Raw genomic sequence first — 72,089 nt, 5'->3', positions numbered from 1 at the left:
TTATAAAAATGAAAGAAAAATAGAAATAATTGTATTTTAGTTCAAAATATTTTGAAAGTGTGGTAGATTTTTCATAGCATTCATTTTCCATAAAAGTTTTAGAAAACTCTAGTAAATGACTATTTGTGGTCAGAATTCTTTCTTTAAAGATTTATTTATTTGAAAGTCAGAGTTACAGAGAGAGACAAATGCAGAAACAGAGAGACAGAGACAGAGACAGACAGACAAACCTTCCAACTGCTGGTTCACTCCCTAGATGGCTGTAATATATGGGGCTGAGCCAGGCTGAAACCAAGATCCAGAAGCCACATCCAGTTCTCCCATATGGGTGGCTGGGGGCCAAACACTTGCACCATCTTCTGCTGCTTTTCTCAGGCCATTAGCAGAGAGCTAGATTAGAAGTGGAGCAGCTGGGACAGGAACATGTGCCCATATGGGATGCCAGCATAACAGGTGGCAGCTTTATCCGTTATACCAGAACGCCAACCCCTTGGTCAGAATTCTTGTTACGAAACAAATAAAAAATTACTAGCAGAAGAAACTGTTACAAATATAATTATGTCACAGAATTTTTCAATGTGGAAAAAATTCTAAAATAAGATTCTAGAATTGACTTTTCACCGCACACTGCAGAAGTGACTAATTAGAAGAGCTGTTACCTCCGCCATCATCAGAGATCTCAAAATTAAGACAGTGATTCCATTCCTGAGGTTTCAGAACTCTTTGAAAATTGGCACAAAGATGAAATATCTAATTCTTCAGACATAATTCTAAGAAAACTTTCTACAAGGTACATATGAAAGGTGGAATCTAAATTTCATATTTGAACCTTAGCAACAAGGAAGACAGTTTATTGAATTGGAAGCTTGGGTTCAGAGGAAGCTGCAGTACTGTTAAGGCAGACATTTTTGATGATGTATTTGAAAGAGAGATCTAAAGCTAGAGCGAGAGCAAGAGTGAGAGTGAGAGAGAATGAGAGAGCGCTCTTGCATCTGCTGGTTCACTCCCCAAATGGTTACATCAGCTTTGTCTGGGCCAGGCCAAAACCAGGAAGTCCCTCATGGTCTCCCACAAGGGTGCCAAGGGCACGACCATTTGGGCCATCTTATGCTACCTTCTCAAGAACATTAGTGGAGGCAAGAGTGAAAGGCGAGTAGCTTGAACCCAAATCAGCACTTCAATATGGGGTGCTGTTACAGCAGACTGTGGCTTAAACCACTGCACCACAGCACTAGCCCTGTGAAGGCAGAAATTTATTCTGTGGGCACTCATAAAATGCGAAACATATAATTACCAAAGTAGGCCACAGCGCAGATGCGTTTACACAGTTACTAAACAAATTTCCACTGTACTCACTTTTGACTGCCCATCAAGAGTATCTTTGAACATAATATATTGCAGCAGTCCCACATGCAAATACAAACATGTTCATCCTTCCCCAAATGCAAGGCCCTGATCTCATCAATTTCTGAATATAGTTTCAAACCTAGGATTTCTAATCCATGGCAATTCATTTCTAATTTATTAACAGACTCATGCCAATGATCTGTAACCTGTGTATTTAGTAATAAAATTAACCTCAGCTAACATAACCTATAAATAGAAAGTGGAAAAGCATGTCGGGAAAAATCAGTTAATAGAATTAACACATGGATATTTCTTTGCCCTTCATCTTTTAAACTGCTCCCAAGGGCAAAATATGAACTTCAATTGATTTCTGATGTGATATGATATTCCCTTTGATTTCAATCAGTACTTTAGTTGACTAACGATATCTTGCAGTCATGCACTGCATAATGATATTTCATTTAATGTAGAGCCACCTACAGACCAGTAGACCTGTAAGATTACAATGGAGCTGGAAATTTTTTATCACCTAGTGATATCATAGCCATGTAACATCATAGCACAAGACATAATGTGTGTTTTTGTGGTGATGCTGGAGTAGGCAAGCCTACCACGTGGCCAGACCTATAAAAGTAGAGTGTATACAATTATCTACAGCATAAAATACTTGATAATGGTAATAAAGTACTATGCTACTTTTTGTGTACTTACTTTACTTTTAAATAGTTTTCTATTATTATTCACCTAGTTAGAAAAAAATTTACTCTGAAACACGTTATACCAACAGCACCCTCATACCTGGCATGTCTTTTGATTGCATTAATGCATAAAGAGACAACAGTAAGTGACTGACCTATACCATCTAGGTCCATGTAGCTACAATATATTATGTTCACTCAGTGACAAATTTACCTAATGACACATTTCTCAAATTTACTCCTGTCATTATGTGATATATATGGTTATAATTGTTTGGAAATTTGATTATTCCTAAAGGATCTGAGCTTCTGTCAATATTACTAAATAGAGGTTGCTGTTATTATATTCCATTAACTTTACCCACTAGAATTTCTTGAAAGCCACTTAGTTCCTCTATGGTTACATCTTTTAACAGCAACAGTTTTTTTCCTTTATTAATTGGGAATGTCCATTCCAGGCAGTATGATAAAGCTCTTTTCCTCTTTGATCAGTGACATACCAAGACCAAAATGGCCACTGATGATAATTTAGCTAAATTCAAAATTCAATAGAAACATGTTAAATCTCCCAGTGGAAGCTGTGTTGTTGGTTTTGTTCTACTAGTAAGTAGAACATAATAAGATCTCTAAGAGAGTGGATCTCTAGGGGCTGGAGTTGTGGGCATAATAAGTTAAGCATCTGCCTACGATGCTGGCATTCCATATGGGCACTGATTTGTATCCGGCTGCTACACTTCATATCCAGCTCCCTGCTAATGTGCCTGGGAAAGCAGTGGAGGGTGACCTAAGTGCTTGATCACTTCACCCACATGGAAGATCTGGCTAAAGCTCCTGCTCTGACTGTTGCTGCCTAGCCCATCATTGTAAGTCATTTGAGAAGTGAACCAGCAGATGGAAGATCTCTCTCTCTCTCAATTCTGCCTTGCAAATAAATAATATTAAAAATAGTGAAATTCTAAATATCATGTATAAGAAAATCTATATTTCATAAGTTTACCAGGAATTGTAATTGGAAGATGCTAGTGTAGTTTCTAGTGCTTGGAGTTTGGGCACATATTTCTAATTCTATGAAAAACAGTCCTACATAGTTGGCACTAGTACACAGCCCATATCATTCCGGAAAGCCAGAAGTACTGCCTCTATGGTATTTTAACTATGTATTCTATATAATATTCCACCATCCTTTAAAGCTAGCTGGATTTGTGTGTTGATACATATGGAAAAACTGATGTGACTGCGATCACAAGTACGGTTTGTTTCTGATCTTGTTGTATGGATAGGTTCTTTATTAGAAGAACATGTATTTATTTTCATTTTATTTGTAAGGCAAAGGGACAGAGGGAGAGATATTGAGAGAGAGATTGTGAGAGAGCAAGATCTTTTACCTGAGGGTTCACTTCCCAGATGCCTGCAACCAAGAAGTTGAGACAGGCCAAATCCTGGAGTTGGAGCTAGGAGCTCAATCTGGATATTAAATTCAAGTTGTGAATCTCCCACAACTCACTATTTTCTTTTATACATACTTTTTCATCATAACTCAGGCTCTTCTACTGCCTAAAACTTTGTAGGAGAATACAGTGAATACAGAAAAGAAAAAAATACTCAGCAAATACAAGAGAAAATTATACCTTTTTAATACTATGATATTAACAAGACATTTTAGGAACAAGGTTTTCATCAGATTATAACAGAAAAAAAGTTCTTGAGTTACATCAATAGCTCAGAGACCATACTGTAATCCAGAGACTATTTGTCAAATTGACATTATTTTTGATGATCATTAATTTGTGTTATTGTTTGTGGCTGAAGGAATGTGTTGTAAATATATGTTGAATTACTTGTGATTCAATAAAATGTACCATCTTTGCTTAAGCATGATTTTTAACCTGAAGAGAGTGACTCAGAGAAGCATATCAGTGCCAGAGAAAGATATTTAAGGAGGTTTTATCATTGAAAATGGTCAGTGCTATTAACTAGTTGAAAGAACACTTTGTGAACCACTTATTATTTATGATTCATACAGAATTTCCACATATAGTTTTTATGGATCTTTGTCCCTAGAAGTCCCTTGAATATTATTCTTCAATTTGCAACATAAAGTATTAATTGAATTCTAAACTAAAATGGATAAAATAATCCTAGATATAATGGTCACTGTAGCCTTAATGATCATGATTATCCTCACACTTAATGTCATCATCACTCATTCTCTTTTTCTTAGGCTCATAGCATACTTCATTTTACATTTTGGGTTTTATTTTTTTTTAAATAAGACATTTCTGTTGTGTGAATAAACTGTATTTTTTATTTGTATTTATTTATTTATTTTAAAGATTTATTTTATTTATTTGAAAGCCAAAGTTAGAGAGAGAGAAAGAGAGAGAGAGAGAGAGAGAGGAGAGAGAGGTCTTCCATCCACTGGTTCACTCCCCAGATGATCACAAGGACCAGGGCTGGGCCAGACTGAAGCCAGGAGCCAGGAGCTACACCCAGGTCTGCCATGTGGGTAGCAGTGGCCCACACACTTGGCCATCCTAGGCTGCCTCCCAGACACATCAGCAGGGAGCTGGATTTGAAGTGGAGCAGCGGGTATTGGACCCGGCACCTATTTGTGATGCCAGTGTCACAGACAGTGACTTTACCTGCCACGCCACAATGCCAGCCTCAAACTGGATGTATCTTTATCTGGGTTTATTGCTGATTGAAAGAAGCAGTATTTGTAGGATTTTTCTGGTAGTGTTAGTAACATATGATAGGACTCCAGCTCTCTGTGGTAATGAAGCATAAAGAAGCCAGTGTATCAAGAAAATAGTATATCAAATTAATCAATATTGAAACAAGAATATCATAGCTTTAAGTTATTTTGACTGACATCTAGAATAATTCATTTATGTTTGTCAGGTGAATAAACTTAGCAATAAATAATTTTTCTCATTAATGTAAAGATTAATTTCACTGTTAACCAAATCTTTCATATTTAGATGACTCATATTTTTCAGTTGCTAAGAGTATATTAATCATTACAGATGAGGGTTCTGCTAAGTCTAATTAGCAAGCAGATAATGCTTCTAATGTGTTTTATTTGGAGTCATGCTGCTTAATTTTCTACCTTCATCCTATGATGTGTGCCTCTCATTGTATAAGGGTAATGGGGCAAACTGGATAAAACAGCAGAGCACAACTAAGATTTAGCTCAACTAAGAAAATAACACAACCTGTACCCTTTTTGTATATCATCTTTCATATAAGTCTGTCAAACCAGATTGGAATAAATAAACAAAAAGAGAAAAGTTGAGGTTTTTGTTGTGATGCAGCCAGTAACGATGCTGTCAGCAATGCCGGCATCTCAAGTGGTTACTGGTTCATGTCCTGGCTGTTCTGCTTCCATGCTAGCCCTCTGCTAATGCACTGGGCAAAGCAGCTGAGGATGGATGCTGTGTTTGGACTGTGTTAACCCACATGGGAGACCCGGATTAAGCTTCAGCTTGGCCTGGCACCAGGCATTGTGGCCATCTGGGAAGTGAACCAGCAGATGGAAGGGCTTTATTTCTGTCTCTCTGAATTTTGGAGGATTCCTTCCCTTTCAACTGTTTTGAATAGTCTGAGAAGAATTGGTATGCCAGTATATTACAATGCAAAACCCAAGGATCCATCATCAGGTCTGAGAGAAGCAGTGCCTCTAATTCTGAAGATTCTTTGAATGTAGTGCTTCTTATTCCCAAAGACCCCAAGTGTTGTTCCTCTTACTTCTGTATTTTACAAGTGAAAATATCAGTAATATATTGGATGTCTTACTGTCTTATTTGCATGAAAGACTTAGAAAAAAACCATAATACCATGAAATGATTATATTCTTTTAAATTTATGATATTTTTAATGATCCATGTTTGTAATGCATTTTCTATTATACAACATAATTTAGCAGAGATTGTTTCATTTCAATTTTCCACCTCTCATTTAATGACAAGGATAGGTATTACTAATTCAATTTTAATAGAACATGAGGCTGGTAAAGCAAAATTAATGAATTTGTTCTAAGCTAAATAGTAATTGTAAGAATCATAGTTTCAACTCAGTTCTACAGGTTTCAATTTAGTTCTCTTTGTTTTACAAAATATACATAGTTTACCAGTATACTTGTGATTTTTTTTTCTTTTTTCTTTTGTTTTAAGTAATAATCACCTAATATTTTTGTCAAATCATCACTGGCTTCAATGTAACATTCAATTGTTTAATTATTTGAAATTAAATGATGTTTAAAATTTGAATCAGAAACCAATTCATAGATTATTCATGGGTTAAAATTTTCTACATACATGCCTGTACACTAAACAAATGAATGAAAACATAAGAAAATATGTACATCCTATTGCTGCTGATTATTTTCAAGAATAACAACAATAAAAACGAATGACAAATGTTCTTATTTGCTTTATTCAGATTCACACCTAGAGGAGTATCTAAGAATTCAATGGCAAAAGTAAATAAATAAATACAGGGGCCAAATGAATTCAGAGAGACAGACAACAAACCTGGTAGCTATGTGTCTATAGCTTTTTATGTAAATTCCATTGAATGGTATTATCTTACATAACTAAAGTAAGACTCTGAGCAACTTTTATAAAACTATCATTGCTTGATAGCTTCTTAGAAGTTATAGTAGTGTGTAAAATAGAGGGCATTTTAACATTTCTCTTAAGTGTACATGCCCTGAATTACTAATTTACCAAATGTGACACCTAGAAACGTGGCTTGCAATACATGTCCACCTGTGCTTTCAGAATTCTTTCTAGTGATTTTGGTTTTGTCAGCTGTTTTATTTCTCTGCTATACTAGATTTCCAACTGCTGAGTTGGAAATTACATTACAGTGCATTACAGGTGCTAGGTGCATTGCTTATGGGAAGAATGCTGCCCATTTTTCAGATGTGCAAATCAAGACTTGGATGAATAAAGCGGCGTATCAAAGGTTATACAGCTAGAGAATAAATGAACCCAGATGTCTCTTGAACTCAGAATTGCTGACATACATTGGTCTTACAGTGCCACATCTGAAATTATTTATTCAATTTCCACATTTTTACTGGCTGATCACTCCTGGACAAATTTCTAAAGCTGGAAAAGCAGATTTTTTTTTTTCTATTTCTCATTTCAGAAAAATTCTGCTTCTTTCGTCACTTTGATACCTAAGGAGATCACAAATGAAAGGGGAAGATAGATTGCAAAACCAAAATTATGAGACATTTAATTAAGAATTAAAGCAGAAACTTTCTTTTTTCCCCAACCCCAAGTCCTAAAATGAGAGAACTTCTTTGTTATTAATACATTCCTTAACTATTAATATTTATGGATAATATTTTATGACATAGAATGTTTCAGAATATTAAGAAGTATAGCTACTTTGATATTCTCCATATAACATGGAATCCCTATAAGGAATTTTTAAATTTCCTATAAGGAAATTTTAAATTTTAAATCCCTGTAAGTGCAAAACTCAGGCAGAAAGTATTAATGACCTAATTTTACAAATGAGAAAATGTAATTCCCACAGAAGTCAGTAAATTCCCTGAAATCAAGTACATATATAGACTCAGAATTCAAATACAATTTTGCTTCATGTAACTTAAGTATACAGTATTAACCATGTTGTTTGATTGTTAATGATATTAATTATATACAGTGTATAGCCTTGGGTGATCACTGACATCATACATGAGTGTTAATTGTTAAATTAACAACAGGAGTCACTGTGCACTAACTTCCCATGCAGGACTTCTGTCCTCAAAGAGTTGTATTATGAGAATTAACAATAAAAATTGTTTCTCAAAGATTTATTTTGTTTTAGTGTATTAAGTGGAGGATATTCTATGTCTCATAAGTTTTAGCTATGCCTAAGTGTCCAACTCAATTGTTTGCTCTCTTAGGTACTTCCTTTTTTTTTTTTTTTTGGACAGGCAGAGTTAGAGAAAGAGACAGAGAGAAAGGTCTTCCTTCCATTGGTTTACTCCCCTAGTGGTCACTATGGCCAGTGCGCTGCGTCAATCTTAAGCCAGGAGCCAGGTGCCTCCTCCTGGTCTCCCATGCTGGTGCAGGGCCCAAGGACCTGGACCATCCTCCACTGCCTTCCCGGGCCATAGCAGAGAGATGTACTGGAAGAGGAGCAACTGGACAGAATCCGACGCCCCAACTGGGACTAGAACCCGGGGTGCCGGTGCCGCAGGCTGAGGATTAGCCTCGTGAGCCATGGTGCTGGCAGGTACTTCCTTAATTAATGATAAAAATTCATTCTCAATGACTTACTTTCTTTTAATGTATTAGGTGGAGGATATTCTGATGTTTCATAAGTTATAGTTGTGTCTAAGTGCTCGAAAAAGATGTATCAATCTAGGGTGCTTCTTTAAAGTTACTTAAGTTTCTTAAAAAAAAAAAAGTGAAATTAGCTTTGAGATGCATTGACTTTGAACAGCCCTTGTCTCAACTGTTGAGGAATAGTTTTTTTTTTTCTTTTTTTGTGCAAATTGTTGAACTCTTTATTTAGTATAGAGTTGGTCTTCTGTGTATAAAGTTAATTGAAAGTGAAACTTGGAAGGCTTCCATAGCCTTGGCAACTCATGACGACAGCCTAGGGTGGTTACTGGCGCCATAAACTAGAGTGTCAATTTGTTGGGTCAACAACAGGAGCCACTGTGCACTTGCTCCTCATGTGGGATCTCTGTCCTTAATGTGCTGTACATTGTGATTTAATGCTATAACTAGTACTCAAACAGTATGTTTCACTTTGTGTTTCTATGTGGGTGCAAACTGTTGAAATCTTTACTTAATATATACTAAATTGATCTGTATATAAAGAGAATTGAAAATGAATCTTGATGTGAATGGAAGGGGAGAGGGAGGGAGAGAGGGGAGGGTTGTGGGTGGGAGGGAAGTTATGGGAGGGGGAAGCCATTGTAATACATAAGCTGTACACTGGAAATTTATATTTATTAAATAAAAGTTAAAAATAAGAAAGTGAATCTTATTGGAGAATGGGACTGGGAATGGGAGAGGGAGGAAGTGGAGGGGTAGGAGTATGAGAGGGAGGGCGGGTATGGTGGGAAGAATCACTATATTCCTAAAGTTGTATTTATGAAATGTATGAAGTTTGTATTCCTTAAATAAAAGGTTTCTCTGAGGAAAAATATAAAAATTATATACAGTGTCAAGTCCAGTGGTGTATCTACATTTGAAATTTTCATTTTCCATAAAAATGTATTTAGAACAAATTGACTTTCAAAAATTATAGGTGGACTTTTAAAAGTCTGGAGGTGTTATTGCTTTTTATAACGTTGATAAGTAATTCACTTCAGCAATGTAAATAATTATTCAGCTACAAAAATATGAAATTATACCATTTGTATCAAAATAGATGCAAGTAAAGGACATCAAGTTGAGTGAAATATGCTGGATCCAGAAAGACAAATATCCCCTTTATATGTGGGAGATAAAATATTTTTAAAAATTTTAAAAACAAAAACAAAAACAAAATGAGTGTGTGTATCAGTACTTCAGCAAATATTGTTTCATCAAGCTTTGTTTTGTATCTTTCTCAAACCAATGGTTAGACATCATACAGTGTTTTTAGTTTTAATTATCTGTGCTTATTTTAAAATTTGCTGTATATGGTTAAAATGGGGATCTTTTCAAAAGATTACTTCTTACAGCTCTTGCCTATACTACCGAGATTTTTCGCCTTTTACTTTTTGAATTTTTTTTTTTCGTGGAGTATTGAGAGAGGAGATAAAAGCAAGAGAAAGAAAAGGAAGAAAGGGAGGAAGGGAGGGGGGGAGGGAGAGAGGGAGGGAGGAAGGGAAATATTATATTCTTAGAATTGTATCTAGGAACTACATTGAAATCTGTTCTGTTGATATGAATATCACATTAAGATGAGAAGTGATGAGAAGTGTGCTGTAATAATTATCATGAATTTTCTGTGACTCTGAGGATCTAATGTATTAATACATTTCTTTTAAAGATAAGTAAATTTTCAGATGCTGGCATTGTGGCATGACAGAGAAAGCTATAGGCTACAATGCCAGCATCTAATATGAGTGCCAGTTTGGGTCCAAGCTGCTCTTCTTCTGATCCAGCTCCATGCTAATGGCCTGGGAAAAGCAGATTATTTGTCCATGTGAGTGACCAAGATGAAGCTCCTAGTTCCTGACCATTGCAGCCATCAGGGGAGTGAGAATGGGTGGAAGATCTCTCTGCCTCTTGCTCTTTGTAACATTTTCAATTAAATAAATAAATCTTTAAAAAGTAAAAATAAATAAATAAATAAATGCATTTTCCAGATTTAAAAAAAAAAAAAAGAGTGATTCCATCCACAGACTGGATATTCAAGATTATAGTTACATTTTAAATAATTCACTATCACATTTCAGAAAAAAGTTAAGTAAATTTAGCCACAAAGAATCAACATATCAAAGTTGATAGAATATAAGCAAATACTTTCACTAAGACTATCAATGTCAGAATCATCTTACCTAGGAATAGTGATAATTAGCATACATTAACCTCTACCCTCTTACATGAGAAGGTGCTCTCAACCTTTTGTCAATGACTTGTGTCAGTGGTTTTTACTCTTGCCACATTCTTAACTAACACCTCTTCTTTCATCTACCCAACCCCCAAACCAAGTTTTTTGAAAATAATTCAGTGTGCATTCTATGTGATAAAGAAATCCGGGCTAATCCCTCTCTATAAAAATTTCTTCCAGTACTCTTATTAGACTTTATTTCAATATTAGTTTCATTATTATTATACTCTGTTACTCAAATGAATAAAAACCTGTTCTTTTGTTTTTTCTAGAACAATTGTTTTATGTTTTAGAATCCACATTCCTACATTCAGCAGTGGGAGAATATAAAAAAAAACAAATTAATAAATAAGTTATATTTATGGGCAAATTTTTGTAAATTTTTATTTGAAACTATTTCAGGCTGACTTCTTAGTCTCTCTCTCAGTACTGCAAATAAACCAACAAACAATATAAATAAAAAATCTTTTATTTATATATTTATTTATAATAAAAACTATTATATAATAGTTTTCACCACTATTCAAATAAAGGTATTTATGGTGTAACACATGGTAATTGTCAGATCTAGAATAATAAAACTCAGACTAGGTCTAACAGTTGGTGTGACAGAAAATGTTTTTATTTTTCAGATTTTGTACTTTATAGTATTAATAAAAACTTTCCTTTCTCAAAAACATCGGTGAGTCTTCCTTTACTCTCAGTAGTATAATCCCACCGAAAGCTTTGTAAAGAATTCTTTTAGTTATTTTCATTTTAATGTATTTTTTAAAACATGGCCTATTAAGCCAGCTCCGCGGCTCAACAGGCTAATCCTCCACCTTGTGGCGCCGGCACACCAGGTTCTAGTCCCGGTCGGGGCGCTGGATTCTGTCCCAGTTGCCCCTCTTCCAGGCCAGCTCTCTGCTGTGGCCCGGGAGTGTAGTGGAGGATGGCCCAAGTGCTTGGGCCCTGCACCCCATGGGAGACCAGGAGAAGCACCTGGCTCCTGCCATTGGATCAGTGTGGTGCGCCGGCCGCGGCGGCCATTGGAGGGTGAACCAACAGAAAAAGGAAGACCTTTCTCTCTGTCTCTCTCACTGTCCACTCTGCCTGTCAAAAAAAACAAAACAAAACAAAACAAAAAAAACAAAACATGGCCTATTATTTACTTGTCTATTTTTCCATCTCCACATAAAGTTGTTTTTTTTTTTTTGGACAGGCAGAGTTAGACAGTGAGAGAGAGAGACAGAGAGAAAGGTCTTCCTTTTTCTGTTGGTTCACCCTCCATCCTGTGCCGATCTGAAGCCAGGAGCAGGTGCTTCCTCCTGGTCTCCCATGCGGGTGCAGGGCCCAAGCACTTGGGCCATCCTCAACTGCCCTCCCGGGCAACAGCAGAGAGATGGACTGGAAGAGGAGCAACCAGGACAGAATCTGGCATCCCAACCGGGACTAGAACCCTGTGTACCGGCGCTGCAGGCAGAGGATTAGCCTAGTGAGCCGCAGCGCCGGCCTACACATAAAGTTTGATTTACTGCTTACCATCTATGGGTTATATAGAAAATAAAACTTCCAGATTCAATACTATACTTATAAATTAAAATGTAATGAAACATGAAGAAATTTTTAATATACTTGCCTTATAAACAAGTGTATAAGATACTTACGTTAGAAATAATTCAACAGGTAAACAAGTCACAAATTTGATATTACTTTTCAAAAATGCATCAGATGGCAGATTATGAATACTAACAATCATGCAATTTCTTAGGATATGCAAATTAATTTCTAAAATAACTTTACTCAGCTGCAAAGTGCAAAATAATTTGATTCTCATAGGTGTTGTTAAGTTTAAATTATTCCAGTAAAGCATTTTATAGATTATTTAAAAAGTGTAATAATTTTTAAATTCTGATGTGCTCTGCATGTAAGGAAAAGTGTAAAAGTGCTGGTGGTGAAGGAAAGCCGGAAATGAACTGTTTCCTTTAATACATACTCCATTATTCTGATATTGCCTCAATTTCCATGATGCACCCACTTAAACAATTGTGCCTTCTCCAGTCTTAATCAGATGCCATGAGTTTGCCTGGTGCATTGAACTTTACTCATATCCTCCCACACTATTACTAACCTGTATATGGATAATCAGATAAATGCCCCTTTTTGGTTCCATTATCAGATATGTGTTATACACTCTTTTCAACTTGGTTTTTGCCTCATGTGTTCTCCTTGTTTGAAATGCAGTGTAGTATAATGGTTAGTGTATCTGCATGTCAATTAATCTTTGATGTGAAATCTCAGTTATGACAGTTATTGAATATAGAAGCCTAGCAACTTCCACATGATAAGGCTCAGAAGATTAAAAAATATATACAGAATAAGGCAAATTAGAAATACTCAATACCTGTATTTGGGTACGTTTTATTTCTGAACTCTTTCTTCTTTGATGTTAAGAAACTGAAAAAGCATGTTTTTATATGTGTATGCATGCACATTTGCATGATATTATTAAAATATTGCCATGTTTCTGATCTTACTAAATTATTAGGACATTAGATGACCTCATATGGAAAGCACGAATTGTTTATATATACACACACACACACACACACATATATATACAAACACAGCAAAAAAGTCATTGTTTCAACATGCACTTTTAACTAAATGAATTGTGAACTCGATTTTAAAAATGTTTTGACATTTGTGTGAATTATATACAATCTTTTAAATCATATACTTTCTTTTTTTAAGATTATTTATTTATTTATTTTAGAGAGCCATAAGCAGAGAGATGGAGAGACAGAGAGAAAGGTCCTCCATCTGGTGGTTCCCTCCCTAAATGGCCACAAAGGTCAGAACTGTGTTATCTGAAGCTAGGAGCCAGCAGCTTCTTCTGGGTCTCCCACGTGGGTGCAAAGGCCCAATCATTTGAGCCATCTTCCATTGCTTTCCCAGGCCATAAGCTGAAAGCTAGATAGAAATAGAGCAGCCAGAACACAAACCAGCACCCATATGGGATGCCGTCTCCTACAGCCAGAGGCTTAGCCTATTATGCTGCAACATTGGCCCATAAATCATATATTTTCAGTCAACACAATAAATTTATAAATGACCATCCATATCCTTCTTCCCTCATTGCATGTATTATGTTAACATAGAACTTAGGGGTATTTTTAGATTTGATGTTTAAATAACCATAAATACATATTATTGTATATATCATCAACTCTCTAGAAACACTTAGTTTTGGTTCATTGATGTAGCTTATAAAAAGGATGTTCAAAAAGTTCAGGGAAAATGCATATTATGAAAAAACACATATGGATTTCAGAAAAGATTTTCTACCAAAATAAAATCGCCTCTTTTTTTAAAATGTACTTCCTTTTTGTTCCTTTATTTGAAAGGCAAAGAGACAGAAAGAGAAAGAGAGATTTTTTCATCCACCATATCACTCCTCAAATGCCCACGACAGCTAGGGCTGGGCCAGAAACCTGGAACTGAATCTGGGTCTCTTATGGATAGATAGGGACCAAGTATTTGAGCCATCTCCTGTTGCCTCCAAGGGCATGCAAGAGGGAAGCTGGAACTGAAATCCAGGTACTTGGATATGACATATGGGCACCCCAAGTGGTGTGTTAGCCATTGTGCCAAATGCCCACCCCATACTTACCCTTTAATTCTATTTTCCATGAACTCTTTGAAATCCCCTCAGAAGTTTAAGTTCCTTATGAATGTTGGGATTTATTATCACTTTTTACATTGCATTAGAGAGAACAACTGTAGCTAATATATTTACAAAAAGGGAAAATCTTCATTGACTCTGGGAAATAGCTTTTCTGTGGCATCAAATATGAAAGAATTTGTAGAGAGGTATAAGGACTGGCTCTTCTTACCTGAATATCATATTTTCCTCCAATAGGAAGGTACTTTCTATGAATTTTTTAGAGGAATGACAATAATCAATGAATTTTTTTGAACATGACTTAGTTTATGCAGATGTTATTTCTGAATAATAACTGGTTGATCCATGCTGATACTAAAAATTCCAGTAAAACAAATATGGTGAATAATTTAAGGTTGTACCAATCTTTAAGAACATTTGACAAATGATTCTCCTAACTGGTCCTAGACCTGGAAATGTACAGCATAAGTAAAGAAGAAATAATTTTGCAAAATAGCATCGTGTTGCTTTTCAAATCTCATTATTATCATAATGGTTTATTCCTTTTAAGGAGATTCTTACTGCATGACAAATAGGAATTTTCCTGTAATTGCTTCATATCTCTTTCGCTTAGCTTGTAAAGTCCTTTGCATGAGCTGGGTTCCCACTCAACTCTTTTTGTTGTTTGTTCAGTGTGTACCAGGATATGATATGATAGGAACGCATTTATGTATAATTTCCAGTATTAATTTCATTTTCAAAAAACTAAACAAATGCTCTGCTTTTTAATAAGGCCTATATAGGTCTGCAAATTCTTCACTATAGATATCTTACATTAAAATATTCCTATGGAAATTTAAAATTAAAGGTTTTTGCTCTGTTGTAGTTAATGAATTTCATTTTGCTTTTATCTCAGGTAACAAAATACTTCATTCTCACCAAAACACATATCTCTAGTTAAATTTTCTCTATTTTTAAGATTTATTTATTTATTTGAAAGTCAGAGTTACACAGAGAGAGAGAAGGAGAGGCAGAGAGAGCGCGCGAGAGGTCTTCCATCTGCTGGTTCACTCCCCAATTGGCCGCAAATGCCACAGCTGCCAACCCAAAGCCAGGAGCCAGGAGCTTCCTCCGGGTCTCCCACATGGGTGCAGGGGCCCAAGGACTTGGGCCATCGTCTGCTGCTTTCCCAGGCCATAGCAAAGATCTGGATCGGAAGTTGAGCAGCCGGGTCTCAAACCAGCGCCCATATGGGATGCCAGCACTTCAGGTGGCAGCTTTATCCACTACACCACAGCGCCAGCCCCAAATTTCTTGTCAGTAAAGTTATATTCCCAGGTTTTTTTTTGAATAATACTCTTCCTGAATTATTTAAATAACTTTCAGACAATAAAATTTATGTTCCTTCCCATATGGCTTTGCATCTAGTACACTCTAGATTGCAAGTACAGTTTTCTTCTGGATATGTTCCCCCAAACTCCTTAAAATGTCAAATTCATCAATTCTATAGATATCATATTTTTATTCTTCTTCTGAGATCCTAATTCAATGTTATCCATATCCAGTTGCTTATCAAACCAGACAATGGACCATGGCTAAAGCCAAGAGCTAGGAATACAACCCAGGTCTCCATGTAAGTGACAGGAATCCAATTATTTGAGTTATCACTATTGTCTCCCAGGGTCTACACTGACAGGAAGCTAGAGTCAGGTACTAGAGACAGACATCAAATCCAAGCCTTTTGATGTGGGATGCAGGTGTCTTAACTGCTAGGTTAAATGCCTGCTATAGTGCAAATGCTTTGTGAATAACTGTTCTACTGTATTGTTTATTGGCTAATGACCAAAAAATAAAGACTATTTATTCCTCAGTCACAGATGCATGCACATTTTATATAAAATATGTATATATATATTTATCAAACATTCAAGTGTATATATTATATATGTTCAAATATTTTCAATCAATAGTTGGTTCTTAGATATCCACTGGTTGAGTAATGCAGTGAAATACATTAGGATCACAGTTTGATCTTATGGTACATGAGGTAAGAATGGCATTTGCCCTTCCAGTTGTTTAAACAATCAAAAGAATGTAACTTATAAATGAAAATTAAATTAAAATGTCAATGTTCACTAATAAAGATTTACTGGAACATGGAATTTCTCATTTTCTTATTATATATGTGCTAAAACAGTAGCATTAAATAATTGTGACAGATACTTAAGATCAGTACCTAAGTGCTACTTTCATTTTTATTACAAATCTCGATAATGCAGGTATAGTTTAGTGCTCTGAATATCAAGCATATTGCAATGTTACAGAATTTTGCTTACTTTTCATTACCAGTGTACACTTATAATGTCAAAGCAAGAAAGGAAGAAAAAATTGGGCATTTTAAGGCATAATATCATTTTAATTGCCTGTTATCAAATGAGAATCAAAGTGTTATTTTTTATTTGATGATGATATAACTATGCTAAACATAAGTAAGATTTGCCAGACTAAGCACCCATCACAATATTTCAAGCTTCTAGAAGTCAATGAAAAAAAAAATAGAAAATGTAAGACAACTTCCTAATGAAAGTAAAAAGTAAAATAAAAACACAGCACCATAAGCCATTTCCATTTCTACTTACTTAATTTATTAGCCAGATAGGAAATAATTATCCATGGTGAAATAATTAAATCATGTTGGGTTATAGAAATTGAAAGAATATGTTTAGAGAAAAAAACTGCTTAAGTGATTAGCCTTTTAGGGATAAAATTGCATAAATAATTGAGAATATTGGAAGCAATATTAATAGTCAAAAATGAGGAAATCGATTTTGAGTGATTTTCTTGTTTTTTTTTTTTTCTGAGTCAACAAGTGTTTTGATTTCTCTGTTTATTCATGGGGTTTATATTGAGTTTGAAGTGAGTAAAGAATTACCTTCTGTCATTAATTAGCATTGAGATAGCTGGGTTCCAAAATGTAAAGAAAATTTAACTGAATAAAACATGAAGTAGAATCTACTAAGATGTATTACAATGAATGATGATATAACTATGTGTGGAACAGAAAAAGGCTTATTTGGACACTGTTACAAGGCTTTTGAAAATATGAGGGTACTGCAAAAAGTTCATAGAAAATTAAAATGTTTATTTTGATACAAGAAAAATTTTAAATCCATGCATACTTTTCTAAAAATAACATTTCCCACCATCTTTTAGAAGACTCCTTATGAAGAGTTCTACTTTTATTTTTATTTTTTATGTGTTGCCTCAAGGGTATGTGTGAATGAGTAGGAAGTTAGATCATAATCAGAGGAGCTAGGACTCAAGCCAAGAACTCTGATAAGGGGTACAGGTTTCCCAAATGGTATTATAATGCTGTGTTTTAGATTATATACATAAACATATATATGTATGTTTTTGTCTATGAATAGTTTAAGATTTGTGCATGGTACAATTAAGCCAAATGAAGTCCATTAGCTATGTATGGATGCTAAGATTTTTTTTCTTTTTTAAAAATCTTATTTATTAAGGAATACAAACTTTATGAATTTCATACATACAAATTTAGGAACATAGTGATTCTTCCTAACCTACCCTTATAGTCAGGGTTAAATATCCCCTATTACTGAAGGAAGACCTTTCTGAGTACCCTGTTCAGTGCTCCATGAGTTATCTGATTTTTCAGTTTGGCAGGCACTGTTCCTTGCCTTGTGTGAACATCATGGCCCATTCTCTCTAATCCCTTTGTACATTCTTTCCTTGATCTCTGTTACCTTCCTCTCATGCATGCATTAATTTTTCTTAGTGCAGATCTCTTGTCTAACTTGTTTGTTCTGGGAGCACTATCTGACTATTTCACGGGTCTCTCCTTTCATCCATGTTTCCTCAATTTAAGTTGCACAAAAGCTTCAAATGCATCCCCTCCTCCCTTTGCCTGAACACTTTCTCAGAGCAATAAACTGGTACAATCTTAGAGCTCACTACATTAGTTTTTCATCTCTCAGTAATCATTATCTTTCACTGCCTGATGTCCAATATCTTGAAAACCATTTCTTACTTTATCTGTTTTAGGTGGGAGGTTAAATTCATGCTTTGCTCTCCATCTTGGTCAAATGTGAAAGAGCACCTAGTGATTATTGATTAAATGTCAGACATTGTGTATAAAAATTATAGTACTTTTGGATGATGACTTTGACTCCTCCTGGAGTGACTTGATACATTTCTTTTGGAAAGTATATACAGTAGAGTTAGTTCCTGTTGATCAAGCCAGAAAATAGATCGTTTCAAAGTTAGACCTTTGAAATCTATTTTTATTTTTGGTTACTCCTTTCTCCTAGATTATATCCTTTCATAATTTTCAAGTTCGATCCATGCATATTTACCAGTTCTGTTTACACAGATCACAAATTGCTAACTTCTGTGTCCAATCCCATGATAATACTCAAAGCTCAGCCTAGATTGAGCTTCATCTCTGTTGCCTTTTTCCTTATCTATTCATTGTTTAGTTTCTTTCAGCTTAAATAGCTTCCTATTTCTTAGAGGAAGAAATAGAAAAATGTTGAGAATACTGATCTCATTTATGTGCCTTTTTGTACTCTTTATGATCTCAGCCCTTCTAGTACTAGCTGCTGTGGTCCTCTTCAATTTCTAATTTTTTCTACCCATCTTGGTTGTCCTAAGAGAAAAGTTTGATTAAAAAACCGCTCCATTATAATGAGAACTATTTCCTTCTTAACATTTGTTGCATTTATATTCTGATTTTCATATTTAATGCTATACCTTTGTCCAAGCTTTCATTACCAGTCATGTGGATAATTACTACAGTCTGATGATGCATCTTCTTGTTTGTGGTTTTACATTTATTAATGCCTTCATTCACACTCTTCAGTGTTGACTCCTTCAAATTTTTTTCTTCATCTAACATGGCATTTTAAAGTATATCATATGATTTCTTCCCAACCTACATCTCCAAGAAAACTAAAATCTACTGCTGAATAAAGAAGCCTCCTGTTACATGTTTCTCAAATTTTAGACACACTACCACATTAGTCCAGACATTTTTTGCCTTCTACCTTCCACTCTTTTAATTCACTTTATAATCATAAATCTACATAGTTTCCAATACTCAATTTACCTTTCACTCTCTATTATCTTCATCAGTGAATAATGACCCTTTTCACTTGTGCTCAATTAACAACCAGTAACTTCAAACCAGACATTTAAAAAGCTAATTAAACATTTTGTCACAGATATGATGATTTTATATTCAATTTACTTCTATTAAATTATGTAAATTTTAATATAAAATATATTTATATTTAACTTGATATTTCTTATAATCCTAATTTTATAGCAAATATATAACCTTACTTATTGGATTTTCCCTATATCCTTCTTTTGTTTTATTTATTAACCAATAGTAATCATATATATTTATGGAGTATAATATATATTTTAATAAATGCATACATTTTAATGATCATATTAGGATAATCAGCATCCATTGCTTCACATAGTCAAGGTTTCTTTGTAGTGTGAACATTCAGAGGTCTTTCTTCTAGCTATTTAGAAGCATACAGTATGTTACTGTTTACTATTATACTTTACTGTGCAATAGAACACCAACAGGATTGTTATTTCTTTAAGCATAGGAGGGCAAGAATAGAAATTTTTATTTTTGTCTCCTTGGGACTGTATTAAATGAATGGAATAAAGTGATACATTACTGGTCGCCAGCCTCCAGTGTGTCTCTCAGTGATGCCATCTGTTACATGTATACTTGCCCTGCTATTAAATCTGGACTGGATTTGCTGGCCAACTTCTAGTGAATAGAATAAAGCAGAAGTGATATAGTATGGGACTCAGCATTTAAGTCCTACTGGCCTTTGCAACAAATTGTCATTTTTTTTTAGATCAATTATTTATTTGAAAGACAGAGTTACAGAGAGAGATAGAGAAAGAGGTCTTCCTCCTGCTGGTTCACTCCCCAAATGGCTGCAACCATCAGGTATGGGATAGGCTGAAGCCAGGAGCCAGGAGTGTCTTCTAGGTCTCCCACGTAGGTAAAGGAGCCCAAGCAGATGGGCTATCTTCTGCTGCTTTCCCGAGCACATTAGCAGGGAGCCTGATCAGAAGAGGAGCAGCCAGGATCCAAACCAGCACCCAAATGGGATGTTGGCACTGCAGGTCAGGCTTTAACCCACCGCGCCACAGCACTGGCCCCCACAAATTGTCTTGAATCATTCATTGTTGAGTAAACTCACTGACATGTTGTGAGCAACTGCCTGGAGAGATCCAGAGAGTGATCTGGACCAGCAAGTATATCTGTGAGCAGATCCCATTGAAGCTTTCATGACAGCAGCATCAGTCTTGACTGTAATCCCAGGGGAGATCCAAAACCAAAATTAGGATAGTCCAGGGTTTCTGACCCTAGGAAGTTGAGTGAACAATGATTGGTTTTGCTTTAAACACGCACTTTGAGTATAAATGATTATACAGTAATATATTGCAAACAGATCACTCTTATGAGGGGTAACATTTTCACATATAGTTTCTCATTTCACACTCAATAATCTGTGGGGATTTATCATTTATCTGTTTTTGAGGAAGAATTTGTAACATTTGAAAGAGTATAAGTGATACCATTCTAGAGTGTTTTTACTTTATTAAAATTGCATCTCATATCAGCCATTAAAAGAAATACTACAGAGAATTGTGAAAGCATGTCAAAAAACAAGGTAGATACCACTATTTTTAAATAATGGACTGCAAACTTTTATTGGATCAATAAGCTGATAACGTATGACAGAAATTCCTTGAAGTTGTGCTTAAAATTCCAGGGCAATATACAGAAACATGATTTTACAGAATAGGTATTTTTAAATTTATACTACTTCTGAACAACCTGATTTAGTATAAAATTAAAGGTACATGTGAGTATAGTAAGTGTATTGACATACAAAATTCACCTTGCTTTTATAAATATATGAACATAATAAGCCAAATTTATCAATCTCTCTTAACTTCATAAATTTTAAATATTCATGTAAACATGAACTACCTGAGATCCATCAAGTTCTTTTATTTAGATGGCCATTCCTTTGTAAATTGAAAGACTGTCATGTAAATATACATAAAACAGCTATAAATCAGAATGAAGCAGGACTTGTATAAATATGTAAATTGACAAAGAAACTAGAAACCCATAGTATGCTTGTAATCCAATTAACAGGAAGTTGATTGCCAATCTGATTCAAGTATATGAGTGTGGCTGTCTCCTTAAAACTAATGGCTCCCTCTGGCTAACAATGAGTGGGGTTACCAACTGTTAAGTGTGGGTAGCCTGGTCAAAAATGTGCTAGAGCAGTCTAAACATAACAACTATTACAACTTTGAGAATGAAGAACGACTTTTTCCTTTACCTAAGGTTCTGAAAATGAAGTGAAAGGGGGAAGAAAACAAGACCCTCTCTGTAGGGCGACATAATGCATCGAAGGGTTCTTTCGGCAAAACAATATAACAGGTGTGAGTGTGGTATAAGAAAAGCTTCATTTGATCTTATTTTATGAAACTGAGAAAACTAAAACTGACAAAAGGACCAAGATCCTTTTCTATATTTTCTGGTAGACATCCTCTAATTTTCTTGTCTAATTCAGTGATAAACTGAATACAAAAGTACAAACAAAAGAATAATTAAGTGTCAAATGTCAAATTGTCATTTATAAAGTACCAATCATTTTAAAATTCATAAAGTATCCACTTGAACACTTTAGAAATATTGACAAAATGCATATGTTTTATGAGGTATCATTTCATTAAATAATCATGATTGAATGAAAGCGGCTAGACTTGTTGAATTTATAAAAACTAGGGACTTTGAGTTAATTTTAAAAACTGATTTGTTTTGCCATAAGTTTCTCTTTCCTTTAGTTAAGTGTCATCTGAGGTGCAGTCACTAAGCTGTAATTAAGATGAAGGGAATTGAAAATATAAGACACTCATTGCTGGGGCCGGCGCTGTGGCTCACAAGGTTAATCCTCTGCCTGCGCTGCCGGTATCCCATATGGGCGCTGGGTTCTAATCCCGGCTGCTCCTCTTCCAGTCCAGCTCTCTGCTGTGGCCTGGGAAAGCAGTGGAGGGTGGCCCAAGTGCTTGGGCCCCTGCACCCACATGGGAGACCAGGAAGAGGCAGTCGGCTCCTGGCTTCAGATTGGCATAGCTCCTGCCATTGCGGCCACTTGGGGGGTGAACTATCGGATGGAAGACCTTTCTCTCTGTCTCTCTCTCTCACTCTCTGTAACCCTGTCAATTAAATAAATAAAAAGTCTTTAAAAATTGCTCCTTCCTGATCCTAGATATTACTTTAGTATTTTGGGGGGGTGCAGGGGAAATATACAGAAATACAAAACCTTGTAGTACTCCAGCTTAGAATTTCATACCTCTTGCAAGAGATTCATAGCTAGCACCAACATTAAAGCATCCTAGGATTATTTCTTTCCCTGAACTGCTTTAGACTGATAGTTTCAAAACTTGTGGAACAATTACCATGGCAGAAGAAGCAGAATCAGTTTCAACTCTGCAGAATGTAATGCATTTGCTTGAGACAGTTCTTTTTCTTTTTAAATTAGCATTTGTTGACTTGAACAATCAAGATGAAGAAAACAATAATTTTCTACTCTAGTGAGCAAAACATTCAGGGGGGCCTACTAGTTTCATGACAAGAAAATTGCTATGCCACTGACAAACATATTACTAGAAAAATAGTTAAACTAAATTTTACATCAAGGCTCAAGTCAACAAACAAGTTTTCATGTTAGTCTTTGATTGAGAGATGAAACCATGAAAAATCAATAACCTGTTTGAAAGAGTAAAAGATATGATATTAAAGTGATGCTTGGTATAGAAATGAATCTTGAGAATTTCATATATCAAAAAGAAAAAGTTTGTCTATAATTTATTTCACTGCTATGCTTTTCAAATTTCCACATAAGCGTTACAAACAGAATTTGTGAACAAGAATGAAGTTTGAAACTTTCTAATTTGAAAGAATGATTTTAATTTGATGTGACTAGGATATCTGGTAAACCTCTGCATGTCCACTTCATAATCTCTGAAGCACAATGTAGAATTATTTATATCCTTTAGACTGCAATCAGCATTTTGAGAGAGAACATTTTGCTTCTTTTATGAATTTTCTTCCCTCCTAAGTAAAAATATTAGAGGCAAAATAAAACAGATAATTATTTCATGAGAGAAGAACATGATGTAAATAACCTAAATTACAATAGAATCCACTCTGGAAAATTTTTTAAAAATGGCACTGATCTTTTTATTTAATTTTTGTTCTAGCCAGGTAAAGATTGCTTTTAAATTACTTGTTTAAATTGAAAGCTTGTGACCCAAACGCCTGTGTCAGATTTGTATTTTAGATCTCTAATTTGCTGTGCATGCATCACTTGGAATAGATATAGGAGGATAGAAGTGACTAAAATCACCTGGGTCTGATGGCTTATCAGGGGTTCATGTAGCCAAGGAACAGGGGAATAATTATTTAAGAATCTCTCAGTATATTGAGAAATCTGTTGTGGAATAAGACACAACAAATACAAATAAGATAATTTTATCAATTCTTGAGATTACTGTATGTCTATTACACCTGTGGAAGCCACTTTCTAATGTACTATTGAATAGTTATAAAAGGCATTATAAATTAAATTTTCCTATAAACTGGTATTGCTATGAGTTAATATTCACAGTTGAATATTATAGAATATCAGTGTTGATAATTTGGCTTAAACATTTTGGGATTTATTTCAGGTAAAATTTTGACATCATGTTCCCAATTTAAGATGAGAGCTGTGTGAGATTGATTAAAGAGTTAGAGATAGAATACACATCCTATCTTTTAGTCAGAGATTTGAACCCTATTTTCTCCCACTCCCAATCCATAAGGAGTATGTTACAAGTTCCCCAGTGTATAACAGTAGCTGAGTATAGTAATGAACTCTCTATATACCAGGTATTTTCCTATATACTTACTGTTATGGATACAGTAGGACTTTTCTCCTCTAACCATATAATGGTTGATAGATTAAATGTGAGGATTTTTCAGTCTTAACTGCATATTCCTGGGTCTGTGTAACCAAGTCAGTGCAATAATGCCTTGGTGCTGCTTCTTTCGGGGGATTCCTTGCTGAAATCTTTATATATGTTCAATGCCTTTTTTTTTTCTAATTTATTTGACAGATAGAGTTAGACAGTGAGAGAGAGAGAGAGACAGAGAGAAAGGTCTTCCTTCCATTGGTTTACCCCCCAAATGGCCGCTACAGCCAGCGCTGTGCCGTTCCGAAACCAGGAGCCAGGTGCTTCCTCCTGGTCTCCCATGCAGGTGCAGGAGCCCAAGCACCTGAGCCATCCTCCACTGCCCTCACAGGCCACAGCAGAGAGCTGGACTGGAAGAGGAGCAACCGGGATTAGAACCCGGCACCCATATGGGATGCCGGCACCGCAGGCAGAGGATTAAGCAAGTGAGCCACAGCATGGGCCCCTTATGTTCAGTGCCTTCTGATTCAACATGTTGTTACCAAAAGAACCTTTTTTCTTCATGTCTTCCACCCACAAATGCAATGCCTTTTCCATTTTAACTAAGCAGTTACATGCTGCAGGAATAACTTTTGCAGTTTGATATGCAACAACACAACCAGCACAAATTTATTTTTCCTTCGAAATTATTTCACAAATAGAGGACTCATTCTTAACCATAGATCATAGCAGCATCAGTTTATGAATTTTTTCTTAATAAGTCAAAAACATTCATGTTTTTACTTAATGGAAGCACTTTATGGCTTCTCTTTGGCATAGGTGAACAGACATCATCCCTACTTTGTATTTTTAGGCCATTAATAAGTGAAATCAGGGTTGCTCGAACCATAATCTCAACAGTCAATCTGAGAACCAATATAAGTGGTTAATGGTGGATGGCATTGCAAGAACATGCAGGGCAAAGGGATGATTCGTGTTATGGACAGGATGCAGCAGGACTGAATGAGGTTCTTCATGTTATTACAAAAAGTGTGTGATTTCAAAGCTTATTGTTTATTTTTGAAAATTTTTTTGGGTATTTTTGAATCAACACTGACAGCAAGTAAGTTAAACTTGGAAACCAAAATGATCTATAAGGAGAAACTAACATATAACTATTGTGTCTTATATTAAAATTCTAATGCATAGAGTTTTTGATGAAACAGACTCTCTTACAAAGGATTCATGAACAGGCAAAGACATTTGCTTACTGCAGTGATTTCCAGAGAATTTTGTATGCAACTTTCGGGTAGTACATCCATATATTGAAGAATGGACAAAAATGTAGGCATATTAATTCATGTTTATTGCATAACAAGAGATAATAAAAACTTACTAAGATAAAATAACATTTAATATACAGATTACAGTGAGGCTTTAATTATTTGAAGCATTCTGTGTTTGGGTAATTAAGTTTTACTAAAAGAAGAGTACAAGATTGAGCAAGATTGATAGGGGCACCCTGAATATCTGTTTACATTTGGTTAAGTTGATTTTTATGTTTTATTTTCTTTTTCAATTAAATTTACTCCTATGATTGACACACAAAAATAGTATCAGTAATTTAAGCACAGATATGTGGATGTGCAATTTAAACATACAAACCATTCTACTTGTTGAATAAGCTAATTTAAAAACATTTCACAAGGTAACAACGAACAACAGTATTCTAATTAGATCTGACAACTAAAATGTCCAAATATTTTGAAACTGTCAGTGAATGTTAACTCCCACTTATTTATAAGAAATAAATGAAAATTGTGTTTCATGTCAAGTAGGAGTAAGCTGAACTATGACAAACAGTGTATTAGAGGAAAGGAAACACCTATCTGTACTTAGGAACTTTGAAGAAGGCTTGGAGTTCTAGGATTCGTTGTTAGTAGTAGAAGACTCCTTCTGGGCCCGCTTACATTAAGGACACAGGGGTTAGTTACTAGGTAGGCCAACAGTTGTAGCTTCTTAAATTGAACTACCCAGAACCTGCAAAAAAAAAAAAAAAAAAAGAGAGAGAGAGAGAGAGAGCTTTGTCAGTAGTCTATTTACATTTTCCATTACTTGGGAAGAACCCTTGGTTTTCACCACTAGCAAAAACACTATATGAAATAAATTTGTATCCAAGGAGGTGAATGCTGAACATAACTCAGTTTATAATCATCCCTTTGAATATAACATCTTTTATGATTTTCAGGATAGCAGTAAGAGTTGTAAAAACTGAACATCCAGAATATGAACTTTATAAATGGAGAGCAGGAATTTATAACAGTCATATAGGGTAACTGTTAAATGTACTGCCTTTTTGTGACTGGCATTGTGACAAAATGAGTTAAACCACCAATTGCAGCACCCGTGTCCCATGTAGGAGTGCCAGTTCGAGTCCCGGCTGCTCCCCGCCAATCCACTCCCTGCCTGAGAAGGGTATGGTTTGAGTGTCGGGTGCTTACCATTCATGTGGGAAACATGGAATAAGTTCCAGCCTCCTGACATCAGTCTGGCTCAAACCTGATTGTTGTGGCCATTTAGGGAGTGAAACATCAATGGAAGGTTTCCCTATCTTGCTCTTGCTCTCTCTGTGGTTCTGTCACTCTCTCCCTCACTGTTACTCTGTCAAATAAAAATATAAATGAATAAATCTTAATTTAATAAAAAGTACTGTTTATCTTTTCCTTGTTCCTGTAAGTTCTATTCAGTATATGAGTTGCCATGTCATTACTAGGTCAGAAGGACAGTATCTGCATACATGGTGGGGCTTCAAAAATTTCATGGAAAATGATATTAAAATATATTTTTATTTTGGTGCAAAAAGTTTTCTGAAATCTGCGTGTATTTTTTTTCATAAAGCACATTTTCCACGGACTTTTCAAAGTGTTCTCATATATTAAATAGATATATTTTGCTTTTTCCTCAGCAACTTTGGTTGGTAGCTATTTGCAATAAAACATTTTGGAGATTGCTGATCCATGATGGCAATTTGAAGGTATAAATGGTGTTCAGAGTTTTTATTGTTAGACTTCACCAACTTTTTCAGCCTCATGTTTCCCTCTCATTCTTGCATTAGGCTAGGAATCATGTGAAACTGTTCAACAGACAGGATACCTTCACAACCCCAAGCCTTTGTGAAGATGGAAAATCCTATGATGCAACAATTAAAATTTCTCAGCTTTTTCCTAAAATTGTCCAAAATGTCAAAAGTCCATGTTATAAGGAATGTATATTTATTTGTATTTATATTTTTATCTGAGAGACAGAGAGACAACTCCTATATGCTAGTTCATTCTCTAATTGTCCACAATGGTAAGCCATAGAGATGACAAGAACCCAGTTACTTGAGCCATATCTTGCTGCCTCCTTGTAGGCAGCCCATAAACAAGTCATAGACAAGTCAAGATCAATCTTGGCTTGTGGAATTTCTGGGATGAGAAAGTCCTGTACTCTCATGTTGAAGGAGAATGATCAAACAAGAACACTCTGCTAAAATTAACTATGTTGTGACTGTGTTGTAGAAAGCCCGATAAGTTGCTTGTGTATGTTGTTAACTTCTGAGTTACATTGAGCTGCAGCTGGTTATGCATAAATATCTCTGAGACACTGGAATAAATGAGCCTTGATCAGCCTTGTTGTCTTGGCTCCATTCTCTGCGCCCTTATCCCTCTTTTCATTCTCACTCCCTCCTTCAGGTTCTGTTCAGCTGGTGCGGCAGGCCCGCATACCTCCTGATTGCACATTAGCAGAAACCCAGAGTCAGGAGCTGCAGCCAGATTTTGAACCCAGTTTATCCAATGTGGAATATTGGTATCTTAACTATTAGACCAAAATGATTTGTAAAAATATGAAATGAAAAGATGGTTTCTGGTTTATTATCCTGTTATCCAAACCTATGAATTCATATAAAATGCCCTAGGAATAAAAGTATAGGAAGCTCAAAAAGAAAGAATTTTAAAATATTATACAATGAAGTCTAATAACATTAAGGAAAAGAATATCTTCAAATATTTTATGAATCAGCAACAAATAAAGAAAATTCAAAACAATGTTAAACATCATTAAAAAGCTCCCATATAAAAATGATTGTTAAGTGTCTGCACAATGATTGTTAAGTGTCTGCAAATTTTATTTTAATAATTTCAGTAATAGGATCCCCTTTGTTTTAACTTGTCTGTAGCATTAGATAGAGACCACGGAATCAAGGCTGTTTTGCAAGTAGTTATACTCAGATGACTAAATAATGTCTAAGGTGAAAATGAGCATGTGCTTTTTGGGTTTTTTTTAAGATTTATTTTCTTTATTTGAAAGACAGAGTTATAGAGAGAGGTAGAGACAGAGAGAGAGGTCTTCCATCCACTGATTCACTCCCCAGATGGCCGCCACGGCCAGAGCTGCACCAATCTGAAAGCCAGGAGCCAGGAACTTTTTCCAGACCTCCCATGTTGGTGCAGGGGCCCAAGGACTTGGGCCATCTTCCACTGCTTTCCCAGGCTATAGCAGAGAGCTAGATTGGGAGAGGATCAGCCAAAACTAGAACTGGCGCACATATGGAATACCAGCGCTTCAGGCCAGGGCGTTAACCTGCTACGCCACAGCGCCAACCCCAGTGCTTTTTTAATAACATCCTTACAAGAAAACTGAATGTGAACACTGAATGCCTCTCAATCTTCACTTGAACTGCAACTGGAATGTGGTTCTATTGAGCAAATGTGAACTTAGAAGACAAGGACAAACTCTAAAAAGCAAAACTTAGGTCCCTCAGTGATTTCATGAATGAAACCCCTGTCTGCCTAAACTATATCTATCAGTTTCAGTTGAGAAATGAGTAAGCATTGCATCCTTTTAAAGTCACTGTTTAGTGTAACTAGCATATGTTATGGCAAGGTTCTTAATAACAAGAATAGTGTCATGCAAACCAACATGGATGGATTTCTCATTTGTTTCTAAATACTGTCTTGGAGAGACTCACTGGTTATTTAATTCTTAGAAAGATGATTAACTTTCATTCTGTTCAATGATAAGTATCTTTTTAAATTTTATTTTGGAAAATGGAAAAGAAACTAATATGTACATATAATACTACTATAGGAAATAATGTGATAAGTGATGTCAAATATTTGGGGAATATTGTCATTGAAATAGATTGCTTATGTACTCACAATATAAAACAATCCTATTATTATAAAATACATGATCCCATTTGATAGTACCAATTTTAGACATAGTTGACCCAAACTGGATGCTATTTCTTCTACCTAATTCTCTTTCTGGTTTATAAATAAGTTTGAAGCTCATTATATATAAACTACACATTATACATTTTAGCATCTTACAAAACAATCTTTATATTGTTTTTATCTTAAAGGAAAATATGGTCACTTGTTTCTCTTTCTTTCAGTGTCATATTGATTGCATCATAAAATCTGTCTTTTCCAATATTAAAATGAGAGAAATGGAAAGATTTTTAAGAATCTATGATTCTGGTAGTTGCCCATACAACATATATGGAAAAAACTTATATATGATTTTGATTAATGTTTAAAGCAATTACAGCATACAAATCTTGGAATTAGAGAAATGATTATTATAATAGGATAGAGATCACAGAAAAAAATCTGAGTAAATCGATTGCCTATTTTAAAGTAGTGTCAAATATTACTAGATAATAACCACAATAAAGTGTTCTAACTTCCACTCCATAAACATACAGACTTCTGGTTTAATTTTAAAGTTATTTCTAAAGGTAATAAATTAGGATTATATTGGTTTTCTTTCATCGTCCTTCCATTAAAAAATATGAGAGATTTTAACAAGCTATTCAAAAAGAAGATGTGGACATTCTATAAATTTGTTAGTGCTAAAATTGTGCTTTTTTAGGAGTTAGAGTGTATCTTATAATTCTTTAGTTCCATGTATTAATTGAAAAGGGAAGACTAGTTCTGTTCTAGTTTATCTACTTCCTGACAATCTTTAATCTTTCTGAGGACACAAATCCAGACGGGTAACACACTATATTAGCTCATTAGTATAATGTGAAATTGAATAATTATGCTCAAGCCCAGTTGCAAATGTTATATATGGTTCTTGAGTAATAAAGCAGTGTTAAGACAAAAGCTGATGGAAATGACTTGGGATGACAATATCAAATTTGACCTATAAACATCTGTCTGCCTTTACATAAACATATGTTGCTTTGTACTTCGGCTCCTTTGCATTTTTTAATCAAAATGCACAATCGAAATATAGTGTGTATGGTATTGGTGTGTATCTGTGTTTGTGTATGTGAGTGTGTGTGTGTGTAGGTGTGTATACAAATACAATCTAGATTGGGTTGAAATTTATAGCAAACAAAGTGATACTTCTTTTTTATTGCGTGATGCTTATATAACTAAATACATATAAAATAACGTTCAGACATATATTATGCATAATACTAAAAATGTAAACCAATCCAAATGGCCATGAATAGACATAATGTTGTTATCATATAATGCAAAATGAGCAAACAAGATAGATAGATAGGAGCTTTAAATATGTTGGCATTGTTTCAACCAGTATCTTGAACTGTGAGTAAAAAAGAAAGCATTTGGGATAGCCATGTACCTAACAGTTAAGAGGTTCATGTCCTAAACCAATCACTGGGTTCAATACCTGTTCTGACTCCTGACTCCAGCTTCCTGCTAATGCAAGCCCTAGAAAGCAGCAAATGATGCCGCAAGTAATTATGATCTTGCCATCCACGTAGGACACCTAGATTGAAGTCCTGGTTCTCTGATGTGGCCCTGGTTCAATCCCAGCCATTGCAAGGAGTAAACAAGAGGTTGGAGGCTTTTTCACTATCTTTATAGCTCTGCTTTTCAAGTAGATGAAAATAATCAAGTAAATATTTAAAAATAAAATATTCTTATAGAAAAATGAAATATAAAATATTTGTTTCTTATTGAAAGTTTCTTGCTATTTAACAATTTCGCAATAAATCTGACTTTTAAAAATTTGTACATCAATTTTCTATTAATATTTTATGTCGGGAAACTATTTTCTCTATATTTTGTCTCATTTTATTTATCTTATACCATTTTATTGAAGAAAAATTAACCAATAAAAGTTGAATTATCTATATATAACTTGTGGCATGGGACGTTTTAATACAAATATACATTATGAAATATTATGATCTAAGTAATTAATATCTACATGATTTTACATGATTGACTTTTTTTTAAAAGATTTATTTTATTTATTTGAATGACAGAGTTACAGAGAGAGGTAGAGACAGAGAGAAAGGTCTTGGAATAGGAGCAGCCGGGACTAGAACCAGCGCCCTTATGGGATGCTAGTGCTGCAGGCCAGGCTTTAACCCACTGCATCACAGCGTCGGCCCCATGATTTACTTTTATATGTATTTGATGAGAGTTCTTTTTTTTCCCCTTTTTTTTAAAAAGATTCATTTGAAAGAGTCACAGAAAGCAATAGGGTAGGACAGAGAGAAATCTTCCATCCACTGATTCACTTCCCAAATGGCTATAATAGCTGTGGCTGGGCCACGGCTCTATATTCTCTGAGCAAGTATACAATTCATCATATCTATGTTCAACCTGTCATACATTGGGTTTTCAGAAATTTTCATCTTATAAGCAGGAGTCTGTACCCTCTGACCAACATCTCCCCATTTACCTCAACACCCCAACCTTTTTGGTGATAATCACCTTTCTATTCTCCATTTGATTTTGACTTTTAGAGAAGCCACATATAAGTGAAATCATGGCGTTCTGTGTCTGGCTTATTTCATTTACCAAGACTGTTGCTGGAAAAGGCAAGATTTCTTTCTTTTCTAAAGCTTAGTAATATTTCTATGTGTATATAAACTTTTCTTTTTCTTTTGTCTGCCAATGAACACTTAAGTTCATTCCATATATTGACTATTGGCAATGTTGTTGCAATGAGTATGTGAGTGCAAATAAATCCTCTAAATATTGATATTATTTCCTGTGGGATATGTAAGAACTTAATAAGAAAAAAAACATCTATGACAAAGCAGGCACTTATCACACACTAAAACTACTAGTTCCTTTATTTTGGACTTCCCAGACTACAGACCTATAAGAAATCATTTTTTGTCTTTTATAAGCCAGATGGCTTGTGGCATTTTCTTGTAGCAGCCTGGATGGACAGACAGAGGAAAACTCTTAGAATGGTATGAAAATGAGAAGGGATTTATATGCCTTGTTCAGAATTTTACAGATGGAGCATTTGTTAGCCATAGAGTATTTATAGTTAACAGCATCGTCTTTATTATAGAAACAGTTGGAGTGATTCTTGAGAGGAAAGAGCTAAGGTAAATACTCAAAGAAATATCAGCATTAAATTAATAGAAAAATAATTAAGGAAAAAGTAGTCCTGTATACACAGAAAGTGAGCACGGTGGGTGGTGTCGTAAAATCCAAATGAGAAAGTTATTTTAGGGAAAAGCATATGATCAACTTTAATGAATGCAGTGTGTTGGAGATATAGTTTCAAATATTCATTATTCTTGTAAATACACAATTTACTGGTAACCTTTTCCAGAATAGCTCTACTAGGCCTGGGGGAAATATGAAAATGTTAGTGGATTATTGGATTAAGAAATGTATGTAGGGGCTGACATTGTGGTGTAGCATTTAAAGCCACCACCTACAATGCTGGCATCTCATATGGGCACCAGTTTGAATCCTGGTTCCAACCCAACTCCCTGCTAATGTGTCTGGGAAGCAGAGAGGACTGGCCAAGTGCTTGAGCCCTTTAACTTATATGGGAGACTCAGATGAAGCTCCTGGGTCCCCAACCAATCTGGCCATTTGGGGAGTGAACCAGCAGATGGAGGATCTTTCTCTTTGTCCCTCCCTCTGTCTCTCTGTAATGCTGTCTTTGAAATAAAAGAAAATAAATCTTTTGAAAAAGAGAAATGTATGGAAAATGATGAAGGCACCACACTATAGACCCTGGAAAAATTTAATAGTGAAATTATGTGTGTATTATCCCAAAAAAACATTTGAGAATATTTGTATCTTGGGGAAAAGAGAAAGTACCCAAACTAAGGTTGTAGATATAAAAGAAACCTAAGAAGGGAGGGACCATACCCATACTTTTCTTCCTGGGATAACCGCTTACTTCTGTGTGCAGATAAGCATAAAAGTTGGGGATGATGTGGAAGGCAAACAGAGAACTGCTTGGGCTATACTTCATAATTTTCATATCCTCTTGTTCTAAATATGGGTTAAAATTTTCAAGTTAGACACTTAGCTCTGCAAATACCAAAAGGTTCTTTCACTGAAGAATATGTTTCTCTTCACGCTTTACAGAGGCTCATGGTCTGGTTGGTGATGTGCCATGCTGAGTACAAATCTAAACAATAACAAACTAAAAACAAAACCAAGCAAACATGTGTTCCCTTGTGTGCTATACTGAAAATAATTCCTGTTCATTTTGGAACTTTATGAAGTATTTGGGGGTGGCGTCACCTTAGGTAAAAGTCTGACCACATGTGAATCTTTTAATCACTTAGGCAGTGACAAGAGATAGCAAATTCCTGATGTGAAAAGCCATACAAGACAGACTTGCACATGTGCCTCCCTGTTTCTGACCTACTCCATTTTCCTTTCTGCATCTGACTAAACTCAGGTAAAGGCAACAGCTGCTCTGAAGTGCAACAGCAGCTTTTGTGCAGGCACTTCTTACCTATTGTGAATGAAATTGACTGGAATCACACAGTCTACATCAATTTCCCACCCGGTAGAAATCAGTTCTTGCAGGCAAGGGGGCTGTACTACACTTGCTCTGCAGCTGGCAGTCCCACAGAGCTAAGGTGGAGGGAAAATAGGAGATGACTTACTGCTAGTGAATGAATGTGCCCTGGGTGGGTGTGCTCACCTGCTTTGGGAATTGGAATCAACATACTACATAAGGAGAGCAGAGCAAGAGAAGTGAAGAGTTCCTTGCTTTAATCCTCCAGCTCCATTCTAACTCATAACTAATGAACTAGCATCACGCACAGCAGTACTATCTTCCGCAGGCAGCAATTATGTAAGAATAGCATTCCAAACTGGGTAGTTCTGTGACTGGCTAGCACACAAGCTGCTAGTGTAGGAAGAAGCTTTGCACACAGATGTTAGCTAGAAAATAGATGGATGGAAGTGTCTGCAGTGTACTGAGATCACAGTAAGACAGGACAAAGATTTAAATTTAAAATCCTTAAACTAAGGCACAAGATGATTTGTGCTGAAGATATTTTTTTTTCTTTGTGACTCATGAGATCTCTAAATGGGTAGATTTCAGTTAAAAACAAAAACTGGAGTGATCTTGGTAGCCAATCTTTGTGAGGTCTCCCAATAACTGGAATTGGAACTTATTTCAAAGGAGATTCATGTACTACCACTCTGTGATTCTAATCAATAATTACAGGAAATGCACAAGAATCAAGCATATATAAATACTTCTCAGGTGATTCTTTTGCCCAATGAATTTTAAGGGCTTCCAGTATATACTGGTCATAATAAATGATAAAATGAGATAACTATGGAAAGAGAATTAAAAGATATTTTCATTTTAAATTTTATCATTTTTGACTAGTACCAGTTAAATATACTCTAATGCAAGAAAAGGAATAGGGAGTAAAATATACAAGGATAAAGAATAATTACAGGCCAGTTCTGCTGCTCAATAGGCTAATCCTCCACCTGCAGTGCCGGCACACCAGGTTCTAGTCCCAGTCGGGGTGCCGGATTCTGTCCTTGTTGCTCCTCTTCCTGTCCAGCTCTCTGCTGTGGCCCAGGAGTGCAGTGGAGGATGGCCCAAGTCCTTGGGCCCTGCACCCACATGGGAGACCAGGAGAAGCATCTGGCTCCTGGCTTTGGATAAACGCGGTGCGCTGGCCACTGCACGCTGGCCGCAGCAGCCATTGGGGGGTGAACCAAGGGAAAAAGGAAGACCTTTCTCTCTCTCTCTCTCTCTCTCTCTCTCTCTCTCAATGTCTACTCTGCCTGTCAAAAAATAAAATTAAAAAAAGAATAATTACAAGACTATCTTTAGTTAGCAGAAATTGATGTTTCTTTTTGTATAGATGTACAACTAAGACAAACATTTGAAGACATGTAGTAATTGCTACCAGACTCTAAGCTTCTTAGAACTGCCTACTGGGAAAAAAGGTTCAAATATGCTACTGAAACTATGAGACCACACTACGTATTAGGGAACTCAAGTTGTATCTAACCAGTTCATCACACACATTGCAAATATAAGTGCCTCCCTCCTTTCTTAAATTAATAATACCACCCTGTTCACACCCATTACTCAGGTTCTAACTATGCCTTAGAACCTGAGTCAGCATGGCTTTCCCTTTTCCTATTACCCAGTTACATGTGCTATAGTTTGAATGTGTCATAAATTTAATCCCCAGTGAAACAGTCCTGGGAAAGGGGACTAAATAAGAGGTCATTAGGAGAGCGGCAAGATGGCAGAATAGGAAGGGAGCACACTGATAGTCCGGGAAGAGACAGTTTAATAAAAGTGGAGATACTGCAGGTTGAAGGAATAGTAGGGGAAGAAATAGCAGAGGAAACTCTTCTGGAACTAGTGATTCACAGTGGACCTGCGTGGAGAGCGTGGGAGCTCAAGTTCAGGACACCAGCAGCAGACTCAACGCACCAGCGCTGGAACGCGAGGTGAGCAGAACCTCAATAGCCCGAGACATCTGCAGGCAAGCGGAAAGAGGAGACTAGAGGGAACAAGGCTTGAAACCCCATGGGGAAAAGTTCACCAGGCTAACTAGAAGAGAGAGGAAAAAAAAGTAACCGATATGGACACGAGTTTCTCTCTCTCCACTCACCTCTCAAAGGCGAGCAAGACAAAGAGCAGGCACCATTTTGAACATACATCATAAGTGGGGTGACCTCAGTCAGGAATGCACTGGCCCACAGCAAGCAGAAAAACCTGACTCTGGAGGGGGGGAGAAATAATAGGAGATTAGGACCTAGTGAATGTGTGGTGCTAATAACTGAGACTGTGATAAAAGAGACGGTGGGGGAGAGAACTCACGGAATTCACATGAGTTCTCTCCAGAGACGCTACAATTCGGTAACCTTGGCAACTCAGTGGGAGACTGCAGGAGAATTTGAGCCCACAGTGAGGGCAGCACAGATTCCCTGTGTGGTCCTTGGGAAGAGCTTCTGATCGCTGGCTACTGTGGGTATATCATTCACCTGCTAACTACCTCCAATTCTGCTCAGCTGTGTGTAATTACTTCCCTTTTGAATCAAAAAAAAAAAAAAGAAAGAAAGAAAGAAAGAGAGAGATTTACCACACCTAACCTGGAAGTGTCACCTTTGGCACACCCTTAACCCTGAGGAACCAAACAGAACTCTCAGGCCACACCCATTTCAAGCCTCTAAGGCTCATCAAAAGCAGACAGTCCACTTAATACAGTCATAGTGTAACAAAAAACACCACAGTGAGGGAAGGAGAATCCAAAGAATATCTCTACAATGCCAAGCAACAAATGCAAAAACCGAGGAAACAAGAACAAGGATGACATTGTGACACCCCCAAATGAACAAGACACCCCAAGCCAAGATTATGAAGATGATGAGATGGAAGAAATGCAAGATACAGATTTCAAAAAATTTATGACAAGAACAATTAGAAGTGTTCAAAACAAATGCTTGAGCTACGGAATTCCTTACTGGACAGGATAGAAAATCTCCTTCAAGAAAATGAAATCTTAAGGAGGAATCAAAATGAAAGACAGAAACTAGTAGAACATGAAAGTGTGATATTGAAGAGAAATAAAAATGAAATGAAGAACTCAATAGATCAAATGGCAAACACATTAGAGAGCCTTAAAAACAGAGTCAGTGAAACAGAAGAGAGAATATTGGTCTTAGAAGACAGAGCACAGGAAAGTATACGGTCAAACCAAAGAAAAGAAGAGGAAATTAGAAATCTAAAAAATATTGTTGGGAATCTACAGGATACTATTAAAAAAACTAACATTAGGGTTCTAAGAGTTCCTGAAGGCATGGAGAGAGAGAAAGGATTAGATGGCCTTTTTAGTGAGATACTTGCAGAGAACTTTCTGGGTATGGAGAAGGACAGAGACATCCTAGTACAGGAAGCTCATAGAACCCATAGTAAACATGACCAAAAGAGATCCTCACCACGACATGTAGTAATCAAACTCACCACAGTAAAACATAAAGAAAAGATTCTAAAATGTGCAAGAGAGAAATGTCAGACCACTCTCAGAGGATCTCCAATTAGACTCACAGCAGACTTATCATCAGAAACCCTACAAGCTAGAAGGGAATGGCGAGATATAGCCCAGGTACTAAGAGAGAAAAACTGCCAGCCCAGAATACTGTATCCTGCAAAGTTCTCATTTGTGAATAAATGTGAAATGAAGACCTTTCATAGCAAACATAAATTGAAAGAATTTGTTGCCACTCATCCTGCCCTGCAAAAGATGCTTAAAGATGTGTTACACACAGAAACACAGAAACACGGTCATCAATATGAAAGAAGGTAAAGGAAGGAAACCTCACAGCAAAAGATCACAGGAAGCTCAAAGTATATATTAGAAAATATCTTTGGCAAATGGCAGGGCAAAATTACTACTTATCAATAGTCACATTGAATGTTAACGTCCTGAACTGTCCAGTTAAAAGACATCGATTGGCTGATTGGGTTAAGGAACAAAACCCATCTATTTGCTGTTTATAACACATCTTTCCAACAAAGATGCATACAGACGGAAAGTGAAAGGCTGGAAAAAGATATACCATGCCAACAGAAATGAAAAAGCTCAGGCTAAAATTTGTGTTACCTTATTTAAAATGTTATCCTAATTGTGTTAATAGACATCACAGTTATCTTAATGAGAAAGCCCCAGAGGCCTAAAGGGTTAAATACTTGTAAAATCCTACAGGTACTTTCAAAAATACTGTGAAGTAAGCAAGTGCCTCTTGTTGGTTGATGAATTTATAATTTTAAACATGGCAACTTAAAGTCTTTTGTCATCCCCAGTTATATATGATTTGCTGCTCATAAAACTAAAGTGTTGTTGGTTCTGTGTTTAGCTGTCCTCCTATAGGTTTCTATGGACTTTTTCCAGCCACTTCTATTGTATTCAGTATTTTGGGATGGCTCTGTAAACAGATGAAGCCAATAATGTATTAACAGTACCAACTGAGAGAAAGTATGGTTAACTGAGGTTACTAAAAACAAAAAGCAATTCAAATCAATTGGCAATTTACAAAAAGAGTTTAAAGACTTTAAAAGCTATTATTAAAATTGCTATATCGGTCTATTATGTACTTCAAAAGAAACAGTCAGGAAAGTGAAGAGGCAACCGACAGAATGGGAAAAAATATTTGCAAACTATACTACAGATAAAGGGTTGATAACCAGAATCTACAAAGAAATCAAGAAAATCCACAACAACAAAACAAACAAATTGTTAAGTCAGCAACAGAAGTCACTGTGTACTTACATCCCATGTGGCATCTGTCCTTAATGTGTTGTCTAATGTGCAGTGATGCTATAACTAGTACTGAAACAGTATTTTTACACTTTGTGTTTCTGCGTGGGTACAAACTGATGAGATCTTTACTAATTATATACTGAATCGATCTTCTGTATATAAAGATAATTGGAAATGAAAAAAAAAAAACAACCTGGTGTTAAATTGGAAATGGCATAGAAAATTAATTAATTTTTTAAAAAATATTATGTAGAATCTCTGTCTTTAATGTGATGTACACTCTCATTTAATGCTATAACTAGTACTCCAACAGTATTTTTTTTTTCACTTTGTGTTGCTATATGGGGGCAAACTGTTGAAATCATTACCTAATATATACTAAACTGATCTTTTGTATATAAAGAGAATTGAAAGTGAATCATGATGTGATTGGAAGGGGAGAGGGAGCGGGAAAGGGGAGGGTTGTGGGTGGGAGGGAAATTTTGGGAGGGGGAAGCCATTGTAACCCATAAGCTGTACTTTGGAAATTTATATTCATTAAATAAAAGTTTAATTAAAAAATTATATGTGTGTACATATTGTATGTCCACGTGGGAAAATTTTATTAAGAGTTTTATTTTAATTGGCTTATGGATAAGATTGTCCATAAATTTAAGATGCTAAAATCTATCAAAGATACATTTTAATTCATGTGACCTGAATCTGTATCGTATGTTTTATACTTGTTGGTAGAAAGAAACTAAAAATGTTTTATATGTTTGTGCTTAAGTTTACTTGTTAAACAAACTACACCATGTTAGATATTTAAGAGGTGTTTCCAAATACATGATTCTTAAAATTTATAGAAGGCATTGGACCTTCTGGTAAATGTTTTCTTAAGTTGTTATCTAATGGTTGAAACTGTTTGCTAAGTTTTCATGTGATATTGCTATTGTCAGCAAGCGATCTAGGACTTGCTCCCTCATTTCTCTATTCTAAGCCCAACTTGTTCTTTCATTTCTCTATTCTCTTCAAGGTAGGAAACTAATTCTATTATGAAGGAATCTGTAGGACACACAATTTAATCTTTAGACCTTATAAAAGAGATGGCTAACATTTTTCTGTAATAGCATAGCCAAAATAAGAGTTTAAATTATAATCTCATAGCTAGATTTACTTCGCCATCAGTGAAGTAAACAGTAAGTAGAAAAAAACCTCCCTTTCAGAATAAAGGGAAAGAAAGTTTTAAAGTGAGAATATAATTTTCCTCATGAGCATTGTCTACCTTGGAGAAACTACTACAGAACATGCCTGTGACTATAGACTTGTAGTTTAGGCCACCGAAGATTAGAGATGGGACTTGGGCACTCCCTTGACTTGCATCCTCTGGTCTGCTTTAACAAAAACCAGGAGGAAAAGAAAGCCAGGCATCACAAGCAATGGGTGGCAGGCCCATTAATGGCTATTCTGTACAGTGATCTGCCCTCAAGGAGACCCAACAGGCCAGTCCACTGCAGTGGCTTTCAATGTGGTAAGCTTGGGCTTCAGCAGAAGTCAGCTTGTGAAGAGCTCTGGCAGCTCTGCCAAGAGTTGGATCACTGGAAATGGACCTGCCCTGGAGTCGAAGGATGCCCAGGTCAGAGCCACAGATCTTATTGGCTCTAAGCTGAAAAGCCCTTCATTCAGCCCAGCTTCCAAAGTGACCACCGCAGCTGAGGGGACTGCCAAGCAGGGTCAGCAACATTGTAGGCAGAACTGTAAATTTCTTGTTAGAGATGCCCCCTGCCTTTACCTGGCCAGCTCTCCTCCCAGGCCAGCTAAGTAATGAAAGTCAACAGAGTGCCTTCCCCTAGGAGGGTCACACCTCCCTTAGGATGTACCCCATGCGAAGAGATAGATAGGTCTGGGCCTCTGAATTTAAAAGGCCTAAAGCCCACCAGATTATTATCAAGCCCCTTCTGTCAGGTTCTATTTGCCTCTCAATCAGAAAACTTGATTGTAGCTTAGACAGCACCTTTCTTAGCTCCTCTAATAATGACTCTGTCCTTTGTTCTAGACCCTGTCTAGCGCACTTGGGCCTCATTCCTTTGTAATCATAAGCTCTACTCTACCACCAATGGCTCTACTCCCAACCTGTGTGTACTGATGGTCCTCTTCCCCACTTAATGCTGTATAATTGTTCAAAATTTCTCTACAGACAAACACCTCTACCTATAAAAGATGAGTGACTTTTCTCCCAGTCTTGGCTGGAATCAGCTTTCTGGTCGGTTGGGTGTTCCCCAATAAACCCTTTCCCTTAAAAAAAAAAAAAAAAGAGGGAGGTGCCTTAGCAGTGGGTTACTTGTTGGTAGAGCAGTTTGTTATAAAATGAGCTGCATTGCCTTATATTCTCTTGTTTTCATTCAGTCAGCCCTTTTTCTTTCTATGGGATGGTAAGAATGGGCTCTTCCCATTTTCCAAAAGAGAGAGTCAAGTAAATTTATATCAGAACAAGTTACCCAATGTGTGATGTATTATAATAACAGCATAAATGGAAGTAAGATAATAGATAAGCACAATCAAGTAAATGTGTGCTCATGGAAAATAATTTACTTGTTTTACAAACATAAATTATACCTTCAAAAATGGAATTTCACAGATTGTAGACATACATTAGCCTGTATTCACATAGTTTGAAAAAGTCAGATATAGACTTATATCTTGCCTTACATAGCAGTAATAATTATCAAGGTTTCATTATGATCTTGTAAATGAATAGTCATGGCTTTCATATGAAATGTGCTTTTAAAATGTATATACTCAAGAAACTAAAGGTATTGTCCAAAATATCTCCATCATTTCAATTACTTCATAGAAATTTAACTCATAAAAATATTCACCAAGGGCCTGGCATTGTGGCACAGTGGTTTCAGCTTCCCTCTGAGATGCTGGTATCCCATATGAGCACAGGTTTGGGTCCCTGCTGCTCCACTTCAGATCTAGCTCCTACCAGTGCACCTGGGAAAACAGTAAAGGTGCCCCAAGTGCTTGGGCTCCTGCCACGCATGTGAGAGACCTGAATGGAATTCTAAGCTCCTGCTTTGGTCTAGCTGAGCCCCAGCAATTTGGGGAATACACCAGCAGAAGGAATATCTCTCTCTCTCTCTCTCTCTCTCTCTCTCATTCTGCTTTTCTAATAAAAAGAGTTTAAAAATACTCAGCAAAACAGGACAGACAAGTTAAAATATAATAGTTTAAGAACTCTACAGTCTTTGAAATTTAATTAACTAAAACAAAAAGCAGAATGCAATATGAAAATCTAAATTTTAAATATTTAGATATATATAGCCTTATTAATCAAAGGGTTTGGTGAGTGTGCACCCCTGCCTCTGCTATATGCACAGCCAAATAAGGAATTTACACATTGAAATAAGCAAATTTTGTAATGTTCATACTGAACTTGCTGTAGAATCCAACAGGTAAACAAAGTGTAGCCAATTAAGTAGTCATGGGTCTTTCTCTTTTGAGGCAAATTTTATTGATACTTATATTCCAAATGTTAGCATGTTAAATACAGAGCAGTTTCAATGTGGGAAAGAACGGATAGGACATACTTTTTATGCACGGTTTTTATGTCTCCTGTAACTGCTAGCATAATTTGCATACCCCTAAAGGCATTAGGAGTAGAATATATGAAATCAAATGAGAGGAGTGACAAAGATACTATCTTAAATTTTTGAATCTTAAAACAAATCTCCCTAACCAAAAGAGTACATTTCAGGGCCAGCACCATGGCTCACTTGGCTAATCCTCCGCCTGCGGCGCTGGCACCCTGGGTTCTAGTCCCAGTTGGGGCGCCAGATTCTGTCCCAGTTGCTCCTCTTCCAGGCCAGCTCTCTGCTGTGGCCTGGGAGTGCAGTGGAGGATGGCCCAAATCCTTGGGCCCTGCACCCGCATGGGAGACCAGGAGGAAGCACTTGGCTCCTGGCTTCCGATCGGTGCAGCCCACCAGCTGTAGCAGCCATTTGGGGGGTGAACCAACAGAAAAGGAAGACCTTTCTCTCTGTCGCTCTCTCTCACTGTCCACTCTGCCTATCAAAAAATAAAAAAAAAATTAAAAAAGAGTACATTTCATGATAATGTGCTATAACCTCGGCTCTGAAATTATCTCTTGTGATGTGCTTTTTCGCTCAACCCTTACCACGCCTCAATCAACTGGATCACATTTTACCTTCTTCCTCAAATCTTACATTCAGAATCTTTCAGCCTTTGCTCAACATTATTCTTTATTTTTAATTTAATTTACTTATTTTATTTCATTGGGACACTGAGAAACAGAAAGAGAGACCCCACCCCCCAACACATGTTACTTCACTTCCGAAATGTTTGCAATGGCCAGGACTGAACCATGCCAAAGTTGGAAGCCAGGAATTCAATCAACACTGTCTAAGTAGAATACAAGTCCTTGCATCATCGCTGCTGCCTCCTGTGGTCTGCCTTAGCAAAGAGATGGACATGGGAGCAGAGCTGAGTAGTGAACCGAAGCACTATGAGGTGGGATGTGAGTGTCCCAAATGGCATCTTAACAAGTTAGCCAAACATTCATCCCTACACAAGAGCAACTTGATAATGTATTCTCTACTACCAATCTCTGAGTTCTTGAGTGCAGGAATCAAATTTTGTTCATTTGTTGTCCTCAGTTTCTACACTGTATTTTGTATATATTAGGCCATTAACAAAATTTTATAGAAGGAATAAAAGAAATCATTTGAAAAAGAATCCCGAATATTAACAAAGTATATATATATATATATATATATATATATATATATATAGTGAAAAATAGAGATTGCACCCCCACAGAACTTTGTTCTCTAGGGTCTACAACCAAAACTCATTCAGGGATTAGGGGTACAGAGCTCTTAACTAATACCACTCATGTTTCAATTGTGACACAATTAACTGTATTCAGAGTATACTCTACATGGCTTGTGCTGGATTTATTTAAGTCTCATTCAGCTACACTTCACATCACACTTTGAACACTTGTCAGCCCCTGTTGAGCTGGAAGAAAATAAAGGTGGAATCTTGTAACATTTTCTTCATAGTATTTTGAGACTTAAAATTGTCAATTATTAAGAAAAGGAGACAAAAATTCCACTAAAATAAAATTGTAAATTTAAATAAAAGCATGAGTAATACATTTTTACTTATTTAATATAACTCATTGGGGTTCCTTTGCCTCCAAATGCAAATACATAGTATGAGCTCCAAAAGTACCCTTGACTTCTGTGAACATTATGCACAAAAATTAGAAATGATGATGCATTTAAACACGTGAACTGACATTAGTTTACAGTCTACTTCATATTGGTTCATATATGAACTTTACTCTCTATTTTAACGCTAAAAACCTTTGTATAAGTATTAAAAGTCAACAATTGCTATGCCTAAAAGTAAATGTTAAATCATATTTTCTAATTTGTGTATGTTTTTTACTCCAACTGATCTTTGTATCATTTGCTTTTGACTTTTTTTTTGGATGTCTAGGCTGGCATTTTCCATCTCTCCAGTCTCACTTGTCACACATTAAAATTATAGGAAAGAATGGAACATGTAGTGATAAAATAAATCAGCCAAGCATTTCCCAGAGAAAATGCACAGCTGAAAAAGAAAAACATGCCCTCTCCTAGGGGAGAATATTCTATTCTTTAAAACTCACTTGCAATACAACACCACTTTTGGGTTCTCCGTTTTCTCTCTTTCATAAATTATGAACAAAGGCTAAGAAACAGAAATATTTAAGCATATATACATTTATTCTACTAAAAGAATAATTCATAAAGAGACAGTTTACCTTCAAATAGAAAAATGCATCAATGTCTAAAATGACCACTTCATTATAAAAGAGTGAAAATAAATGGCATGGTATAATTGCTGAGATGAGAGATACGTGTCTCCCATTTCTTATCATTACTTGCCAAAAGGTTCAGAGTCTGAGTGAGCCTCTAGTCCCAACACCTGGTCCTTATTTGCACATTGAACTTTTGGAGCCTCCACAGCCAGTCATCTCTAACATTCACCTCAAATCACCAGTAAAAGTAGAGCAAAACTCCAGCCCTTGGGGGGATCAGTAGGTAAGTGAGTTTGGATCTTGCCTATGATGTCAAAGTGAGGTATACTATGAAATCCATCACGTGAGAAAGCCAAAAAAGTCTCTCTTCTCTGCCTGATGCTCATAGACTGAGCCTCTAGACTTGCCCAGCATTAGATAGAGACCCATGGTCTCGTGTGCTCAGTCATTTTAGCATGTGTCACCATGCCTGTTGTGCAGCTCAGGACTTTGTGGGGACCAGTGACTGTGGGAATTAGGTGTGAACCAACCTTTTACCAATCTGGGCAGCCAAGTGGCTGCCTGTATCACCTCCACCAACCTTGAACAGAAAGCAAGGAACCATGGGAATGTGTCTTGGGACTCAGTTCTGGACTGGTGTAACACAATACCAGGAAGATCCTAAAAGTTTTCAGCCATAGGCAGGTACCTGTGGACGAAGCTTCTGGATTTGTTACAGTGTCAGGCAAAGAGCTGGTCACTCTGGAGTGAGAAAACTGTTTTTTTATCTGAATCACTTTACTCTGATGTGTGCCCCGTGTGCATCCCCAGGGTTACACAGGGCCAAATGACTGTGAGACCCATGTTTGACACATCTGGCTCTATCGTGCTAGCTGAGGAACCGCCCTATCGTGACTCCTACAGTCCTGAGCAATACAGCAAGAAACCTCAAGACTGTTTTTGGATTAAGTACTAGGTGGGTAAAATCTAATAGTTAGCATATCCTAATGGCCTCTGTCACCGCAGACTGTCTCTGGACTTGCTCAAAGTCCAAATGGAGTTCCATGATCAATCTTACACCTTAAACTAGCACCAACAGGTGTGGCTAGTAGGAGTGGCAGTGGACAATGAGTTGACTTCAGGTTCAGGCAAACCATAGTGGAGTGGGCTTTGCTTAATGAAATAATCCTGTCTCAAAAAGATAGATGTCATATGTTTCTCCTGATTTGTAGTAACTAATAGATCACCTAAAATGTAATGTATTGGAGTGAAGTTGACATTTTGAGATTCAATGATTGTTTACAACACTTGTCTCTACTGTTGAGGAAAAGTTTTTTGCTTTGTTTTCTTCTTCATACTATTTTTTGAACTCTTTACTTAGTGTAGGGTTAATATTATGAGTATAAAGTAAACTGAAAATAGATCTTTGTAAAATTTAAGAGTGGGAATAAGAGAGGGAGGAGGAAGGTGAGTGGGAGCATTGGCAGGAGGGAGGGTAGCGTGAGAAGGAACACTATGTTCCTCAGCCTGTATATACGAAATACATGAAATTTGTAAACCTTAAATAAAATTTTAAAATAAAATAAATTACACTAAGTGAAAAGGAGGGTTGGTGATAAGAAAAGACATTGGGAGGCTCTGCAGCTGGAAATACTGTATTTCTTTACCAGGATGGTTGGAATATGTTTGTTGACTATGTAATTGTTCATGAAACTAAATGTTTATGTTTTGTGCATTTTTCTGTATGAGTGTTATTCTTCACAATTAAAAAATAATTTATCTAAACTAAAGGTGTTAAAATATCTAAGTACTTACAGTAACAATGGTGTCAGGTTCAGCTCATATAGCTTTCATTAAAACAATAATGAACAAAAATTTAAAAGTTGCAAAATATCTCATCTGGTTTCACCAAATATGAAGCCCAAATGGTCAGTACAAATAAAAACTTACATTGTTGTCATTTCATTTTCTTCAGGTAAATAAAAATGACAACCTCTATGAGACGTTCCAACATATCAAACAAATTGGCATGTTTTTAAAAGTTTGGCATTCCAATGATTATTTCAATGTGAATGTGAATTAATCACATTTTCCCTGGTTGGAACAGACCCTGAATTCACAGTGGGAAGAGTCTGGGAAGAGGAGAGAGGCAGGTTTCCAATTGCTTACCATCAGCCTGTATGTTGGCTTCCCCAGAATAAACAAGGAAGTTACAAAAAGATAGTAGGAACCCCTTTTCCTCTGAACTTCATGGAGTCCCTGGATCTTTACCACAACTCATGTTACCTTTAAATTTATATTACAGTACAAAAGCAAGATTTTTTTCTTCAAGTTACCTATGTTGAAGCCTCAAAGTTCCTATTTTTACCCTGAAATGAAGGATTTTTCTAAGTATCTATGGAAGTATTTATGCTTGTCCCCCACCTAAAATGCTATCTCAAAATGAGATTCCACTTCCTACCCTCAGAAGACCCTCTCTTTCCATTCAACCAACTTCTCTTCTTTTTCACTCTTCTTTTTTTCCTTGCATTATTTTGCCCATAAAGTATACTATATAAGACCTTAAGCTAAATGCTGAGAATACAAAAGTGTAAAAATAGATAATTTTCTAATCAAACTGACAGCCTGGATTAGAGATTTCTTATAAAGGAAAAGTAATAACTGTATTCATAAAGATCAATGCATTTTCACTTCATAAAAAAAAATAGATTCCCAGTTTCTTCTGGGTGATTCTTGATATCTTCTTTGAAATTATTATGGTATCCTCAACATTCATAACACTTATAGCCCATATATATATAGGAGACTGTATTCTAAGGAAAATACAAGTAGTTAATGAACTACTCACATACGTTTAATTAATTGTGCTTTCCCCCATTGAGATTATGATAAAGACTAACAACTTACAATGAGACACAAAGAAAACATTGTGGGAAAGTGTCAGACTTAATGAATTTTTTTTGAAAATTAAAGCGATAATTACATGGTTACTTGTAGACTCATAAGATCCTCAATAATATATGAATTACATCAATTACCTCTAATAGGGAAAGCAGTGGAGGAAGCATAGAATGGCTGAGAAATAATTTATAATGCATGAGTAAACTGTTCCTTTAGCTCACATCAAGAGGTTTCATGATTATATAGCCAGTGGCAAAATGAATAGAAAATAAGAATTGTCACTTACAGAAAATCACTTTCTGTAAAATTTTTAGAATGTCCATCTTATTAAACTGTTTTTGTCTAAAAAAACACCTTCTGCTTGGATTTCAGTCACTTGTAAGATAGACTCCTAAAATAAATAGGGTGATATAATTTTGTTTTACTTTAAATTTATTTACTCCTTATTGTGTACCTATAGGATAGGTAGACTAAACTCTTATTTCTTGGTGAATATAAGCTTATTACCACTTTTTGCTCAAATATAAAAATTCACCCTTCAGTGTCGAGTGACCTAGCAGTCAGAATAACGCTGATTTTTTTCTATCTTTTCGATTTCTACTTTTTGTCAGAATAAAAGTATCTGAATATAAATGAATCACTGCCTCTCAGTTTGCACCCAGGTTGTTCTAGGTGTATCTGTAATATCAGGGTTGTGTCGAGAAAAATAAAATCCCAGCTGTAGAAACAAACAAACAAACAAAAATCATTGTAAGTCTTTTGTGATTCTAGCCTAGGCAGTGCTTTTCACCTCAGCACTGATTTCACTGGGCTCTACTGTAACTTGCACACATTTCCTTTTCCTTACTTCAGTGAATCCTCCCCAACCCCACCCAATTATATCTTTACACTCCTTTTTACCTAATCTTAATGGATTGTGAGTGGAAAAATGGCTCTATGTGGGGTAAGCCTTCTGGTCAATTAAACTGTAAAAATAGTTCAAAGAATTTCTATATATTATTTACTAAGATGACCCAATTTTTCCATCTTTTACTGTTTGCCTTGATGCTAGATAAATTATTTTATGTTTTTTTTATGTTTTCCTTTAGCATCTTAAACTTTTCATTCCACTCTCTTCTTGCTTATCTGGTTTCTGACAAGTCCAGTGGAATTTTAACGTCTCTTCTATGCATGAGATTCCACCCATTTTTGTTTCATTCCAGGTATTCTCTTTGTCTTCATTTTTCTTCATTTGATTATACAAGATCCTTTTTGGGGGAGGAAGAATAATAATTGTTCCTTCTTGGTGTCTTCTGAGCCTCCTGGATCTGTTATGATGCCGTTCATTACTTTTACAAAGTTCTTGGCCATTATTACTTCAAATATTTTTTTCTATTGCTTTCTCTTTTTACTTTCTGGTAATCCAATTACATATATGTTACACTGTTTAGATCATTCCATAGTCTTTTAATGTTTTGGTTTGGATTTGGACTTAACTTATGTTTTCTATCTGCATTTCAGCTTTAGATTTCATTGAACTATCTGATTCATTTCTCTGTCATATTAAGTTTATTGAGAATTATCAAAAGCATTTTGGTTACATTATTTCTTAATTTAAGTTCTTTATTTTGATTGTTCTTAAATTCTCCTATTTCTGCTCACTTTTTCCAACCTGTTCTTACATGTGGCTTATATTTTCATTTAGAACTCTTAACATATTAATGATAATCATTTCTAATTTCTCTTAACTAATTCCAAGAACTGTGTCATACCTGATTCTGTTGATTAATTTGTCTCTTCATATTGAAAGATTTTATTCTTCATATTTTGCCATGTCTTGTAATTTGTTGTTGAAATATTACCATACATAGATTAATTGAAACTCATCTGCATTCACACTTCCCTGTAGCAATTTAACAAAATTTTCATTTCTACTACTTGATTGTGTTGTGAATAAGCAGATCTTGGCTGTATCTCTTTGGATGTGACTGTCTCTGCAGATTTGGGGATAGCAATTTGCCCTGCCATAATAGTTTCCTTGTAGTTCAAAGCAAAGTTGTTGATTTTTAGTTGTTTTCAGCATTGTCTTGTTGTAAAGGTAAGAATGACAACTTTCAAATGGCCAAGATAAAATTTAAATTATTCTTATCAAAATTTATTTATAGTATCTACTGACAATTATCTAAATCATTCTTTATTTTTGTCATTGTTTTTAGGGCAATCCAAATCACTTCAATTAAAGAAATTCTATCGTTAAAATTCAATTTCTTTGTAGGTTTTTTAAAGCAAAATGTAAATATGAAGTCCATAAAGCTTAAGCACATAGTTTTATAAAATTTAAATGAACTCATAGCCCGATGTAACTTATACGCATCAAAATAAAGAACACTTACATCACCCCACAATATTTCCTAGGACCAACTCTACACAATCAATACCAAATGAAAATATCTATTGTATTTTTTTCTTTCATGAGTAATTTGAATTCTTTAGAATTTCATACAAGTTCAATAAAAAAAGTACATATAATATATGGTTAATTCTTTATCTCATCATATCTTTAAGATTCACCCGTGTTGCTGGATAGTCTATGTGAATAGATCATTTCATTTTAGTGCTGAAGAGTATAGAAGTATATAAAAGTTAAAAATAGTGTTTATTTATTCTTTTGGTGGACATTTAAATTCTTTTAATATTATAGAAACTACAGCATAGAGCTGTTACTAATCTTTATCATGTTTTCATTTTTCTTGAATAAGTAACTAGAAGTGAAATAGGTGGATCATAAACTATGTGTTTAAGTTCAGAAAAATACCAAAATATTTAAAAAGATTTTTGATTTTACTTAAAAGGCAGCATTACATCAGAAGGGGGGAGAGACAAAAACAGATGTCTTTCATTTTTGGTTCACTCTCCAAATCACTGCAAGGACTGGGGCTGGGCCAGGCTGAAGCCATAACTGCAGAGCTCCATCTACGTCTCTCATATAGATGTCAGGGGCTCAATCACTTGGGCCATCTTCCAGTGCCTGTCCAGGAGCATTTGCAGGGAGCTGCATTAGAAGTGGAGCATCCAGCACTTCAACTAGCTGTACTACAACACTGGTCCCAAAATGTGCTTTTTGATATATGGTTTGCAAATGTTTATCTAGACCACAATCTATCTTTTTATATTTTTCACAATGTCTTATGACGGTAAGATACTTTTTAATGTTGTGATGTATTATTGATCATTTTGCTTAATGATTTATGTACTCAAAGTAAGAAACATTAATCTACTACAGATCTCAGAATAATTTTCTGACTTTTTCCATATAGGTCAATATTCAGTTTTGCATGTGTGTTTGTGTGTATGCTTGTAATACAAGACATAGATAGAGATTCATGTTTTCCATTTGAATGAATATTTTCTGATTTCCCATTTGCTGAAAGGGCCTTCCTAATTTGCACTGAATTACTTTGGTGATTTAAAAATTAATGTGTTTATCAAGTAAGTGTGAATCATTTTCTGGATAATATTATGTTCTATCTATCTAAGTAATGCTCAAATTTGTAACCTACTATTGCCATTGTTAGAAAATAATTATCTCAAATTAATAACCTGATTTTCCCTCTCACTAGTATAAAGAAAGACTAAACTGAAAGCAATCAAAATGAAAGAAACAAGCAAAAAAAAAAGTTAGAGCTTAGTTAATAAAGTATCACATAGGAAAACAATAGAGGAAATCAACAAAGAGCAAAGTTAGTCTTTTGAAAGAGCAAAACAGGTGGCAAAATTTTACAAACATGTTGCACCGAAAGCAAGAAGATTCAAATACTAAAATAGGAATGAAATATTAAAAAATGAAGATTTTAGAGAATTAAAAATAAAATAAGTAAAACTATGAAAACTTTATAACAAATTAGCATATGCAGATAATAATGATTTATTCCATAAAGAAAAAATTATCTAAAATGACTGAAAAGGAAGTTTAAAATCTGAGTAGACTTTCAAAAGTAAAAGGTAAAACTAGCAATTTTTTTTTTTTTTTGACAGGCAGAGTGGACAGTGAGAGAGAGAGAGAGGTCTTCCTTTGCCGTTGGTTCACCCTCCAATGGCCGTGACGGCCGGCGCACCGCGCTGATCCGATGGCAGGAGCCAGGTGCTCATCCTGGTCTCCCATGGGGTGCAGGACCCAAGCACTTGGGCCATCCTCCTCTGCACTCCCTGGCCACAGCAGAGAGCTGCCCTGGAAGAGGGGCAACCGGGAGTAGAACCCAGTGTGCCGGCGCCGCTAGGCGGAGGATTAGCCTATTGAGCCACGGCGCCAGCCGAAACTAGCAATTTAAACATTTTTCACGAAGAAAATTGCAAATCTGGTTGGCTTCACTGGTGAATTTTACAAACAATTGAAAAATCAATCTAATCGTATATGAATGTTCCAAAAAGAAGGTAATGGAGCAATTCTCAACTTATTCTATAAAATCAGTATTAATTTGATTTAACACCAAATGCATGACAAAAAACAAAACAAAATTACTGACCAGTATTCCAATAACTGTAAACAAATACAAAAAAATTTTAAGTAATACTCAAAAATTTGAAAAAGTTAACTATAACAACATATAAAAATGATTCTGTATGTCATGACCAAGTGAATTCTGTTACAAGAATGCAAGTCTAGTTTAGTATCCATTTCAAAAGTGTAATATATTATCATATTTATTAATAATACAATAATAATGCAAAAAAATCTCAAGATCATATGATAGATCAAAAAAAGCGATGTTAAAAATTGAACATGATTTTATATACACATTATCCACTCAGCTTGGAAAGAATTAAACTTCCTCAACCTAAGATAGAACGTCCATAAAAACCCACTGTTATAATAACACCTAATGGTGAAAGATGGAAAGATTTTTTTTTTCATAAGAACAGAAACATGAAAAGAAAATTTATATAAGTTATTTCTACTCAACATTGTAAAGGATATTCTTAGCAGAGAAATTAGGCACAAAAAATAAGTAACAGGCATTCCAGTTGCATTTGAATAAATAAAATTGTGTCTATTTGCGGGTGATAATATACTTTATAGAAAATCTTAAGGATTATACTTAAACATAAAACTGACAAATGAATTCAATACATTTGTAGCAAACAAGATTAATATACAAAAATATATTTATTTCTAAATACTACTAAAAAACACCAAAAATGAAATTAAGAATAATGATAACATTAACAAGAATAAAATAAGAATACACTGAACAAAAGACCAAGTCTTCTACCCTGGAAACTTTAAAACATCGTTGTAAGACATTAAGTTTACCTAAATAAATGTGAAGATATTTCACATACATGAGTGAAAATGTACATTGATTAGAAATGATAATTCCAGGCCAGCACCTTGACGCAGTAGGTTCATCCTCCGCCTGCGGCGCGGCATCCCATAATGGGCACCAGTTCTAGTCCCGGCTGCTCCTCTTCCAATCCAGCTCTCTGCTATGGTCTGGGAAAGCAGTAGAAGATAGCCCAAGTGCTTGGGCCCCTGCACCCGCTTGGGGAGACCAGGAAGAAGCACCTGGCTCCTGGCTTCAGATCGGCACAGCTCTGGCCATTGCAGCTACTTGGGGAGTGAACCTTCGGAAAGCTGACCTTTCTCTTTGTCTCTCCCTCTCACTGTCTGTAACTTTACCTCTCAAATAAATAAATAAATAAATAAAATCTTTTAAAAAAAGAAAAAAATGATAAGTCCTATACTGACAACAGATTCAAGGCAATTTTTATACAAATACCAACTGAATTTTCTGAAAATATTTCAGAACCATGTATCTGCCAAGGTGTTCATAATGAATATATAAAATCCATTATAACACATCAATAAAAAAGATTTTAAAAACTATTTTTTAATTTATAAAGAATTTTAATAAGCAATTTTTGAATGAATATGTAGAAGTGGCTATTGGGGCCATGAAACATTTCTAGATATCATATGTCTTTATGGGATCTAAATTGAAACCACAAAGATGAATTATTTCATTGAAAGCATTAGTCTCCTAAAATTAAAATAATTGATAATAACAAGTTTTTACAAGGAATCGAAAACTGTGCAACTCCATTCCTTACTGCTTAGAAATGTTAAATATTTCTAGTGCAGCCACAGTGCAGTCTGGTAGTTCTTTAAAATGTTAAACATGTATTTTTATGTATGCTTAGCAATTCTAGGCATATGTTGAAAAGAAATGAAGAGATATACTTCCACAAAATCTGGTACATAAGTTCCATACTGAAATTATCCATAATAGCCAAAAAGTGGGGGAATTCAAATTTCTATCACTTGATGAATCATAAAACAAAATGTGATATTCCATAAAGCTGGAAACCATTTAGCCTTGCAAAATAATTGAGTACTGATATATACTACAACATGGATGATCACTGTAGAAGTTTTAAAATTGAAAGAATGCTTTTAAAAAACACCACATTTTTGTATGATTCCGCTCATAAGAATTGTTCAGAATATGTAAATTTTTAGAGGTAGAAAGTAGATTACCAATTGCCAAGGGCAAAGAAGGAATGGTTGGAGAGATTATATATATATATATATATATATATATATATACCTCATCATATATATATATATACACCTCATATATATATATACACCACATATATATATGTATACATATACATATACATATATATATATATATATATATGATTTCCTTATGGAGCAAAAAAAATTTTACAGTTACATTGTGAACACAGTTGTACAATTTTGTGAATGTAATAATAACTATGGATGTCAGATTTTAAAGGATGCATTTTATTTTATGGGGATTTTATGTTAATAGAACTGCTCTGGAAAAGATTACACTGAACCTGTCAAGTGATTTGTAGAAAATTGATATCTTTGCAATATCAATTGTTTCTAGCCTTAAATATGGACAAAACTTAATTGCTTTAGTCTTCTTAAATTTTATCAAAAGTATCATTTTTTTGAATATAGAGAACTTGAAATTTGTTAAGCTTATTCCTAAATACTATCTTAGTTTTGATACTATTTAAAGTGGTTTTTTTTCCTAATTTCCTAATTTTCTTTTTGTTTGCTGTTAGTATATGAAGATAACATTGATTATTGTCTAATTGCTTTCTATAACTCGATAATCTCAATTTGCCTATAAGTTTTACAATTTTAAGATGCTATCAGATTTTCTGCAAAAACTGTCTCATTTAAAAATAGAGGCAGTTTTTTCAGTTTTTCCTGGCCTATATACATTTTAAAAATTTATTCTTGATTTAATGCTTGGGCAAAAACGTCCAATAAAAATCTTGACTGGAAATGGTAGATGAACATTCCCACATTATTTTCAACGTTAGGACACAAGCATTTAACATTTTACTCACATGTGCACTATTAACTGTAGAATTTTCTTAGCTAGTTTTTATCAGATATAGGGCATTTATTTAATTTCCTTGCTATAATTCCAATAAAAATTAGTGTTGAATTTGGTAAATGCTTTTCTATATTTCTTGAAATAATCATGCTATTCTTTCTTATTTTAGTAAATTGTATTCTTTGATTTTTTAAATTTTTTTATTATTTTATTTGAAAGACAGAGCTAAAGAGAGAGGTAGAGACAGAGAGAGGTCTTCCAGCTACTGGTTCACTCCCCAGCCCTCAGTGGCTGTAGCTGTACCAGTTCGAAGCCCGGAGCCAGGAGCCAGGAGCTTCTTACAGGTCTCCCACATGGGTGCAGGGGCCCAAACACTTGGGCCATCTTCTACTGCTATCCCAGGCCACAGCAGAGAGCTGGATCGGAAGTGGAGCAGCCGGGACTAGAACCAGCGCCCATATGGGATGACAGTGCATCAGGCCAGGGCGTTAACCTGCTGTGCCACAGCGCCGGCCCCTGGTTTTTCAATATTAAAAAACAAAACAAAACAAAAAAAAAACTTGCATTCTTGGAGGAAAACCTACCTGATCCACAACATATCATAAATTTTGTATTTTGCTAAATTTGGTATGCTTTATTCATTTAAGGATGTTCAAACTTATATTGAAGATATACATGTTTATACTATTACTTTCTTTAACATTCTGGACATGTTAATACTGATTTTAAACTGGACTCATAAAATGATTTGGAAGCGTTCTCTCCATTTTGAAGGGATTTTCAATTTTATTTCTTTCATAAATATTTCACAATATTTAATCCATCTGGGTTGATTTTTTGGAAATTTTTTATTACAAATTCAATTTTTTGTAAATATAGAACATTTAATTTTTAAAATTTTATTTTATTTTAATTTTTAATATGGTTCAATTTAGGTGTTTGATTATATTTCCTTCCCACTTTTTTTTTTCATCCCCCCCCCTTTCCTGCTTTCCCTTGGATACATCTTGGTATTATAGTATGTATTTTAAGTTTATCATTCAGTATTATAGTTTATATTTTACCTTATCTGATATAAAAAAATCCTAACCATGTTTATTTTCACTTACTATTAATTCATTGTGCTATTTTTGTGATGCACAACATATATACACATTGTGAAAGCCACAATACATTGCTCTGATTTTTGCTGAAAGTGTAAATTCAAGAGAAATAATTAAGTGAAGTAACATACACAGTACTTTGTATTTATCCACATCTTTAGTGTTGCCAATGTTCTTACTGTTTCCTGTAGTTCACTCTCTCCTGTATGACTTCCTTCACTATTCCGTGTTGTCCTGATATTTTTACTATAGGGAACGGAACTATTTTCCAATTATGATATCAATAAGAAGATACTTTCTGTTTAACATATATTATGGGTATTAACCTTGGAAAGTTAGTCAGTACTATTTATGACATCATGGTCAAAGGACTTCCTAAACCTGTTTTTCCCTTTGAATGCAGCATTAAACAGTTCTGGTTCAATTAACTTCCCTCAGAGTTCATAACTTGGCAAGGTGGAACTTATAATGTAGTTCTTAGTAAAAAATAGTGATCTATAAGTTAATTTTTGTATTCTTTCATTGTGTGATTTTCTTATATTTTCTTTAATTAAATAATTGTTTAAAATTGCTTATTTAATTTAGAAATGAAAATTTTCTACTATTGAAAAATCTGCAGATCTTGCTTGAGACTATTATATAATTGTTAACACTTGTTTAGATCTAGTATTCTGTACAGTTGTATTCTTTATCTCACCTATTCTTGAAACTCAGTCATATAGTTAACATTTTTAGTTACTTATTTTTATTTTCTATTTGAAGGGCAGAGAGACAAAAAGAGGGAGGAAGGGGAGAAGGAGGAGAGAGAAAGAGAAGAGCGAGAGCGAGAGCGAGAGAGAGAGAGAGATAAGAGAATTCCATTTGGTTTGTTCAGTCTCCAAATGCCCACAACAGCCAGGTCTGTGTTAAGTCAAAGTCAGCCAGGGTCTTCCAGGTGATAAATGAAGTTGAGATTATTATTAGGATTTATAGTTTACTTCCCCTTTCCTTATCGCCCCAAACTAATCTGACAACACCTCAGATTATAATAATAATGATATAATTATAACATTAACCATATTTTTTACAGATAATTCTGTAAAATTTCAATAATAATTAAATTTTTTTCTATGGAGGGGAAATTTTAGATTCTACATTAGTACTTCATGTACTGCCTTCCATGACAATGGTTTTTTGCAATTTAGTTTGTGGTCAAATATTCAGGTAATATGATTCACTTTTTATTTAAGATAGAAATATCTCAACTGATGATCATGTTGTCATAACTAAAACTCAAGTGCCCATGTATTCAAAAAATAAGCTATCACATAATATGAAAGAATATTTCAAATAATTGTAGTGAAGTTTAAGCATGGTAACCACTCACCACAATATGTTGGACTAGTACAATATTTGACATGTGGAGAGAGATTAATAAAATAAAAACTTAAGACTGTAAACATAGGTATTTGGCTCATTAGAAATATCTGCAAGAATAAGAGAAAATACTGAATTCAACTACAATTATTTAAAAACAAGTATACATCTTTACTGTTCTCATACTGAATTTATCAATGTGTTTTGACATTGGGTTGACACAGCCTTAGGCTGTTTTCTCATATTTTCTTATAAAATAGAAACAATGCTGCAGTAAAAGAAGATGGCTGCTGTTTTAGTCTATGTGCAAAGATAAATTACTTTACACACTTGGATGCATTTCTTTTCTCCCCAGCACACCCACACACTCCTACAATCTACCCCATGATAACTTTATTGTAAATTGAGAAGTTGAAATGTAATTGAGAGTTGCACCCTATTATGACATGTTGGCAGCAACCTTCATGAAAATTGTATTTGTTAAAAATGGCTCACTCAGACACTTAGGAATCTGAGACAAAAGTATCTTGAGTCTATAGTCTCTAACATTACCCATTTTTCAGCAAATTCCTAATGCCCAAGAAAAACTGAACCCAGTTGTAAAATATAGGAAGTAACTTACTCTTAGAAATACATTCTGTTGTCTCCAGTCTTTCAGAAACTTTAAGTTCATCAATAGTCATTTGTTTCTCTAACAATTACTCCATACTTTTATAGCTGCACTCCTGCCCTCAAGCTCAAAACTTACCTGTATAGAATGTGCTTGTTTGTCACCTCAAACTAGCTATATGCAAAATTTGACTCCTCCACATCACCCACTAACATGCGTCTGCTTCACCGCTAACCCAGTTCTGTCACTGTGGAATTTCCAGATGACTTTCTAGATTCTCTTTCTAAAAAAGTCGAAATCATAAAATATTTTCTGCTATTTTTCAAACTTTCTTGTTCTCCATATACCTGAATCCTGTTATTTCTTTAAAGTATGCACAACTGCTGAAATCTGTGCTTAACATGGAGTTGGTCCTCTGTATATAAAATCAAACTAAAAATGAACCATAATGAACAAGGGCATGGGAGAGGGAGAGGGAGGTGCGATGGGAGTCGGGGTGGGAGGGTGGGTATGGGGAAAAGAACCATTATATAACGAAAGTTGTACCTATGAAATATGTATTCATTAAATAAAAACTTTTAAAAATTGAATTGCTTGTTCCTAAAATAAATAAATAAGCCCAAATTTGATCCTTCTCTTTGTCAAGGAGAGATTTTAGGAACACAGTAACCCACTCCTCATACCTAGATAATTGCAACTGCCTAAAATTTAGCTCCTTTCTTCTAGTTTAAACCATATAAATAACTTATTTAATCTACTACTATAATAGATTATTAGAATAATGATTTTCAAAAAGAATGGAGTTCACAAAAGCTATTTTTATTGATATTTTTGTTCATTTTTTTACAGTTTGAATTAACATGAAATTCTTGTACACTTTATGAGACATAGAGAAATATTTGAGTGGATATGGACAACATAAGCCAATCATATCAGACAATTTGCCCTTCCAATTCCTTTATCATGGGCTATAATTATACTATGATCTGTGTAACAGTGAAATCCATAATTTCCACTTGGCTGCATTTTGGTATACATTAGCACATCTCTCCCATCCTCTCGCCTTTCCCAGCCCCTGTTATTCATGGTTTTAAATTTGTATTAACTATATATATATATATATATATACACACACACATATATATACACACATATATAAATGTATATATATATATATAAAACTTCATTCTGTACTATTTTTTTAAAATTTTATTTATTTATTTATTTGAACGGAAGGTGGAGAGAGACAAAGAGAGAGAGAGAGAAATATCTTTCATCCACTAGTTCCCTCACCAATGGCTACAACAGCCAAGGCTGGACCAGACTAAAACCAAGAACCAGCAACTCCATCAGTGTCTCCCGTGTTGTGGCTGGGCTCAAGTACTTTGACCATCTTTCGTTGCTTTCCCAGACTCATTAGTAGAGAGCTTGATCAGGAGCAGAGCAGCGGGGACCTGAATGGGAGCTCTGATATGGGATGCTGGCATTGCAAGCATCAGCCTAATCTGCTGAGCTACACTAACACTGGTCCTTCACTACTTGTTTTCCTAAGTTTGGCATGTTTCACTTAATACGGGGACCTTCAATTCCATTAACTTTGTTGCAAATGTCAGAATTTTATTCTTTTTTTGAGTGTCTAATACTCTATCCACTCATCCATTGATATACATTAAAATTAAGTCCATATTTTGACTGCTCTGAACAGCACTGCCACAAACATGGAAATGCACGTACCTCTTTCATGTGCTGCTTTCATTCCCTGTGGATGTATACCTAGAAACAGAGCTGGGGCTGGGTCATAAGGTAAACCTATTTTTGGTTTTTGAAAACTTCCATACTGTTCTACAAAACAGCTTAGTGGGTGGGTTACTGAGATCAACAATTTAGTGTTTCCACTTCTCAGCAACTTCATCAGCTTCTGTTATTTTTTGTCATTTTGATAATAGTCATTCTACCTGGAGTGAGATGATACCTCATTGTGTTGTTTACTTGAATTTCCCTGGTGCATATAATTCTGAGCCTTTTTTTTTTGTATTTTTGCTGTTCATTTTATTTTGTCTGTTTAAAAATGTCTACTTACATTCATTGCTTATTTCTTAAATGGATTATTTTGTTGTTGAATTTTTTGAATTTATTATATTTATTCATATTCTTAATATTAATCCTTTATCAGATGTGCAGTTGCAAATATTTTCTCTCAATGTCTAGGTTTTTTCTTTGCCCTGTTTATTGTTTCCTTTGCTGTTAAGAAACTTCTTAGATTGATAAAATTCCACTTGTCTATTTTTGCTTTTATTGTTTTCCCTTTGGGATCTTATCCAATAAATTACTGCCTGTGTCAGTGTCTTGAAGTGTTTTCTCCTAATAACTCCTTTATCTTTTTTAAATATTTATTTATTTATTTAGAAGGTAGAGTTACAGAAAGAGGGAGATACAGAGAGACAAAGAGAGAGAGAGAGAGAGAGAGAGAGAGAGAGAGAGAGAGAAATCTTTCATCTATTGGTTCACTTCCCAAAAGACCGCAGTGACTGGGACTGGGTCAAGTCAAAACCAGGAACCTGAATCTCCATCCAGGTCTCCTATGTGGATGGCAGGGGCCCTACCCCTAGGACCATCCTCTGCTGCTTTCCCAGACACACTTTAGCACGAAGCTGGATCAGAAGTGGAACAGCCAGGACTCAAATCAGTGTCCATATCAGACTCTGATTTTGTAGGTAGCAGCACAGTATCAGTGTCAGCCCCTTCTAGTAGCTGCATAGTTTCTGATTTTATATTTAAATACTTGATTACTTTTTAGTTAATTTTTATATGGGGTGAGAAATATGACTATTGTTTCAAACTTCTGTATGTGAAAATTCAGTTTTTGTAATTCTTGAATATATTTCTATTCTTGCATATTTTAGGAAGACATAAAATATTTTTCATCAAGACTTTAGTTACTTGCAAAGGATGTAGTGTTTACCCCATTATGATAGCCCCGTTTAAAAACACTAGTTAGGAGTGGATGTTTGTCCCCATTGTTAGGGCACTGCTTTGGATATCCATATTTCATAACAAACCACCTGGATTTGAGTTTCAGCCCCACACCCAATCCCAGCTTCCTACTAATGCGCACAGTAGGTGATGGCACAAGCACTTGAGTCTAGTTGTTGAATTCCTGGATCCGCGATTCAGAAAAATGTAACTCCTTCTTTGATGGCCCCTTCTTTTTCCACTGGGATCTCACTCACAGAGATCTTTCATTTAAGTCATTTTTGCCACAGTGTCTTGGCTTTCCATGCCTGAGAAACTCTCATGGGCTTTTTAGCCATATCTGAATGCCTTAAGTGCTGATTATGAGGCCAGAGTGCTGTGTAGGGCATTTGTCATTCTATGAGTCTGCTGTGTATCCCGCTTCCCATGTTGAACCATTCTCTTATTTTTAATTCTATCAATTATTATTAGCAGACATCGGTCTTATTTATGTGATCCCTTTGACACTTAATCCTATTTTTATGATCAGTGATGAACTTAAACTGATCACTTTAACTAGTAAGATAACATTGGTACCTGTCAACTTAATGGGATTTGGAGTCCCATGGCAAGTTTTTAGCTTTACCCTTATGGGTAAGTCTGAGGGAGCATGTGCTGAACTGTACATTTCCTCCCCTCTTATTCCCACTCTTATTTTTAATAGGGAACAATTTTAATTGGATTTAAACACCTAAGAATAATTGTGTGTTAATTAAAGAGTTCAACCAATGGTATTAAGTAGAAAAGGAAAATACTAAAAAGAATAAAATAGTAAGCTGTTCCTCAACAGCCAAGACTGATCAAGTCATTTCTTCTCATTCTTCTCATAGTGTCAGTTTCACTTCTACAGGTTTTCTTTTAGGTGTTCAGTTAGTTGTCACTCTCAGATGGCTGCAACACAGCCAGGTCTGGATCTGATCGAAGTTGGAAGCCAGAAACTCCATCTTGGCTTCCCACATGAGTGACAGAGGCCCAAACACACACAGGCCATCTTCTGCTGCCATTCCAGGAGTGTTAACAGGAAGCTGGATCAGAAGCAGAGTAGCTGGGACTTCCACACTCCAATATAGAATGCTGACATTCCAAGTGGTAACTTAACCTGCCACGCCACAGTGTTGGCCCACTATATTATCAGTGTCACAAGGACCAATGAGGTACACAGTATATAACAAAATTCTTATTTTACATGTAATGTTGGAAAATTTCACCAAAATGTATGTTCCTATTTAATACATGGTCATTATATGTCTGTTCAAAGTGTTACATTGATTAAATTATATAGTATTCATAAAACTTTATGAAGGAGTGCTATTTTTATCTCTAGAAAGTAACTGATTTCTTGATATTCTATAGTTAGAATGATAGAGCCAGAAAATAGTGCCTAGTTTGACTCCATAGATGTCCTTTGTAAACCTTTATATTGTAGCTGCCTCTTACATCATGAATACACAAGTGAAGGTCTCAAGAAGAGGTGATTTTTTTTTCATATTGGTATATAAGAGATAATATGGCTTTAAAATGTCAAATTAAAAAGAAGTGTATAAATATGCAGTATATGGATTCAGATTAATAAATGTCATGAAAATGTTTCTCAAGAAACATAATATGGAGCTAAAAGAGGAAGTCTTTACTATATTTTCTTTTCTTTTCCTGTGCTTATCTCTAAGATGATATGGTATATCATGTCCTTATCACTGTCTGCTTACCAAAAGAATAAAAGAATTGTCAATTGTCTGTAATCCATGGGAAATATATAATAATGGATAAGATCTTCCTGACTAATGTGAGTTGGGAAAAAATGACAATTGATAATTGAAATTTGAAAATTAACACAAACTTTACATGTAACCCATGACTCCATGTTCATTAAAAAATACAGTTTTCAGCATATGCGATGTAGCCTGAGACATTTAACCTGTGCTGTCTCCATTCTCCTTTATGGGGAAGCAACAGACTACAAGAGACTGAGCTGGTTCACCTCTTCTACTACCAGACTCAATATTCAACTTCACTCCTTCCCCACCCTTCCCCATCCAAAAAAAAAAAAAAAAAAACCCACAGGGAAATTATATTAATACTTTTGTTTTAAAAGTTAATATAAAATATGGCAAAAGCAAGGAAGGAACATGAACTTTTTAAAAAAATATTTATTAATTTATTTGAAAGTCAGAGTTACATGGAGAGAGAAGGAGAGGCAGAGAGAGAGAGAGAGAAGTCTTCCATCCGTTGATTCACTCCTCAATTGGCCACCGTGGCTGGAGTTGCACAGATTTGAAGCCAGGAGCTGGGAGCTTCCTCCAGGACTCCCACGTGAGTGCAGGGGCCCAAGGACTTGGACCATCTTCTACTGCTTTCCCAGGCCCTAGCAGAGAGCTGGATCGCAAGTGGAGCAGCCTTGTCTCGAATTGGCGGCTATATGGGATGCTGGCACTGCAGACTGCAGCTTTACCTGCTATACCACGGTGCCAGCCCTGGAACATGAACTTTTGAGCTTGGGTAGAACAATCAGTAGCAGCAGTGACATGGGAGTGAGAAGAGATCTAATTTAGTTGATTTTCTGTAATTATTATTCACTAGTCTCATAATTTTGGAAAATGCATAGTTTTTGAAGGGACAGAGACACTGCTAGGGGTTTGCTTCTCCCACCAGCAAACAGATGCAAATGATGGATCTGGGATTCTTCACATTTTCACGAACTCTGAGTGAGACACATTTAAAGGATGCACTATGTTTGACATTAAGTGTGATGAAAACTGAATAGCAGTATGCTTATGTACTAAGTGACTGTAGCATGTTTGTCTCCAAGAGATTTCATTTTGAATACATGTGGTGTTATATTCTTGCCAAAAGCATTGGTCCCCCTGTTGAAGTTCCCAGGAATTACTCCAGGTTTGAATTAGTGCAAAGCTTCTTTTGTTTCTGTAAGAATTTCATAAAGCCTTCCCATCCAAGGTACCACAGTGCAATTTACAGGAAGAAATAGGGTCCATTAATGCAATTTTCCCAAAAATGAACAGCACACCATATGGGACATAATGAATTCTGTGCTGATATTTGTGTACTCTGAATTTACCAGAGTCAGGTGATCACTTAGCCAGATCAAACCCTGTAAATTCTGAGTACTGGGCTTGCACCAGCAGTTAGGGGCCAGCTCTACAAGAAAGATGGTGTTAGTGCCAAGGATGTCAAGTGTGAACGTGGAATTTGTGACCCGATAGTGGGAGCTTTCATTGATGTCACACTGTTCAATCCTTGTGCATATTTCATGAGTGGAATGATTTCAGATAGAACTTACTAAATTACTCACATCATTCTAGAATCAGACTTTTAGTATGGCAGCTTTGAAACTAACTTGGGTCAGACTTCCTAGGTTGACATCATCTGGAAAGTTGTGGAAGTCTTCAAGCCAAGAAAATTTCCATGTTTGTTCACAGAGTTCTAAGTTTCACAAAGTGATTTATTCACTCTTGAAGATTGAAGGTTTTAAACATCTTGATTGCCAGACTCCTATGTTCAACGATTACATTTTTTGTCACCAATATTTCTAAGCAGCAGCATTAACAGCAGAGTTGGCTGAGAACATAAAGAAAAAACTCAAAAAGAGAGCACACATAGAAGATGGTGCATGCTTTGTAGATATTGATACTGAGAGCCATGCTTTCCATAACAACACCCTGCAGTTGTTGAAAGCCCTAGATGTAATGATAGTATGATCATTTTGAATTGTATGTATTATTGTATCAAGGAGTTAGATATCTTGTATGAATTCTGTCTTCTGTGTTCAGTCATTCTATGTCACTCTTGCTGTGAAATTGAAGGAAATATAGAAAAAAAAGTTTTTTACTATATGAAACTGTATGACATATATGACAACAATCCAATTTGGTTTATGCACAGTTTGAGATTTCTACAGGTATTGCCCAAAATTCCACACAAAGCTTTCATCTTCATGAGTGTTGGCCTTAGACTAAGCATTCTGGGACTTTTTTTTTTTGACAGGCAGAGTTAGACAGTGAGAGAGACAGAGAGAGACAGAGAGAGACAGAGAGAAAGGTCTTCCTTCCATTGGTTCACCCCCTAAATGGCTGCCACAGCTGGCGCTGCACCGATCCGAAGCCAGAAGCCAGGTGCTTCCTCATGGTCTCCTCTGGGGTGCAGGGCCCAAGCACTTGGGCTATCCTCCACTGCACTCCCAGGCCACAGCAGAGAGCTGGACTGGAAGAGGAGCAACCAGGATAGAATCCGGCGCCCCAACCAGGACTAGAACCCCAGGGGTGCCAGTGCTGCAGGCGGAGGATTAGCCAAGTGAGCTGTGGTGCTGGCCACAGGTGTTTCTTTTGAACAGTAATTATTTCCCCCCCTAAAGTGGATTCCTCTAAGAAAGTGATTGCAATTACTCCTTTTGCATATGACTATTTTAACATTTTTGCTCCTTGCATTTGTACTTATTTTATTATTTCTGTCCCAAGCCCTTCCAAATAAAGCAATACAGTATCAAGCAAAATGAAAGCACCAAAAGAAATGCCATTTCCTAGAGTAAAAAGGGTTAGCATAAAGTAGGAATGTATGAGTGTTTGTTAGAATTATTAATAAAGAGGATCATTTAAACTTTGTTATAAATGAGGTTTAAAATACAACTTAATTTCAGGACATATTTCACTCTAATTTCTCACTTCTTCTTGTGTATTTCTACTGTGCATCACCAAATACTTAATTTTTGTAATTCAGTCTCATGCTTTCTTTACATTTAGAGACTTTTTCTACTAGTTTACGCTTGTGAAAACATTTAAGTGATACTTCAGTGTAAAATGACAAGAAAAATCACTCTATATACTCTGTTACAGCAAAGACCTCATCTATAACTCTGGAGGCCTGTGCAAACTGATAGTTTAAATAGTAGAGGAAAGATTCAAAATGAAATTCTATCAAGAGCTCACATTTCCAAATCAGATTGCTGACAGAAGCATTCTCCCATTTCCTAGAAACCAAGAAATGTCCCAGTTTACTGAAAAAATGTCTGACATTCACGAGGGTGTTAGCGACTGATTCCAAAGCAAGCAAGCTTAATTCACAGCTGCTTGATAATCAGTATCTGATTGGTCTTAAGCTGAAAGCTACTTGAAATCTAAATTGAACATGCTCTCATGTACTTGAATAAATCCAGATTTTACACTGAAGAACAAATCAAGTAGAGATTCAAATTATAAACAAAATCAGAACAAATGATTCAGTTTTTGGTAATATCAAGATTTAATACCTCCTTAGAGATCAAATTAAATGTCACCATTAAACTTCATGGCTAACATACAGACTAGTTTAAACATTATTTGTCCTTACCATTAACAAAGCATTCAGCAATAGAAAAATTATTTCATTTTTACCAGATTTCAGTTATTTGATTTTTTTTGTAATGGCATTTTCAATATAATGTATTGTTCAATACCACTCTATATATTCAGTACACACATCTAAAGGTAGAACAATCTCATGAAAATATCACTTAATATATGTAATTAATGCACCAATCACAACACATATCTAAGAGTAAGACATTTTCATGAAATGTCCAACGACAACAACGTGTGCAAATGCTCCATACATATTATTATCGCTGGATACTCAGGCAGACTGTATAGTCACACATGGCTAAGTTCACATCATAAATGCTGCAATCTTAAGGTTTGCATCGCAGTCACGAAAAGCGAAAGCTAAAGTCCAGAGTCCGTCATTCTCCGTACCACTAGGAGAAGTCGGATTCCAGTCACTTACTTCTGTCGTGGAAGTCCTGGCACTCCGGACAGTAGTTTTGAAGCTCTAATATTTAGTTTTACAGTGATGAAAATAGGATATAGTTCTACAGTGACGGAGATAGAAGAGTCGTAGGGTCATCCTCTAGGTCGAACTCTGAAATGTAAAAGTTCAGTCCGGCTTCGATGTGGGCTCCGGCAGCGGCTAGGACATCTAGGCAAGGTCAAGTTCAGCAAAGAATCTAGTAGATTCTAGCAAGATGCGGAGGATCCACTCGGCCATCACTCGCAATGAGCCATGGTACCCAGAGAGGATGAGGAGCAGTTGTGAGGCTTGCCTTTTATTCACTTTCTGTAGTAGATGAAGTCGTTGGGTGTCGCCAATAGACTCCTTTGGCTGTTATAGCTGTCCGCAGGTATGCTGTGGCCAATCACGTATTAGTATTTTTATCACTCAGGTTGCATATATCTATCTATGTAGTCGCAGAGTCCTTCTGTGCATGTCGTCACCTTCTACAGCGTATCCACATGGCAGCAGATTTTTTGCATATAGGTGGACTGCTACCATGTAGATAAGCCTAGAAAGCACCTCACCACAAGCCTATCTATAGAGCAGCAGATTTATACAGAGGTGTTTGAATATACAGATGCTTGCGCACAGAGATTGAAACACACATCGTCACACGCTTCACTCTCTGTGCTTAGCATAAGTTACTCCATTTTGGGTTTTGCTTTTTTATTGGGTTCGAGGTGATCCGTAACTCTTTTTGGATTCCTGTGGGATTCCCCACAGTGAGGGAATTTGAGAACACACAGCACTGTAGACGTTTCCATCCTCCACAGACTGTATTTTGAGTTAAAGCAGTTCCAATTCAAACTTCAGTGGAAGTAGTTTGAGAAGTCTTTTTTTAAACTTTTATTTAATGAATATAAATTTGCAAAGTACAGATTATGGATTACAATGGCTTTTTCCTCCCCATAACTTCCCTCCCACCCGCAACCCTCCCCTCTCCCACTCCCTCTCCCCTTCCATTCACATCAAGATTCAATTTCAATTATCTTTATATACAGAAGATCAATTTATCATATATTAATTGAAGATTTCAACAATTTGCACCCAAACAGAAACACAAAGTGTAAAATACTGTTCAAGTACTAGTTATAGCATTAAATCACAATGTACAACACATTAAGGATAGAGATCCTACATGAGGAGTAAGTGCACAGTGGCTCCTGTTGTTGATTAACAAATCGACACTCTTGTTTATGCCGTCAGTAATCACCCTATGCTCTTGTCATGAGCTGCCAAGGCTATGGAGGCCTTTTGACTTCACCGACTCTGATCTTATTCAGACAAGGTCATAGTCAAAGTGGAAGTTCTCTCCTCCCTTCAGAGAAAGGTACCTCCTTCTTTGATGGTCAAAGTGTCTTGGCTTTCCATGCCTGAAATACTCTCATGGGCTTTTTAGCCAGATCAGAATGCCTTAAGGGCTGATTCTGAGGCCAGAGTGCTATTTAGGACATCTGCCATTCTATGAGCCTGCTGTGTATCCCGCTTCCCATGTTGGATCGTTCTCTCCCTTTTTGATTATATCAGTTAGTATTAGCAGACACTAGTCTTGTTTATGTGATCCCTTTGAGTCTTAATCATATCATGATGATCAATGATGAACTGAAACTGATCACTTGGACTAGTGAGATGGTAATGGTGCATGCCACCTTGATGAGATTTAATTGGAGTCCCCTGGCACATTTCTAACTCTCCCATTTGGGGCAAGTCTGATTGAGCATGTCCCAAATTGTACATCTCCTCCCTCTCTTATTCCCACTCTTATATTTAACAGGGATCACTTTTCAGTTAAATTTAAACAGTTAAGAATGATTGTGTGTTAATTACAGAGTTCAACCAATAGTATTAACTAGAACAAAAAAAAAATACTAAAAGGGATAAAGTATTAAGTTGTTCATCAACAGTCAGGACAAGGGCTGATCAAGTCACTATTTCTCATAGTGTGCACTTCACTTCAACAGGTTTCCTTTTTGGTGCTTGATTAGATGTCACCGATCAGGGAGAACATATGATATTTGTCCCTTTGGGTCTGGCTTATTTCACTCAGCATGATGTTTTCCAGATTCCTCCATTTTGTTGCAAATGACCGGATTTTATTATTTTTGACTGCTGAATAGTATTCTATAGAGTACATGTCCCATAAAATTTCTTTATCCAGTCTTCTGTTGATGGGCATTTAGATTGATTCCAGGTCTTAGCTGTTGTGAATTGAGCTGCAATAAACATTAAGGTGCAGACCGCTTTTTTGTTCACCAATTTAATTTCCTTGGGTAAATTCCAAGGAGTGGGATGGCTGGGTTGTATGGTAGGATTATATTCAGGTTTCTGAGGAATCTCCAGACTGACTTCCAAGTGGCTTTACCAGTTTGCATTCCCACCAACAGTGAGTTAATGTCCCTTTTTCCCCACATCCACGCCAGCATCTGTTGTTGGTAGATTTCTGTATGTGAGCCATTCTAACTGGGGTGAGGTAAAACCTCATTGTGGTTTTGATTTGCATTTCTCTGATTACTAGTGATCCTGAACATTTTTTCATGTGCCTATTGGCCATTTGGATTTCCTCTTTTGAAAAATGTCTATAAAACAGCATGGTAATGGTACAGAAACAGATGGATAGACCAATGGAACAGAATAGAAACACCAGAAATTAATCCAAACATCTACAGCCAACTTATATTTGAGCAAGGATCTAAAACCAATTCCTGGAGCAAGGACAGTCTATTCAATAAATGGTGCTGGGAAAACTGGATTTCCACTTGCAGAAGCATGAAGCAAGACCCCTACCTTACACCTTACACAAAAATCCACTCAACATGGATTAAAGACCTAAATATACGACCCAACACCATCAAATTATTAGAGAACATTGGAGAAACCCTGCAAGATATTGGCACCGGTAAAGACTTCTTGGAAAAGACCCTGGAGGCACAGGCAGTCAAAGCCAAAATTAAGTAGGGATTGCATCAAATTGAGAAGTTTCTATACTGCAAAAGAAACAGTCAGGAAAGTGAAGAGGCAATCAACAGAATGGGAAAAAATATTTGCAAACTATGCAACAGATAAAGGATTAATAACCAAAATCTACAAAGAGATCAAGAAACTCCACAACAACAAAACAAACAACCCACTTGTTATTTGATTTTAAAAATAATGATGGATAATTTTTCTTCTATATGAAATTTACTAGAGATGTCATTCTATATCTATCATTATTTTAAAAATATTCATGGAGGAAAAAACATATTTATATTTTTTTAGAAAATTACTGATGTTCATATAGATTTTTAAATATAAAATATATATTATATAACATGTATAAAACCATATGTATTTGGACAGGGAGGAAATGATGCAATCACCAGGGACAATCATCAATGAACCCATCAGATACATCTCCTTGCTAAAAATAAAGAATCAAATTGTTAAATATAAATTAAAAACGTGCTAGGCACCAGCATTGTGGTGAAGCAGGCTAAGCTGCCACCTGCAATGCCAGCTTCCCATATGGGCTCCAGTTCGAGACTCATCTGCTCCAGTTCCAATCCAACTCCTTGTTCATAAGTCTGGGAAACAACAGGAGATGGGACCAAGTGCATGGGCTCCTGCCCCCCTTGTGGGAGGCCCAGAAGTAGTTCCTGACTCCTGGCTTCAGCCTGGCCCAGCTCTGGCTGTTGTGGCCATTTGGGGAGTGAAAGCTTCTCTCTGTGAGTCTCTACCACTCTCTTTGTAACTGTGCCTTTCAAATAAATATGTAAATATTTAAAAAATGCTAAAGATTTTTAGGAAAGTGGGAAAAATCAGAAGGTACATAAAGAGATAGGCATAAAAACAGAGTTGAAATTATGCTCATTATTGCTGTAGGCTTTGCTTCTAACTCTAAGATCTTTAGAAATCAGCATAGCTCTATATTCCACAGAGGAGTGTGGGGCCAAAGGTTTGCACTTATTTCCTACATTGCACCCTCTGTATATTTACTACATGAACTTTTGGTAAGGCAGAGAACTGGTTAAGCACCAAGAATCCTACTTATTCTCTGAAGATACCTATAAAATACAGTATAGTTTGATTTAACCTGATTTACAATCATAGACATCTGGAGAGTGAAAGGTCATGGTGAAGTACTGTGTATTGCTTTAAACAATTAACCCAGTTACAGCATGTTGTTTCAAGCCAGAGCAGTTCTGTTTATTATAAAAACTGATTCTATGATAGCAAATGAATCATATGGAATATCAGCTGAATAGTGAAATCATTTCATGGTGATATCCATTATGATTTCCTGATGAACTTATTATGAAAGGTAGTCAACTGAGGATATCATCATTGGTTAATCATTCAACACAATAATATTTCAATAGGAGAGGTAGAAAGATATTGAAGACAGAATCCACAACTAACTATAGCAATGTTTCATGATACTTTCATGATTTTTTGATGATTTTTTACAAGATTTTCTATTTTATAGACACTCAAGTACCTGAATGCTAGTCAGTAGATTATGACAGTTCAAGGACTGATGAAATTCCTGAATGTTGGACACAGAAGGGCTCTGGGGTCAAGATGCACTGTGAGTTGGCATTCTATGTGCTCATTTATATTGTAATGAAATGGGTCCACAAAATATCTAACAGACCAGAAAAAATGGCTTTTTTTTTTTTTTTTTTTTTTTAAGAATCACATCCTTTTATCTCTTCTCATGCCCTTACCCTCTCAGGTTACTTAGCTTGTCAGGACAATAAATAGCTTCTGCCACCTGCTATGCCATGCTCAGTGGGTGTTTAGTAAGGTCAGGAAACCAAACAAACAAGAACACAAGAATGAAAGAAAAACACTTTTATAAAAAGGCAGAAGTGTTGGAAAATGGAAAGATATATATGCTATCTTCTGGTATAATTTGCAAAGTTTGCTTTATGAAACATTAATTTTATATAATATTTTAATCATGAAATAACCCATGCAAAAGATGCTATATTCAAGTAAGTACAGAAAATCTGCCTATGCCTATAGTTTATAAGGTATATTTGCACATCCAATGCTTTAACTGATGAAAAGAAGAAACTTATTTAACTTTGCTTAGCTATGTGATTCCCACATGTGTTTGATCATCAAAGGCTTTCTATCATTTAATCCCGATTAAGCAGCTGCTCAAATCAAGGTTTTGCAAAACATACTTCAGGAAAACATGGTTTGGGTTAGAGAGTAAAGTGTTGATTGTTGCCTTCCAAAATGAAAATTAAGACAGCTAAATATATTCAAAAGATAAAGATTTTTGTATCTGCTTTCTCATGAATATATTCACTCATTTAAAAAA

General features: G+C 35.7%; 1 pseudogene; it reads left to right on the top strand.

Annotated features, from left to right (window-relative positions):
• Positions 1-22,804: 22,804 nt before the first annotated feature.
• LOC133768027 (S-adenosylmethionine decarboxylase proenzyme-like) lies at positions 22,805-64,403 on the top strand (annotated as a pseudogene).
• Positions 64,404-72,089: the final 7,686 nt, after the last annotated feature.

The sequence above is a fragment of the Lepus europaeus genome, chromosome 10, assembly GCF_033115175.1.
Source record: "Lepus europaeus isolate LE1 chromosome 10, mLepTim1.pri, whole genome shotgun sequence".
Taxonomy (NCBI): Eukaryota; Metazoa; Chordata; class Mammalia; order Lagomorpha; family Leporidae; genus Lepus; species Lepus europaeus.
The sequence above is the reverse complement of the archived record's forward strand: the minus strand, read 5'-3'. Positions and strand labels throughout refer to the sequence as shown.